The sequence below is a fragment of the Musa acuminata genome, chromosome BXJ2-11, assembly GCF_036884655.1.
Source record: "Musa acuminata AAA Group cultivar baxijiao chromosome BXJ2-11, Cavendish_Baxijiao_AAA, whole genome shotgun sequence".
Classification (NCBI taxonomy): domain Eukaryota; kingdom Viridiplantae; phylum Streptophyta; class Magnoliopsida; order Zingiberales; family Musaceae; genus Musa; species Musa acuminata.
This window is the reverse complement of record NC_088348.1, coordinates 8,023,649-8,092,500: the sequence shown is the minus strand read 5'-3', so window position 1 is coordinate 8,092,500 and position 68,852 is coordinate 8,023,649. Positions and strand designations below refer to the sequence as shown.

Below are 68,852 nucleotides of genomic sequence, written 5' to 3'. Positions count from 1 at the left end.
GTATGTGATAATAAAGAATGTAGTCAACTTAAATTTTCTTATCATATTGTTGATTGCAGATATGTTCCTTTCTTGTTCTCTTTTCTAAGACATTTATAATTTCTTTGTGCTGCAAATGGAATCAGGGCTTCATGTTCAATTTGAATAATGCACATCCAGCCACAGTAAAATGATTAACACTTGAGCATAAACTTTGCTCCATGAAAGTACTGTTTGTTAGCAATTTCAGAATCAGGAGCATTCTACATTAGGCTGTTGAAATCTATAACAAGAGGGATTAAGCCATAAAGCCAAATAGCAAGCTTGTCAATGTTAGTTTGGAGGTTGGAGGTTGATTCACGTGATTGAGTTAATCCGATCCGCCACACTCTGATGGTTTTCATATCTCAAGAATCAGATGTTCATTTGTGCCATGAAACCATGCATCTTTTGTGTCATGTTACAGATGGCTCCGCCCTGCCTGAGGCTGATCGACACCATCAATAGCGGTAGTATATTTGTCATGTTTGAACTAAGTTGTACTCATTTGACACTACATTGTATCTTCTCATTCTCGGTTGTTTGGGATAAAAAGATATTCTAGGTTGATGAGAAAAGAATATTTTATTAAGCTCGGTTATGAGAGTAAAGTATATGACAAATGAAGTGTATAAAACTTTCTTTTATTTCGATATTAAAAGTGTATAAAGATTTAAATTAACTTATAAACATCGGATGATTATGTTATTATTAATTTGAGCTTAAATATTTTGAGTAAATGATTCTGGTTCAATAAATTTAATGAATCAATGTTTTTGCATTTGAAGTCAGAGATTACATGATGAGAAGTTATTATTGGGTTAAACCTCAAATGCACAATTGATAGTGTAGTTGATCTAGCCATCAATAATATCTTCTTTTGAATCTTCAACAATCAATCGGTTTGACTTTGCAAAATTTCTTATGCATAGGGTGTTAAAATTTTTTTTTTTTTATGTTCAGATGAAAATAAAATCATTAAATTAAAATAAAATATATATTGCAATAATTATATTGACCATATCATAATGTGAAATTTGTTGTTGCATGATCTTAGCATCTTCAACCTCGATATAAATATTACTTAGGGAATTTGTCATATACGATGAAGTCACTTTTTTTATCTTCTTCTATCAAGAGATTTTCACTTTTATTTTGATGTATCTTGATTATTTTACATATACACTCTCCTAATTTATTTGGATATACATCTATTTCCTAAATATCTTGTAAGATAAATTAGATTCCTCTTCCTATTTAGTTCTAGAGATTCATGAAACAATATTTTCATTTGTTTTCGCTGGAGAGATTTCAATACTCGAAAATCTTTTTCTCTGTTACGATTAATTTTTTTTTAATCGGAGAGACTCAAAGATCTCTATCATTTATCACATATTCAAACTTATCCAAGATTATTTTTTTTATCTATAATTTTTTTTATCAAATTTAGATAATAATGAGGTTTCAAAAAATTAAAAAAATCATCATCCATATCTTCTTTAATATGTTCTTCGGAAGGTGATTAAATTTTTAATCCACTAATCATTCTGTATAACTTATTATTTATTGATAAAAATAGACTCGTTGATGTCATAATCAATTCTTCGTGACACCGAGCTCTCCTTGGTTTCTCTCGTTTCTCAACTTTTTCTTTTACGTTTCTTTCTCTACTCATATCTCATATTTTCCGTTTCTTAATTCTCAAGAATCTTAAAACGTTTCTTATTTAATTAATCTTCTATTTAATTATAAAGTTTATGTAATCGTACTAATCAAATTCGCTATTTATTTATTCTTTTAAATTAAAAAAATGTTTTCATCATTTATTTATATTCATCGGTTATGCTGATTCATTAAAGCCGATTTGGAAGCTTTTTGCACATTTGGGGCGATTTAGTACTTCCGGATAGATTCTGAAAGGACGAGTCGTCTCAGGTAAAGGCCCCATAAAATGGAGCTTTTCTGGGTAAATCCGGTGGGTGCTTCTTCACGACGGAGCTGGCGATCGAAAGTGCGGCCTATGGAAATTGGAGGACCATTGTTCTTCAAGCTGGCGATCAGCTTGTGGTGGTCTCTGATGTGCACACGAAGTGTTTGGCTGGTATGGATTTCCGTCAACCTTCATCGGAGTTCTTGGTCCAGAAGGACCGAGTTCTGATCCTTCCTGCTTTGGCGGCGTTGATGCTTGTTTGGATGGAGTTTCCGCCGTGGGTTCAAGAAGGCCAAACGAGAAGCCACTTCAAGATTCCTACTCAACGCCAACGGGTAAGGATCCCGTTGATTCCGTTCCTATTCGGAGGATGTTTCAGGGGCTTTCTTTCTTGGTCAAGGGTTCCCATTGCTGAATTCCAAGACTCAAATTGTGGTTCCTCAGGTACAATTTCTTGCTCTTGGAAGAAGATAGTGATTGAGAATTGGGAAATTTTTGTTGGTTTTAAGGTTGTCTTGTATGGTGAATAGGGCAAATGAAGATCCATTCTAGTTGTCGTGGAGAAGGAATGCGTTGCTCGTATTAACAGTATGCCCCGCCCATAAAACTTTGGTTTATGTATTATTTTTTTCATATGGCTTGTGTTGTATGTATTATTTTTTTCAAAAAAAGAAATTAGCCTTTACTAATTATAACAAAAAAATACAAGTTCGTCCACATCACAACAAACCGAAAAATCTAATTTTGGAGGGCAAGTGTCTCTCCATATGTAAGTGCTGCATGTAGGTTTGAAAAAATCCACTTGTATCTTGGTTGAGATTGGTGCATCCTCAAGATTTTATAAATTAAATTCATTAATAAATGAAAATTGAGTAGAAAAAATAACTCATTTTTCCTAATAGACTCTAGTTTCTTTAAAATTTTTCGTAACATGTCAAATCAACAGAATCTTTGTATTGTTACATGATCAAAAACATTCTGATGATTCTGATAAAAACAGAATCTTTGTATCTAGTTATGAGCAACATGATTTTGTATGGTTGAATGGTGAAATGTTTGATCTTTAATAATTATTGGAGGTATGCTAGTGGAGAATCTAATTATTCTGATGAAGGTTTTACTTAATGGTCGGAGCCAGTGTGCCAGCCGGCCTGTCACGGACAAATTTCTAAACAAGGTGTTTGATGTAATGCTTATATCTGTCCGTATCTATTGGCATGTTCATGCCTTGTACAACATGTAAAGGGGCGGGCGAAGGCTTAATAGTCCCATTTTAGTTGGGTTGGTGGCCTCTTTAGGCTTGTAAATAAAGGTTGTGTCATGTAGACACGTGCGAGAGCTTTTCGGTCTGTAATGGACCATTTTACCCTTTGTTGTGCCACTGTTCAGAGCTTGTAAAGTCTGTTTGTAATTTGCTTTGTCTATGAAGTGTTTTTCGGACATGTTTGCTTGTGGATCCCGTTTGAGGCGTTCTCTTTAACCCGTTCTCTCTTTTGTTGGTCCTAAGGGACAATGGGAGGCTTCGGGGAGGCTGACCTTTGCGGACGGACGCGCAAGGGTGCCGCACGACTTAGGCAAAACCAGCTAAGTCCGTGTCATATGGTATCAGAGCGGGACAAGCACTCATAGAAACACTTGACATGCAAACGTGGGGGACCTAGCGGGGCTGCGTTGAGGGCAGTCAGCAACGCGCGATCGTTTGAGGGAAAACGGGCATGGAGATGTAGGGAAAAGAGTCGCTCAGAGGAGCGGGCATCTGAAATTGGCATTTAGAGGAATGGCCAACCCTTCGCGCAAGAGGCACCACGAGAACAGGCAAGCTTGGAAGAATTTGGAGCGCACAAAGGTTGGGATGGCTGAGTTTGAGCTACGGCTCAACGTTGACAACTATACTTGATGGTGCTCTAGGCAAGCGAGGCGCTTGGCAAGAATGAGACCATGCAAGGTGGAATGAGTTGCGCAACGACCAAAAGAGTTATGCAAAGCTCACAGAGGTGAGGGGAATTGCTAACTCGAAGAATTTGGTACTCATGCATGGGCTTGTATGCGGACGACGGAATGTTCGTGGCCATCCCAAGGCGACCGAGACTCGGCACCATGGATCATTGAAACTTTCTCTTCGGCATGCGAAGGATACGTCCGGAGGAGGCTGAAGTGTGCAACGAGTTCAGCATGTTGCTAGGCCTGGAGGGGTGCAGCGGTGGCTGTATTGACGTGGAGGCGCAATCTAGCAAGTGCGTTTGCAAGAGGCAGAACAATGCACAGTTTGTTCAGCAGATCGGAGTAGTCCAAGGGGATGGTGGTCTCCGAAACGAAGAGAGATGTTGCTCCAACGGGACAGTTATCCAGGAGGGATAAGTCTCGGCACTCCAGAGGGAGAATCATGTGAGACGGACTTCACATGTTGAGGAGGAGTACATCACAAACAACAACTCCACGAAGCTCAATGGACTGAGTAAGCGGCGAGGAGTCGTCGCATGATCTCGCTTGAGAGAATGCATTGGTGGATGCATTGCGAGATTAAGTGGGGGAGCAATCCAAAGCAACTCAAATGGAGGCACACTTGGAGTCGATATGGAGATCGGACTCAAGGGAGGGCTGACCCGTGGAATGGTGGGCACGAGGGCCACCATCGACTCAATGCAAAAAACGAGGAGCGGAGCAACTTGGGTGTAACTTGGCGAAGTACCCAAGCCGCATGAAGGGAGCCAGCATAGAAGTTGGAACATGGAGCAGAGGCACAGTGCTTTCCCTAGACAGAGGTCAAGGACATGAACTCTTGCAGAGACAGGAGTAGAATCATGCTGTTCCATGGGTCCTTCATTCTGACAGAGCGGACTCATCTTGCATGGTGCCAAAGACGAAGGGAGCTTCGGGGCACATGCACCTTATCTCGGAGGAGCATTTGATGGAGGAACTAAGGCGACTCAATTTGCGAAGGCGAAGTTGGGTTCAGAAGGCCTTAGCACGGGGCAAGAGGACGCGGAGGCGGGTACTCTTGAAGAATATGCCACAGTGTTGCCATTCAAGTTGCCATGAGGGAAGCGGTGCGCAGCGGAAATTGTGCTGGTTGGGGCAGAGGCCCAGGATCCAGACAATGGTGCACTAATTGCAGCGAAGTCGGGGGACTTCGGGAGCTACTAGGCGACGGACTGTCCTAGAGTGGTGCTTCATCTAGGTGTGACCCAAGAGTGGGTGGATGAAGGTCGATTGCCAAAGGAGCGAACAAAATCGAAGGTGGAGGAGACCCTGCGATGTATTGGCAGAGGCCACACATGGAGGGTTCACAATTCGAGTTTATTCCACAAGGATCAGAATGCAATGGAGATGTCACCAGGAGGTGACATGGTGCAGCGGATCGTGGTGGAACAGTTCGTGGCAATGCGACACACACGACACAGTCCCGGGAGGGACTAGATCATATGGAGGTATGATCGGGAGCTACTGGGAGCTCCGCTTTGGTGAACAACACGACGGCAAGAAGGGCTATGGATTCAAGGAGTGAAGGCCATGGTACCGCAGAGGCGGGTCTTCCGGGCGTGCACCGAATTTTGCATCGGATGAAAACCTTGGTCATCAGCATATGGGGGCTGGGTTCCACCAAGGGAAAAGTTCGAATGCAAGTACCAGTGAGTCCCATGAGAGGGACTTGATCATGCAGAGGTATGATCGAAGCAGCTGGAGAGTTGGACTGCTCCAGAGCTCATATTCGCTTAAGGGAGCCCGACAAGTCAGAGGACAAGGTCGAGTAAGCGAACGTTGCTACCAAGGAAGCTAAGGAGAACAGAATCGGTGCAAACCCTACAATGTGATGGCAGAGGCCATGCATGGGAGTTGTAGTCTATCTTTCCATCGACCAAACAGACTGCTTGGAGAACACAGAGGTGTTGAAGCAGGAGGTCGAAAGGGGCGAGGAAGCGACGACAAGTCCAGAGGGACTTAGCTACCCAAAATCAAGCAATCAGTGAGAATGGAGGTGGACTCAGAGGAGTGTCACGAAGGCATATCTACTGATTGTGAAGAAAAGGGATGTAGATGCGAGGTGACGGATAGTAGGGCCATGGGCATGGCAGCGCCATGGTACCGCAGAGGCGGAACTTCCGTCAAAGTCATTGATCCCTTGCTCTCACGGAGGGAGAGCGCTTGGTCGTGAAAGGGGCCGAGGAGGTGGAGCATGCAGAGGCAATCTCCAAGTACCGAGACAAGGCTGAAGGGCAGAGGCCAAGAAACTTCGTAAGACCGGTGCCAACAAGTTTCTCATCAAGATAGCCGTAAGTGAAGGACTTCGGGTCATGCAAGAGTGCACGACCAAGGAACGAAGCAAGCAGTACGTGGTGCTGTACCTTTGCTACTCAGTGGAGTAGGCGGCAGGGTTGATGGAGAAGACGGTACAATCCCAGAGGCGACCTCATCTATCAGAGAATTACTCCAAGTTGGGGTGAAAACTTCCTGCATTCCAGAAGTTCAATGGCATTGAGAAGGTGAATCACAGTAGCTAACTCAACGCAAGGAGTGCAAACACTTCAAGTGCTTCAGAAGTGTGAGCAAAGAGCAGGCGAAGGCCAGTAACCAGCTCGATGCATGAAGTACAACCTCGAGGAGGCGGGCGAAGTCAAGTAACCTTTGCCTTCTCAACTCTTAAGAGAATGGGCGAAACCGAGTACCCCAGTTCTCTTATCTATCCAGCAGAGGAGCTCTGCACAAGTTCAAAGACCCTTCGAAGATAATGGAAGACAATAGTTGTCAAATCCTCACCAACGGTGATCAGTGCTACTGAGAGTAGATTGTCCGCTTCATTTCCCAACGAAATGCCAATCGAAAGCGGAAGTGATGCGAACCTACTTGGATGTGACAACTAACTGAAAGAAGAGTCAATGAGCAGATTTTGTGGAGGAAGGACCCAAAACTTCAGAAGTTTGTGAGGCGATGCTCGTTAAAGCTCCAACAAGCATCCACCCAGTTCAAGCAGCATGTGGAAATTTTGAGAAACTGGCGCAGTAAGAATGGTCTTTTCCTTCATTTGGTGGATCCGTAGGAATCAACGAGGATCAATACAACTCAGCCAACCCCACACCAGAGTCAGAGTCATTGGCGAGTTGAAGCAGCATGGCGGATCAAAGGTTCGACTACTCAGAAACAGCAGCGGAGAGCAGTTGGGAACCAGGAGGCGCATTGCAGCTGGAGCAGAAGATTGAAGACTCAGCAAAGGCGAAGAGTTGCAGTGTTCACAAAGGCTTCGACGAGGACGTCGAAGGGATAAGTGGGGGAGAATGTCACGGACAAATTTCTAAACAAGGTGTTTGATGTAATGCTTATATCTGTCCGTGTCTATTGGCATGTTCATGCCTTGTACAACATGTAAAGGGGCGGCCGAAGGCTTAATAGTCCCATTTTAGTTGGGTTGGTGGCCTCTTTAGGCTTGTAAATAAAGGTTGTGTCATGTAGACACGTGCGAGAGCTTTTCGGTCTGTAATGGACCATTTTACCCTTTGTTGTGCCACTGTTCAGAGCTTGTAAAGTCTGTTTGTAATTTGCTTTGTCTATGAAGTGTTTTTCGGACATGTTTGCTTGTGGATCCCGTTTGAGGCGTTCTCTTTAACCCGTTCTCTCTTTTGTTGGTCCTAAGGGACAATGGGAGGCTTCGGGGAGGCTGACCTTTGCGGACGGACGCGCAAGGGTGCCGCACGACTTAGGCAAAACCAGCTAAGTCCGTGTCAGGCCGGTGTACCAACACACGGTACATCGTTGTGTATCGATGTTTTGATGAGAAAGAAAAAGAGGTTGAAGAGGAAGGTCCGGTGGAGGAATAGAGGAGGAAGAAGGAGAAAGGAAGAAGAAGAAAGAAAAGGAGAAGAAGTGCAACGATACCTGGGAAGCAGTAGCATCACAGCGGCGAAGAGGCAATGCTGCTGCTGCATCGCAACAGTGAAGCAGTGAAGAAAAAGCGCTGCTGCAGCATCATGGCGGCGAACTGGCAAAGAGGCAGTGCCGCTGCAACATCGCAATGCGAATCAGCAAAGAGGTAGCGTCGCTGCAGCTATGAAGCGGCAAAGAGGCAGATTTACTGCTGCATCATAGCGGCGAAGAGGCTGTGTCGTGGCTTCGTACGCGAGAAGAGCCCTAATATGCCTTTTGTTTAAACACTGAAATGGACTAGGGCCCACCATTTTTTATTTTTTTTTATTATTTCAATGCAGACCGCACGAAACAGGATGGTCCGCGTATCAGTCCATGCCTCTGATCGGTACATACCACCCAAACCATACCATTTTGGGCGGTACAACAATCCCTGATTCTGATTATGATACTACGTTTGCAACTTTTAATGGTAATGTGCCATGAGAAATTAACCATAAACTTTTGTATGTATTATTAAGTGAAGTTCTTCACAAGAAAATTTTCAAATAAAAGAGTCACTTAAAGATGCTTAAACTATAAATGACATTTAATATGATATTATATAAAACATAGCAACGATTTCAATAGGCGCTCGGGCGCTCGCCTAGGCGCTCAGGCGAGGCGAGGCATCGCCTGAGCGCCTCGCTTCATGTCCAGGCGCCTCGCTTCAAAGAGGCGTCGCTTGGGCGCTCTTCCGAGCCCAGGCACCGGGTGCTTCGAGCGAGCGCCCGAGTTAATCCAGGCGACCGAACCAATGTTTTACGTTTGGTTCGGTCTCTGGAAAACATTGGTTCGGTCTTTGGTGCTTTAGTTGGTTCAATCAAACCAACTAAAGCACCGATATAAGCCTCCGAGCATCCCTCTTGTGACTTCCCCAACCCTAACCCTGTTCGCAATTTTGCCACTGACATTTCCTCTCTACTATCGCTGCCTCTCTCCACTGTCGTTGTCCCTCTTCGCTGTCGCTGTTCTCCGCTGCCGTTGCCACTATTGTTGCTGTCGCTGCTCGTCGTCGTTGCCATCGCTGCCACTTTCGCCGCTCCCGCTCCTGCAGCCACTGCTCACTGCTGCTTCTCTCAGTCAGCAGCCTCAGTCTTACTCTAACACTACTCCCTCGCTACCGTTGCTGCTACCGCTGCTTGCTGCTACCGCTACCACTACCGCTGCCGCTGCCACTATCGCTGCTCGCCATTATCGTCGCTCCTGCTCCCACTATCGATCCTGCTCCCACTTCCGCTATTGTTACTCCTACTCCCTCTTCTCACATCGACTCGATAGTATATTGTTAACAATATATTAACAATATACTGTTAACTGTATACTAGTAACAATATTTATTTATTTATTAGATTAATAATATATTATTTTAATTTTAATACTGCTTTTTTTATTTATTTGAAATTATTGTTATTGTTTTGAATTTTGAGATTTTTTGTTAATGTGATATTGTGATTCTGTAAGATTTTTAATTTAATATCATATTTTTATTTAAATAATTATATTAATTAATTATATTATATATTTTTATATTTTAGTGTCTCGCTTCACTCGGGCGAGCGCCTAGCACCCCGAGTGTTTTTGTACCTTGGTACCTTTTGGCACCGAGCACTTTTTAAATCACTGAAACATAATAATTATTGAATTAGTCAATTGTGATTAATAAGAAATACATTTTTAGGAAATAAATGATTGACAATAAATGGTTAGATTGTCAAAAAAATGTTATCATTATATGTGAAATTTATTGGATGAAGTTTTAAAATTGAAGGTTACTTGGACCAAATGTTAAAGTGATTTTTCCAGTCTAAATGCTAGATTCAAAACTTTTTTTTTTGCTTGAAAGCGTGTGGATAATTATAAAAGTGACATGATATCATAGCTACGACACCTAGTTTCTTTATATGGACCAATATATGATTCTCCTTTTTTGTATTCAGGCCCTTTCAAGTTAGAGCCCGAATTGGTTCACTCCAATGGACAACCAAAAGTAAAGAAAAATCCCTACTCATGGACTAAGTTGCTAAATCTAATTTTTGCAGATGAATTATTATGATTGTACATGTTTTTTTTTTTTTGTTACATTGTAGCAAATTGTTTGTTTGTTTTAGTGATTGACTAGGATGTATTATGTTATATTGTTATAGAAAATCAAAGTTAATCTTATAATTTATAAAAAATTCCATACCACACTGACTATCCTTGTGATGAAGTCAAAATCATTACTTTCAAAGTTTAACTCGATGTCAATCCAAGAACTGTTAGGTAACAAGTTCACAAGTGCCCTTTATGGAACTTTTTTTTTTCCAGGAAAAAAAAAACTATATTAGCTTTTCAAAAGTCTACAAAACGACCTATTAAGGACATTACAAAAAGTGGATGTGAAATTGCTCCTTCCAAAACATGTCGGTTTTCATATTCCATAAACAACAGCCCAATTGGCTGCTTGATTGCATTACCTAAAGCAGCGAATGCAAGAAAAGCTTCCCAGTTGACCCTTTAATCATTGTATATCTTTGATAAAACTCTCTATCTCCTATAACTCCTAAGGAGGAGATTCCTCATTGGCAAGGTAATTAATTATGATTTGAGAATGTAGCTCCAAAATTACATTTCGAAAGACATTAATTCATATATTTCTTAGTCACAAACCAAAGCTTCTTTGATGATTCTTTTTATTATTAACTTTATGTTAGATCACTTTTGTCTAATTAGTGCATTTTTAAATTGATTTGCATAAGAAATCATGAAGCTTTTTTTCCTTACGAAAGTATTTTTTCTTGGCAATATGATCCCCAACATCACTTGAACTTAGAAGAAATTTGCAGGTATCTAGCATTATTGTTATGGATTCTCCAGCAGGAACAGGATACTCTTATGCTGACACAACTGACTACACTACAAATGATACTCGGACAGTTTCAGATTTATATGAATTTGTAATAAAGTTTTGGAAAGTGATGGTTATCATCTTTTCACACCCAATAATCTTTGTTATTTTACCAACATAAAATGGATGTTTGTAGTGGTTTTCCGAGTATCCCGAATTCCTTCCAAATCCCTTTTATTTGGCTGGTTGCTCATATAGTGGAGTTTTAGTACCAGTGTTAGCTCAAGAGGTAGTGAAAAGTGTGCCCACAAAACAGATCTATCACATGAAATACATAAATATAGGTGATCGACATGATTATCCAACCAGTGGATAAAACTGTTCTTTTATTGCTTTGTATGCATGATCAAGGTCTCAAATTTCAATTTTCTTTCCTTGTCTTTCTTTTGATGTGCTGCATTGATCTATATTTCAGGTATTGAATCTGATAAAGGCCCGAAGCTAAATTTCAAGGTTAAATTTGATACTAACTGTTGTCGTTAATATTGGTTGTGATATCCAATGCTAAATGAAGTTCTTAGTGTTTTTACTAACAATGTAGTTGGCCTGAAGCTTAAGTTCTTTATTTCTCTTACAAAATATCTCAGGGCTACTCATTAGGCAATGCAGCAATGAATCTGGATATTGAAAGCAGTTCAAGGTTCCATTTGCGCATAGGATGGGACTAATACCAGATGAACAATACGAGGTCTCCACCTTGTCATGCATAACTCCTCTTTGCTACTGAAAAATAGTTCCATTCAGTGACTCCAATATTAAATGTGCTCGTAATGTGAAGAAAAGCATATGGGGAATTGATACGCTTATGTCATACATGGATCAACTAGATCTTTATTCTTCTGAATTGTTTCAGGATTTGGTTAACTCATGTGAAGGGAAATATTTTGGCAACAGTAACCATGATTGCTTGAGGAACTTGGAAAATTTTCAATGGGTAAGACAAATTTTGGTCTTGTTTGATTTGTCCTATCCGGTAATAATACTACTTTTGACTACAGCATATTAAAGATATAAATAAAGACCACATTTTTGCTTGCCGTGTCATTTTACCATGGGAAACAACATGGTAGCCTATAAATATGACTCCTTCAGAACGTATGAGAGCATCCATGGCGAGACTCAATATAGTCCTTATTGCCATGTTAGTAATTTCTTTAACACTTTTATGTGGTTATATGATGTCTGGTAATTTTCTCATGTTGAAAGTTTATATACTTCCTTAGGATGGCTGACATAACTAAATTGCATGTACGTAACAAATGTTAAAAGAACAAATTTGAATTATACAAATAGCAGTTGATATCAAAACTATGCTGAACAAAGAAAATATTTGTGAAGACTTCCGGTGATATGCAATTGAATTTGGTGTTTACAATGGTCCTTTGGAAAACCTGATTTTTTGTTGCTTTGTTCTTAAATAGGAGTATGAAATGGCCCCAAAAAGACTTCTTGACTTGGAAACTTCAAGGCAGATTCTACATGCTATGCCAGTAAGAGCTATATTCATGCTATGATGTATGCAATTTTACTTCTATTATTATTTATATATCATTGATATATTTGAGAAATTTACCTTTTTCGAGAGTCATTGGTAAAATTTCATTGTCCCATATTTCATTTATTTGATAACACCTAATGATAGATTATCACAAACATGATGAAACTCTTGACCAAATCAATGCTTATGATGCCGAACTTGTGGAGACATTATGTCCATTTTTCAGTTTTGGACTTCTTTAGAAACTTTATTCTTCAACTCATTGCAAGATTACAGTTACCTTGATTGTCAGTATTGATATATGTACCTCTCCTAGTAAAATTTTTGGTTAATTTTATGGATATGCTTACTATAGCTTGCTCTCATATAATACCTTTTAGTTTTTCAGGCTGAAGTTTCTGGACCTTAGATAAGGTGCACCAAACAAATAAACTTTGAGAGTCATCTTGGACTTGACACCTTATCATTTGAATCTGACAAAGAAAGGTTATAGAGCGTTCATCTATTGGTATGGTTTCTATTCATGTCGGACAGCTCCTCTCCTTATTTAGTCATCTCCCTTCTTAAAATTTTATGCCATAATAAACTTTGTATCTCCCAGTTTCTTTTAATATGGTTGTGTAGTCATACACAGTTATGATAATATTAGAGCTCTATACATGCCATTCCCTCATGTTGTTTCACTCTCCAAATTGATCATCAACCTTCATGTTATTATCCACCATCAACCGTCTCATTTGAATCTGACAAAGAAAGGTTATAGAGCCTTCATCTATGGGTATGGTTTCTATTCATGTTGGACAGCTCCCCTCCTTATTTAGTCATCTCCCTGCTTTCTTAAATTTTATGCCATAATAAACTTTGTATCTGCCATTTTCTTTTTATATGGTTGTGTAGTCTAACACGGTTATGATAATATTGGAGCTCTATACATGCCATTCCCTCGTCATGTTGTTTTCTTTCCAAATTGATCATCAACCTTCATGTTATTATCCACCATCCCAATGTCTGTCTTTTCCTTTATATCTTTCATTGGCCTCTCCCTTTGTCATCCTGACCTAAGTTCTTTGTTGCCCGTGAAACGAAAGTATGAATATTTGTTTACAGGTTCATTGCAACTTTTTCAATCTTTTAGACTCGTGTAGATGTAAATATTATAGGAATTCGGAATTACCTTAAACAAATAATTATGAAAATTATTCAAATCTATTTATTATATTCACTGAGTACTTGAAAACAAATAACGAACATGAGAAATTTATATTAATTAAATATGAACAAATCAATTAGGTATAGCCTTTTTTTAATGGTAATGCCAGCAAACTTCACACCAATATATATATATATATATATATGTATATATGTTGAAATATCATTATTTGAATACAGCTAGAACTCCATCTTAGTGGTTCAATTTATGTGTATCTTTGGAAGATATTGGATAAGAAATTAACACAAATGTACGACACAAGCATCTATCACAGTTTAACTTTCTAAGCCCGAGTAATGTAAGAGGCTGTGTTTGTTTTCTTAGTGGGGATCATGACATGGTGCTCCCATATACTGCAACACTCCAGTGGATCTGAGCGTTGAATTATTCTGTGATTGCAAAATGGCATCCGTGGCTTGTTGACGACCAGATAGAGGGGTATGTCTTCCTACCGTCTGACGAGCGTCATGCTATTGTTTCTTATTAAAATTTTGCATATTGTTAACAACTGGACAAGTAATTGCTTATCCCTGAGTTCAAACCTTTTTGTTTCGCAAATTTCGTCCATGTAATTCAACTTCCTCCTCAACATGAATGCAATCCGTACGAACATAATATACTATTACTCTACAGTCAATGTAACATATTAGTCTTTGTGGCTACAAGACATTTGCACTTTAAAAAAGCTTTCAAAATGATATTATGTTCATTTAACAGCATCCTTTAATATGTCCATGTTTCTTAGCATAGGGAGCTGGACATACTGTGGCCGAGTACATGCCACGTGAGGCGTTGGCTGCCTATCAGAGGTGGATCGATGGTGCTGACTCTCTGTAACAGTTTGCTTTGGGAACGAACATGAGATTTTGCTAGCAAATATCTTGAAGTACCTTTTCAAGGCAGATGGACTAACTGTCGTGATCAACAGGATTTTGTGTCTTTAAATTTGACTAGAATTGCAGTAACTCTTGTGGGAGCTATCATATATCAGATCGAATTAGCTCCATCGTAAAACAAGTTGGGTTACTTTATTTTCTTTTGTGAAGGTTATTATTATTATTTTGCTGAATAAAATCGTGTGATTGAAGTTATATTGCTTTTAAACAATAATGTAGAACTCCAAGAAACCATAACAAGATTGATTTGTAATTTTTTAACTAACTCTTTAGTACAAAGATTATAAAAATGGGAAATATTCTGGTTTTATTGTGTGTTCGAAGTTATTCTGGTTTTAATTTTTTAACTAACAATTTTAGATTTGTGGAAAACAATCATCCTCTTTAATTTTTTTTTAAAATATAAAGTTAATTTTAGGGACTAAAGCTAATTTTAGGGACTTTTGAGCCTCCACTATTATTTTTAGGAGGGTGATTATTTACTTTTTGTGTAAGCTTGTTTCATAATAGAGGAACACGAATACTCGAGTACTAACTATCCGAGCTACTTGTCATGTAGAGAAATTTTGAATTGAGTTTAAAACTTTTATTAGCCTATCATTTTTATTGACCCGGCTCAAAATATCGTGAATCGAGTTACGATCTATTCGAACTTTAAATCAATCAACCAATTTAATTCAACCCTAGTTAAGTCAACCCACGACCTCCTTCCTCGTTCGCATTCTTTCTCCTTACATCTTTTTCAACATTGAAGGAGAAGAAAGAAATATCGTTGATATCTATATTAATACGACATGACCCTGTTCCGTATGTAAGGAGTCATATGGGATAGAGCAAGGTTTCTCAACTTTGTTTCTATACAAAAACCAAGGTTAAAAAGGGTTTCCTGAGCTGATCCCTCTTATGCTCAAGTTAGTACTTGATTGCACATTTTCTCCTCATCTCCTCTTTAATCTAGAGCTAAGGATGTATTTTTATACTAACTTCAAGGGGGAGACATCTTGTAAAGATCCTATAGAGAAGGCAATTTGTAATTAACTCGAACTGACTTTTGATCTTCCTAAAATATTCCTATGAATATTTCTCAAGGGAGCCAGTTCGTAACCAACCCGAACTATTTTCTAATCTTTTGAGAATATCTCTACGAATATTTCATAGGGAGTTGGTTCTACTTGAATAGCCTTATGAACTTTTGAGAATATTCCTATGAATATTCTATAGGGGGAGTCATTTCATAACTAACTTGAACCGTCTTCTTATTTTTCTATGAATATTCCATGAATATTCTGCATAGGAGGTAGCTTGGCAACTCCGCAACTCGATAACTTGGTAATTGACTCGAGTTGCCTTTTGGTCTTTGATCTTTATGGATAGGAGGGTGTTGGCTTGATATAGCATTGACATGATGAATGATGGCTGGCTAATTTTATATTCCCTATCTTTTGTTCCCACCGAAAGCATGCTTCAAGGTTTTTAGGGTTTGGAGCAAGTCTTTTTGGTCTTTATGTGTTTTGAGCATTCTTGTCTCATATCTTTATAGCGGGTTTCATCGGGTGTGGGTCGCATTTTCGTACCTTATGTGTCTCGGGTACTATTCATGGTTCGATTTTTCACCGTAGTAGATTTCTTCTTACGCGGGTCAAGCGTACCCAACTCATATGCCTTAGGCACCTCCCTAGCCCATTTTTCACCGTTGTAGATTTTTTTCTTACGCGAGTTAGGCGTGCCCGACTCATATGCCTTTGGCATCTTTCTTAGCTCGTGTTTTCGTCATAGCAGATTTCTTCTTACGCGGGTTGGGTGTATCCAACTACGTGCCTTGGGTGTCTTCCTAGCTTATTTTTTCGTCATAGTAGATTTCTTCTTACGCGAGTCGGGCATGCCCAACTCACGCGCCTTGAGTGCCTTCCTGGTTCATTTTTTCATTGTAGTAGATTTCCTCTTACACGGGTCAAGTGTACCCAACTCACATACTTTAGAAGACCGATCCCAAGGAGATACTTTGTCTTAGTTATGGAAAGTGATTTCGTGGGGAGTGGGAGACTTCCTTATCTTGATTGGGGTTCTCATAGTCATAGGCTAGATCCCACAAGCGACACTATTAGTATCTTTTAACATCCTTTAGATTAGTGTTTTAATAAATGAAGGGGAAATGAGAGAGAGAAAGTGAAGTGGGTATCTCGAGGGAGACTCATCGATTATCGTAATGCTGAAGGAGAGATAGAGATTCCATCATATCCTCCTTCGTTAGCACCTTGGTGACGGGAAGATTTCCCCAAATTCTCTCTTGCATAAGTAGTGGATCAAATAATTTTTTTTCTATTTTTGGCATCACAACAATACGACAATGTCCCTTAGATGTAACCTCGAAGGGATACTCGTATAAATCATGAGAGGAGAGGAGTCATTCTGTATTTTAAAACATCTTTTGGTGGATTTGGTGGGGCTTATTCCTTTGCTCGAACCCTAACCTCGAGAACCTTCTTCTTAGCTTTGGTTCCAAAAGAGGTGAGTCCATCCTCATGTCATCTATCACTTAGTCCTATAACTTAGGTTAGAATGTCTCTTCCTTCTCGGGCAAGTTCCCTTCAATCTATCGATATCAATCAGTTAAAGTCCACACGTTGTCATAATCCAAGATCGGGAGGAGCCCTGGCCTCTTCCACCTCAAGGGGGGTAACTCCCATAGACTATAGGATTATATGAGATTTAGGACTGATGAAGAGTGCACATGAATGTAACTTAGTAGTGGGTGTTCTACTCTTTGAGTGCTTGTGAATCAAATACTCTATCTCGATCGAGTTTGAGTTGTAGGCTCCCCATCTTAACTAGTATCCATTTAGTTTAGCGTCAAGATCCTTATCTTTGTCTTGTGATGCCCTCAAGGCGAGACTCTAACCCCCACCCCCCCCCTTCATCATGTGATAGTATCTTGTTTTAAATGGTGGGGCATATCTCCATCCCGGATGGTTCCTATCTCTTGGCATTATCTAGTAGTGTTCATTAAGAAATACAAGTGTGTCGGCATTATAGGCATTGTAGGGAATTCTGGGGGCAACATCACATGCGCAACGAAAAAACAAAAAGCAAAAATCCTTAAATTTCTCATAAATTATGTTCGTTGTCATGTGAAGATTGGTGCACAAAATCCGTAAAATTGAAAACTATGTATATGAAAAATTATATTACCTAGGGAGATCGTATATCTCTAAATCCCTGCATATTTATAGGAGAGGGTGAAGGAGGTCAAGCATCCTCCTCTCTAGCGATGATCCACACAGTAGGGCTATAACGACACTCCTTAAATCTCTAGGCCTATTATCTGAGGAGGAGCAGGGAAGAGGAGAATATGAGGTGGCAACAAAAAACCTATAGCCTATGAGCATTTGGTTCCCTTCTATTTGTAGAGGTCTCTTGTTAACTTAACCTTAATGGATTATACTCTATTGGGTACTGGATCTCCATCTAACTATCTAAGTCTTTTAGATTAGTGGATCTCTATTCAATAATCTCTTATTGGCTCTTATTGAATCTCATCCATAGGATTTAATAATTCAAGGGCTTATTGGATATCTAATAAGATAGGGGCTCTAATGAATATCTCATATTCGAACCTCTACTCGTCGCAATGCCTACTATATGTGTGTGATCATCTAGGCCCAATATCGAGCTGGTTATGAGTTATACATGTCAGAACTCCTTCTAGCTTAGTAAATTATTATCTTAATAATAATTTACTCGACTCATCAATTACGGACGTACTATGCCACTACGTCGTAGTCCCCAGATGATACATAGGAATCCAATCTATTAGACTTACCTGTCCTTAGTTATCGTATACTTATAGTCTCTTGTCCATCTAATATCTCAAAGACTGTATACCGGGCATAGTGCTGTTAGACCCATATGATTTTTACTCGCGTCTCGCTCTCATCGAATTCTCACGGAGAACTCTCTCTCAATCTGAATGACCCTAGCAATGAATTTGTTTGAGTAAGAATATATGAGATATTTCTCTTATGACATTTAGAGTGGTTGATCCTTTATTGACACTCAATAGTCCTCGTAAGGTTGGCTGCCACTCCTGATAATTGGTTGTGCTAGATCTAAAACTTTCAAGCTTATAAGTCCGATATTAGAGAATAAAGTACTCATACAGGATATCCTTAGTGTCTTAAGTCTAAGAACTAGGTACACAACTATGATAACGGAATCCTTATTTGATAATGAGGTATCATTAATCATCTAGTATTCCGTGATTGGATCAATCAATGAACTCATTCTCCAATGAACACTTGCACTGCAGCCATAGTACCTCCACACGAGCAGCTATGAGATCAGTCGCCTTCATCATATTATAGGAATACAATACACTAGTCTATCTGATTATCTCGATGTCCCTCTCAAGTAACCTATGACCGAGATTATTTAGGATCTATGTTTAAAGGCGAATCGGTCTCATTATCGTGATCTTATCATAATCCGATTCTCATAACACAAATTTATGGATATCACATGCAACAAGCAATATAAATGATAAAATATCAAATAATATAATGAGAAAAAAGAATGCATACCATCTCGTAAGCTATTTGCTTTCTATTTTTTATTATACAAAAGAAAGAGTAACTACTATCTAGTTGCTTAGGGAGGTTTTAAATTCATCGGTGCCCCTTTAAATAATAAGGACCGGAAGAAGCTCTTTCTTTGTAAATCTAGTTATGATTGAGGGTTCAACCATTCTTAGTCAGCTCACTCCTTTGACCATGCCTCTCCCATGTTGTCAGATGAGAAAGGGGACTAGATGCTTCAATTAAAGGATATTCTTTCCTCATTCAAGACCATTTGAAAGATGGATTAGAATTGGCTGGTCAATGCAATTCTTACTTTGATTTCTCAAGGTATATCTCGATCCCCTTCGTCGTTGCATACTTTTGATCTTCTACAGTTTCATAATGTCAGTCTTTCTTTTTTATAGGCATGGACTGTACTCCTTGAAGAAATAGTGGCATGGCTACTCTTCTAGTGTAGTTGTCACCTCAGCAATCTTGACCCCCTATCCATGAGGTGCTGCCCGAAGAGTTGGGTTTGACCTAGTCGGGCCAAAACACAAGCATCGACTGGCCCAAGAAGAGGTATAAAGTGGTCATGAGGAGGGTCCCTCGTCTTTTGAGGAGAGGAGGTCCAAGGAGCCTGTCGTAAATGGAAGCCTTGTTTTGCCAACCCTGGAGCCTACGAGAGTCCTATTTTGGCAACGTTGGAGCCTATGGAGAGTCCTATTTTTGTAGCGTTGGAGCCTATAGAGAGTCCTATTTTGGCAGCATTAGAGCTTGTGGAGAGTCCCAAAGGGCCCTAGGTCTCCCTTGGGCCAAGGAGAAGAAGGGCCAAGGTCGATGATTGACTTGTACAAGGGGAAATCTCGATATTTTGCTACTTTGACTATAGCCGATCTACCCGTTCTAACTTTAGGGTTTTTGTTGTAGTTAAGATGGAGAGGTTTATATGAGGGGCAGAAGATATGAGATAAATGTGAAACCTCGGAGCAATATTACCTGGGAATCTCTTTGTTTGGGTCAGGCAAAACAAATCTAGCTCTCTCCTTCTAAGGTGCTGCTTGATTAGAGTTATCATCATGAAGTATTGGTAAGCCAAGTCGTGACATTTTATTTTTTTATTTTTTTTACTCTTTTGCATATTTTGCAACACCATCATTATATGACGGCCCTGTTTGACCGGCTTAGGATGCCGATGTTGATCCTCCTCTTATTGTTCTAGTCGAGACGAGAGCTCGGGATGATCAATTGGCTCAAAAGTTGGAGGAAACTTAACAAGCGTTTACTACATTAGTCAAACAGTTGGAAAGCATCCGAGACAACAACCTAGATATAGAAGAGAGGCTATTGGGGTTGGCTCAAGAGTTCGATTTGGTAAAGATACTCAATTCAAAGCTTGAGAAGAAGGCTAGTGTAGTAGAAAAATGAGCTCGAGAGCTTGGGGAGATGTTGGAGGTTACATGGGGTAAGGTGCTAATGTTAGTTTGGCAAGTCCCATAGTCCCACATCGGGAAAATCAGGCTTGTTATCTCTTATTGGAACTATAAATAAGGGCCTGGGCTTTGAAGTCAGATGCACCACAAGAAAACCTAAGTATTTGCTTTGGGTTTAAGTCCACACTCAGTTAAATAGTTTGGGCTTATTGATGAGGTTTTTCTTGTTTAGTATTTTCGAGTGTTTTATGGCCTAGGAACATCTTCCTAAGGCATATGTAATAGTCCCTTTTCATAGTAGTGATTTGCTCCTCTTTCGTCCGTGGATGTAGGCCAAAGTTAATTGACTGAACCATGTAAATCTGGTGTTCTTGTCGCTTTTATCTTTTCGCTTTATTGTCTTTGTTGTGTTGCCAAAATTACCTTATGGTAAATTTCCTGGGGCTAGCTTTAACAAACTGGTATCAGAGCCTGGTTTCGGGATCTTTTGGCAACGATGACAATAACAAAGATTGTTGTCGAGAAATTCGACAAAAATGTCAACTTCGGCTTGTGGCAACTCTAGATGGAGGCCATTCTAGTTCAAGACGGAGTTGATTTGGTACTGCAGGGAGCCGAAAGCATTCCAGATGATATGTCAAAAGAAGAGCTTGCGGGTATGAATAAGAAGGCCCGATCAAGCATCATTCTAAATCTCTTTGACGAGGTTTTACGGGAGGTAGCTACGGAGACTACGGCTAAGAGCATGTGGGATAAGCTTAAAGCCTTGTACATGAAGATGACAGTGGAGAATCGTCTCTACTTGAAGCAGAGTCTATATATGCTTCGGATGATTGAAGGTACATCTATACTCTCACATCTTGATAAGTTTGATTCTTTGGTTATGGATTTGGAGAATATAGATGCAAAAAATTGATGATGAGGATAAGGCTTTGTTACTCTTGTGTTCTCTTCCCCAATCTTTTAAGCATTTTCGTGATACTTTGATTTATGGAAAAGAAACAATTTCGTATCAAGAAATTAAATCTGCACTAAAATCTAAGGAGTAGATAGACAGGAATATCACTGGGGAAAGTAGAGAGAATCAGGCTGAGGGTTTGGTTGTCAGGGGTAGAATGAATAAAAGAGAATTTAACAGTAATAGATCTAAATCTAGATCCAAATCCAAACATAGAAATTTGGAATGTAGATATTATCATAAAATATGGCACATTAAGGCTGATTGCTTTAAATTGAAAAATAAATTAAAGTAAAAAGTAAAACTTGTTGAGAAAACTACTGAGTCCGCTGAAGCTAGTGTAGCATCTGATGAGAATGTTGAAAATATTTTCTTTGCTATTGATGACAGAACGATGTCTAAAAATGAATGGATTTTAGATTCAAGTTGTTCTTATCATATGTGTCCCAATAGGGATTTGTTTTCCACATATGAATCTTGTAATAGTAGAATTGTTTTGATGGGCAATAATGCCGCATGTGATATTGTTGGTGTAGGAACAATCCGAATTAAAATGCATGATGGTATTGTGAGGATGCTCACTAATGTTAGAAATGTTCCTAATTTAAAAAAGAATCTCATCTCTTTAGGCACCCTAGAGGCTCTTGGGTGTAAATACACAACTGAAGGTGGAGTTATGAAAGTTTCTAGAAGTGCCCTTATTGTTATGAAAGCTTGTAGGTCTGGTAGCTTATATATTTTACAGGGAACTACTGTCACAGGCTCGGTTGTAGTGTCGTCATCATCATTGTCTGATTCTGACATCACCAAATTATGGCATATGCGTTTGGGTCATATGAGCGAAAAAGGTTTGAGCATATTGAGCAAAAGATGTCTACTTAGCGAACAGAGTACTGGGCCACTGGACTTTTGTGAACACTACATTTTTAGAAAGCAGAAAAGAGTCAGCTTCACTTCTCCAGCAATTCACAAAACGAAAGGTACTCTTGACTATATTCATTCAGACCTTTGGGGTCCAACTCATGTTCAGTCTAAGGGTGGTGCTAGGTATATGTTGACTTTCATTGACGATAATTCCAAGAAAGTTTAGGTTTATTTTTTGAAGCATAGAAATGATATTTTTCTAACCTTTAAACAATGGAAGGCTTTGATTGAGAAGCAAACAAGTACATAGATTAAGCGGCTTCGAACAGATAATGGCATGGAATTTTATGAAGGTGACTTTGAAGAATTCTGTAAAAATGAAGGAATCGTTCAGCATTGCACTGTTAGGATGACGCCTCAGCAAAATGGTGTAGCCGAACATATGAACAGAACACTCTTGGAGAGAGCAAGGTGTATGATCTCAAATTCAGGGTTGACAAAGGACTTTTGGGCAGAGGCGATTAATATGGCCTGTTACGTTGTCAACCGCGCTCCTTCTGTAGCACTTAACTTTAAAACTCCGAAGGAAGTTTGGTCAGGTACTTCTGCTGATTATTCTGATTTAAAAATTTTTGGATGTCCAGCATACATGCATGTAAATGAAGGAAAATTAGTGCCTTGAGCTAAAAAATGTATTTTCCTTGGGTATGCTTCTATGGTGAAAGGATACAGATTATAGTGTTCTGATCCCAAATCTCCAAAATTTATAATCAGTAGAGATGTTACTTTTGATGAATTGTTTATGTTATCTTCCAAAGAGGATTCTACTAGTTGTATAAATGATAGTGCGTAGAAGCAGGTGGAGCTTGAGATTAGGAGTTCTAATTCTTTTCAGTCAAACTCTTCTACTCAAAGAATGTCAATAGGTGGTCCCGAGTCTACTGACGCAGATGATCTAGAGGAAGAGCAATATTCCATAGCCAAGGATAGACCACAGAAAGATATTCGACCACCACAAAGATATGCAAATTTGGTTGCATATGCTTTGTCTATTGCAGAAGAGACAAGTGAAGTTGGTAAGCCTAATTCCTACTCAGATGCAATTTCTTGTGATAATTCTGCTAAGTGGTTGATTGCGATGAATGAAGAAATTGAATCTCTCAATCGGAATAGAACTTGGGATCTTGTGAAGCCACCTTCAGGTAAGAAAATTGTTGGATGCAAATGGGTCTTCAAAAGGAAGGAAGATATTCCAAGGGTTGAAGATGCAAGGTACAAAGCACGATTGGTTGCAAAGGGCTATAGTCAGGTATATGGTGTTGATTTTAATGACGTATTTTTCACCTGTTGTTAAACATAGCTCTATTCGTGTTTTGCTTGCTTTAGTTGCCATGTATGATTTGGAATTAGAGCAACTTGATGTCAAGACAGCTTTCTTACATGGTGAACTTAAAGAACAAATTTATATGGAGCAACCTCATGGATTTAAAATTGATGGTAAGGAAGACCATGTTTGCTTGTTAAAGAAATCCTTATATGGATTGAAGCAGTCTCCAAGACAGTGGTATAAGAGGTTTGATTCTTTTATGTTTAGTCATGGTTACACGAGGAGCATGTATGATAGTTGTGTTTACTTCCGGAAGTTAACTGATGGCTCTTTTGTATATTTGTTGCTTTACGTTGATGATATGTTTATTGCAGCTAAGAATTTGCTAGAAATTCACACTTTGAAAATGCAACTGAGTAGTGAATTTGAAATGAAAGATTTGGGAGCAGCTAAAAAAATTCTTGGCATGGAGATCAAAAGAGACCGAGGAGTTGGAAAATTATTTTTGACTCAGAAAAATTACCTCAAGAAAGTCTTGGAGAGGTTTGGCATGAAAAATGCTAAGCCAGTTAGTACTCCTCTTGCTAGCCATTTTCGGCTATGTGCTGCTCAGTCACCACAGTCAGTTGAAGAGGAAGAATATATGGTGAAAGTTTCATATTCTAGTGCCATCGGTAGTATTATGTATGCAATGGTTTGTACTCGTCCAGATATTTCACAAGCAGTCAGTGTGGTTAGTAGATATATGTCTCGCCCAGGTAAAACACATTGGCAGGCTATGAAGTGGATTCTCAAATACTTGCAAGGGACTTCAGATGCTTGTTTGGAATTTGGGAAAAATCGTGACACTTTGGTTGATTACGTCGACTCTGATTATGCCGCGGATCTTGATAAACGAAGATCTTTGACAGGCTATGTATTTTGTGTTGGCGGTTGTGCAGTTAGTTGGAAAGCTTCCTTACAACCTGTCGTAGCTTTATCTACTACAGAGGCAGAATATATAGCAGTGACAGAGGCGATCAAAGAAGTTTTATGGTTAAGAGGATTGTTCAACGAATTATGTTTGCATCAAAGTGTTACTACAATTTACTGTGATAGTCAAAGTGCTATTTATTTGACTAAAGACCAGATGTATCATGAGAGGACAAAACACATCGATGTGAAGTTTCATTTTATTCGGGATATCATTGCTGAGGGAAAAGTCTTTGTTCAGAAAATTCATACGAAGGACAATCCAGCTGATATGCTTACGAAGCCTCTTCTAGTTTACAAGTTCAAGCAATGCTTGGATTTGATTGGTGTTCATTGTTAGTGATTACCCGTTGGGGTTGTTATGAAGAAGGTGGAGCAAGTTTTGTTGGGACATGCCAAGGTGGAGATTTGTTAGTTTGGCAAGTCCCATAGTCCCACATCGGGAAAATCAAGCTTGTTATCTCCTATTGGAACTATAAATAAGGGCCTGGGCTTTGAAGTCAAATGCACCACAAGAAAACCTAAGTATTTGCTTTGGATTTAAGTCCACACTCAATTAACTAGTTTGGGCTTCATGATGAGGTTTTTCTTATTTAGTATTTTTGGGTGTTTTATGGCCTAGGAACATCTTCCTAAGGCATATGTAATAGTCCCTTTTCATAGTAGTGATTTGCTCCTCTTTCGTCCGTGGATGTAGGTCAAAGTTAATTGACCGAACCACGTAAATCCGGTATTCTTGTCGCTTTTATCTTTTCGCTTTATTGTCTTTATTGTGTTGCCAAAATTACCTTGTGGTAAATTTTCTGGGGCTAGCTCTAACAGCTAAGATATCAAGAGAAGACCGTTATTGAGTATAAGACATCTGTGAGATTTTAGAAGGAGTTGGAAAGGTTTAAAGTCGTCTCATAAAAATTTGAGTATATGATCGCCTTAGTTCATTTCAATGTGTGATACATGGGACTAGAGTTTGAGGAAGACCCATTTATTGACTATTCTAAGGATCAGGGCATTCACATGGAATAAAATTTTAATATCCAATTAAAACTAAAATAATTAAAATATTTTAAAATAAAATACAAATTTAAAAATAAAATCTATAAACACATAATTACGAATCTAAATGTATTTCTGGTATTATCCCAAGTTAAGAAAATCGATCATAATACAATCAAGTTATAGATTATCCTATGTACTCGTTGTAGAGAGTCAGGAGACTGCTCCAACACTAGGTTTACAAATTAAAAAATAAAAGCAATTGATAGTGTAGCTTAAAAGAGATGTTAAAAAGCAATGTAGTTATCGAATTACGTTTAAAAACTGAAAAAAAAAAAAAGGTTTTCTGGTCGATCAAAGACTGCCACTTTGGTAGCATTCGAGAAAGCTACACGACAGTAACACAAAAAAAAAAAAAAAAAAAGATTGAAACGCCAAGAGGTAAAACAGGGAAAGTTAGGGGTTGATTTAAAATTTGAAAAAGGAAATGGAATCGTAAATGCTTGAAGGTGAAATAGTAAAGAGAGAAGGGTAGATCAAGCCGGGCAGAGACATTATCCTTAATCAATAGACATTAAGTCTTTAAACAGGATTAAAAGGATATAATAGGCACCTACAATTTCCCATCTTCTCGAGTGTAAGTCAAGTGCAATATCCAAAGGTCATAAGAACAAAAAAGATAGTTGAAAATGATAATTATCACATTAGATTACTTCCACAAAGCGGATAATATTGAAATTAATTGATAAGGATTTGATTAGTATATTATTATTAATTTTAATTTAAGTATTTTAGTCAGTAATTTAAGCTAAACAAAATTGATAGACTAGTTAACTCATCAAGCTCGAGTTGTGACATTTGGTATCAAAACTGACTTAGTATTTGAATATAGTGAAAAGACTTGAAAAGAAAAAGAGTATATGTGGATGGAGTTAGACTCGTCATGATATGAAGCCACCACTGGATTACGTCTCGTATACACTATGATATTATTTGATTTTAGCTATAATGAGTCTTGACGAGGATGTCAAACCCTTAAGTATGAGAGATTGTAACATCCTTGATTAGTTCTATATATGAATAAGATTAAAATTAATTTATAAGAGTATAACTGGTTAACTTAAATATTTTTTGTTAGTGGTTTAGATCTAATAAAATTGATAGGTCAATTAGCCAATTAGACTCGAATCATGACAACGATACCATTAGGGCTTCAGACGGATCCAAGATTATCAAGATTAAATATCAAATAATAATACCAACAGATCTCATCTTCTCTTAGTTCTTATAAGATTTGCATATTGATTTCTTTTCTTCTAAATTTTAAGATTTAATACAATATCCATGATGATTCATAATACTTTCATGCACATATAGTTTTGTGCGTCTACATATCTCATAATTTGTTCTTCAACATGCCAGTTTTCTTGATTTAGCCTATTACAATCAGAACTATGAAACGAAAAGCATGACAAAGAAAATCGAAGAAAAACCTAAAGAGTGTTGAGGAGAGAGAAAAAAATTTTAAACTAAAAATAAATATCCAGAGATCAACAATAAAAAACATACCAAAAAATCAATGTTAAATTAATGTGATTCAATAAATCTTTTCTACATCAGAAAATCAAAATTTTACCATGTGAGATTGATTAATTACATGACCTTGAGTTAGCCCTATTTCAATAAATCTTCTCACATAAATTTCAAAACAATTATCCTATTATTTCTCTTTATAACAATTCTAGAGATACTTTAAAGAGAAATCAAATAACACTAAAATCATTTATCTTTTTTTTTTCTTCCATCAAAACTTAAAAAGTACATAAGATATTTATATAAGAATCAAACCTTAATTATCATATTATTTTCATTTACGAGAATTTTTATACTAAATTTTCTTATTACACTAAGATACTACTTCAGAATCATAAAATATTTATCAATCTTAATAAAAATAATTTAACAAAAGAATTCAAGTGAATATAAAAAAAATCAAGAAGAGGACGTCTAATGCGAGAAGAAAAAAGCCTTGGGCCAAAGAGACCAAAGGAAACCTCTTTTTGATCTCAAATAAAGAGACGGGCGGGAAAAGAAGCATTTTGAAAGTGGGATCTCCGCACCGCACGCATCAAGATTCGGGAACCCCTGGATCTGTTTCCTATCAGCCCAACAATATCAAGCCTGATGAGATGTAGGTCGGGCACGCACCTAATAGCAGAATAAATCAACACATGTGGTCCAGTCGAACCACATCGGAGGAGAGGACAAGAGCTACACCCCGAGGTCGAATTCATAGAGGTTGGCCCCACCTGCCTCTGCGACTGCGGTCCGTGTTTCTGAGTGGTACCGATGATAAATAAGAATAATAATAATAGTTAGCACCTGTCTACTCCATATCTCACATCCCTTGCTTTCCCGTACGAAATCGTCCCTCTCCTGCTCCTATCTTCTTCCTCTCTCTCGCTCAACGTGTTTGACTCCTATCTCTCGTGCAAGGGCTGACACCGGTGATCCAGGAAACAAGGTGGAGGAGGATGGGTGACAGACGGGTGGCGGTGGGAGTCGTAAGAGGAGAAGGAGGAGGAAGAAGAAGAGGGGGAGACGAAGTTGGGGAGGGCATGCATTGTATGGACCACCCTTACCGCAGAAACGCCGGCGGAGTGTGCGCCTTCTGCCTGCATGAGAAGTTAAGCAAGCTGGTCTCCTCCTCCAACTCTAGCCCTTTCTTTCCCTTCCAGCCTCCCCCTTGCTCCACCTCCTCCTCCTCCTCGTCCTCCCCTACTTCCTTCAGCTCCGACGCCGGAAACGGAGGTGGGGGACTAGGATTCGCGCTCGCCTCCGACCACTCCCGGACCAGTGCCAACGGCGGTGGTCCAAGGACCATGTTCCCCTTTCTGGCAGACACCCACAGCAAGAAGAAGAAGAATAGCGGTGGCGGAGGATACGGAAACGGCGCAAGGCAGGTGATGGCTGCTGTCGCCACCACGACTACCGTGTCGGCGGCCAACGACAACGATGTTGTCCTTAGAAGGACCAAATCGGTGGCAACGAGGACTACTGGAGGCCTGGCGCAAGGTGGTGGCGTTGGGAGCATCGGGGTGGCAGATAGCCCTCGGAAGAAGAGCTTTTGGTCCTTCATCTATATCTCGTCCACCTCTTCTACCTCCACGTCCTCTTCCTCAGTCGCTAACAACAACAGCAGCAGCAGCAACATCATGAGGCGAAGATCCACTTCATCCTCGTCGGGCGGAGGGAACAGAAACATTGCCAAGCGGCAACAGCAGCAGCAGACTTGTACACCATATAATTTGGTGGACAAGCAAGCAGCGGTGGCCGGCCCCAGGCAAGGGGAGAATGGTGAGAAGGATGCGGAGAGCCCGAGCGGCAGCCAGGCGTCGTCGTCGTTGGGCAGGAAGGTGGCCAGATCCAGGTCGGTGGGCTGCGGCAGCAGGAGCTTCTCGGGGGACTTCCTGGATCGCATCTCCACGGGGTTCGGCGACTGCGCTCTCCGCAGAGTCGAGTCCCATCGCGAGGCCAAGCCCAAGTCCAAGATCGTCCTCCACCTGGACCACGACAACGGCGACGGGCAGCAGCAGCGGCCGAGGATAAAGGAACGGGTCAAGTGCGGAGGGCTCTTCAGAGGACTGGGGATGATGTCCTCCGCCTACTGGCTCTCTTCGGCCGCCGCTGCGGACGACGACTACGATAGCAGCAGCAGGACATCGGCCACAACCCCGGCTGCCTCGGGCTCAACTGCCGTGCGAGGAAGAAGCTCGCCTCACGGCCGGACCAGGAGCTGGGGCTGGGCACTCGCGAGCCCAGTGAGAGCCTTTAGGCCTTACTTCTCTTCTAAATCTCTTTATGCCATCAGCAACACTGCATCCGCTGCGCCGGTGACCAACGCCAGCGACAAGTTGGTCAACAGCAAAGCGAGCAGACTCGACGGTAATGCATCGTTTCTTGCCGTAGAAATCTAGCAAAACACGTATACCTCTGTTTTCTGCGTGTGCTCAAACCTTTTCATCTTTATATTTTATCTCCTACTACATTTTCCTGTTGGTTTCCACCTTCTGCTGTGGAAGTGTATGTATGCAGAGAAAATATTTTGGCGAAAAGAGTGTGGCATGAAAGAATCGTTTTCTTCTTCTTCTTCTTCTTCTTCTTCTTCTTCTTCTTCTTCTTCTTCTTCTTCTTGTGTGAGTTTGTGTGTGTTGTGAAAGAGTTACTGCTACTGCATGTGGCTGCTGGCTTTCTCACTGACCCATTCCTCTTAACAGTCGTCCAACCCCAGAGTGCACCTGAAGACCTTTGACGGGCCGAAGCAAGTAAATGGCATGACTGCTATCGGGGCCGTCGCCCTTTTCTGCCATTGCCTGCATCAGCCGTCTCTTTCGCCCTGGGCAAACGACAAGTGCTTTGTGCCTTTTTCTTTCATGCTTCCTAGCTACTTACCCTTGATCTGTGCCTGCATCGTCGCCATGTGCGTACCAGTACGAGACGTGAGAAGCTTCCCCTGGTCACAAAATACTTGTGCAGGAGAGCGAAGGAGAGCGAAATCAATTCTTTAGGCGCCACTGCGAAGCAGAATTCGATGAATCAATTAATCGATGTTGTAGGCCACACGATTCAGTTTCCGTCGTTATCTTCTTGAACGCATCCTCCTCCACCTTTCTATGTTCCCCAAGACAAAAGATGGTGCGCTTTCTTAGCCCCCAGGATTCCGCCTCTGAAAAGGAACCCCCGCTCGCCTGCATTTAATGGTGCTACAGGTCTAATCTAATAATAATTAGAAGCTAAGCAATCATTCTTAGTTCCTGTTGTTCATTAAGGATGGTTGGAGGGATGCAGCCTGTCCATGATCCACTGCCAGTGCAGCAACTGAGGGCCCGAGATGAAGTGATGACTAGAGACAGATGAAGAGGAGGAGATAAGGTCATCGTAAAGGAAGAGAGAGAGAGAGAGAGGAAGATGGGGAATCGAGGAATACAAAAAGGAGGAAAACTGGACAGTGATAACATGGTGACAGGATTCTCGGGAGAAGGAGCAAAGCTTCCGTCCACTTCACCTTCTCAAATTTATGTTGGATTTTATATTTGCTTGACGTTCTTCCTGTTGATGATGACAAGTATTATGATTGAATTAAGTTCATTTGTTGGACATGGAGTGCTCACGTTTAGACTACACTTGGCTTGTCCATAACATTAAGCTTTGCTGGAAGCAAAGTGTCCACAGGATTAAGCATAGCTGGAACATAAGAGAAGACAAACTTGCAAACTGGATTGGAAAGCGATCCAAGCTTGAGATGTATGGGCCATAAGAGGGTCGGCGTCTCTATCAACTCAGCAACATTTGCCTAATTTTCTCTGTTCGAATTTATATCGGGATTGTAGGTGGTGGATATGGATGCTGACGAAGTCGCTTGTGATCGTCTTCAAGAGATGAAGGGTGAGAGATCCTTCCTAATGATGCACTAAATTCTATCCGATTGTCCAGCCGCGGTAGAATAGATATATATTCCTTGAATAAGAATAATTGAGGTAACAATAATTTATAAATGGTAGAGAAGTACAGCGTTGCCCTTTGGTTTGGAGCAGTAGTTTTTACATCAAATCAATTCAGTTCAAACTAATTTAATTTATTTTTATTTTTATTCTAACAATTTAGACATCGAAGATTTCGATATTTTATTGGGAGTGTTTTCGATGTATCTTTATAGGAAGGATTTGACATAACTCGACTGAAATCACCTAATGATAAGAGTGAAAGATGAACCTTTATTAGCTCCGAATCAACATACAGATAACCAAAAACTAATTTAACACAAACCAATCCAGTTTGGTCGCTTGTAAGGAAAAAAACATCAATATGTTACAAACCAATCCCAATGAACCAAACAAATATCGGTAATTGAAACTTGTTCGTAGATATGAGAGGAAAACACAACTGACTCAAAAGATCCGTCTGGTCAAGCCATGTAAAGACGTAGCAATAAGAAAAGAAATCAAACCAAGCAGAGCATCACAGATTACGGCGACGGAGATAATGCACATAGGTGGAACTGCAACATGGTGTAAATGGTCTGCAGCACCGTGAGAATCAACAAGACGATGGCGGCCATGACTGAGAGGGTGGTCCATGGGCTCGTGAAGTAGGTGTGTCTGAGGTTGGCCCGATGCCTTCTCCAATCATTCTGGATATAATTCTTGACGTCGTTTTGGACCTTGCCGAGGCTGCTGCTGGGGTCGAGCACCACGTCCATGGTCAGGCGGTTGAACAGCTCGGCGGCGGCCTCGTCGCTTCCCACCGCGTTCAGGATGATCCCCTTGTAGTGCAGCAGGTTGATGTCCTTGGCGGAGTCGATGATGTGGTCCATGAAGCAGACGAAGGAGGTGACGTCGTTGCCGGCGCGGGCGTGGAGGCGCTCGAACGCCATGAGGTTGAGGAACATGTACTTGGTGTTGTCGTCGACTGTAAGCTTCGGCAGGCTGAGGACACCGTTATCGAACCAGATGTCAAGGAGGCTGTCGGACTCGCTCGTCTTGAAGCGGATGCCGGCCTCGTGCAGCTCAACTGCCGACCGGATGATCGTGTCATCTTCGGCGTCTTGATATCCTTGTTCTTCTGCCTGCAGGGTTTCAGCAGGACGCTGTGGAGCACGCCAAGGGGGTGGAGGCGCTGCCCCAGGCTCGCCGTGGAATTCCACTCCCAGAATCTTTGCATCAGCTCGTCTACGTACTTCTCCGCCTGTGGCATAGTTCAACGTCGAAAGACGAGGTAATAATTCAGGTAAAACGAAAGAAGAAAGCGTAAAGCTGCACTTACCGTGCCATGAAGACCCTCAACGAGAACCAGTTGGTCCAAAACCAGCAGAGGCAGTTGATTCTCGATCATCATCATATCTCGCTTTATGTAGGGCACGTTGTGGTGAATGCCACTTCCGCTAAAGACGGGATCATCGTACGCGTAGCCATGGTCGGAGGACTTCTGCGTCGCGACGCGCATTATCTCGAGCATGAAGCAGCCATCGAGGATCATCAGCCGCAGGAACGGTTCCTTATCCTTCCATCGCTCGTCGAGGCTCTGATAAGCCTCTTGCAGTCGCTCAAACTCAGCCTCCGTGGCGGCCATGAACTCGTGGAAAGGCTTCTTTGCTTTCTTGAGGAAGTGGAGCAGTGCTCTGTGCTTGTGCTCCTCGGTATCAGATCATTTTCCTTGCGGATGCAGGCAGCTCTGCCAAAGCCTTCTATTGCTTATCTTTTCTGTTCAGTTGAAAAGGACAGTGCTGCTGCTTACCTCTCCTCCGATGTCGCTACTTTCTGTTCCGGAGTCGGAGACTGCTCAGCCACCTCCTACCCTCATAAGAACCTCGCCTACACTACCATGGTGGCCAGTGTCCTCGCAACTGCTCCCCGGCCAGTGACCTCTTCTCCTCGTTCCCACATCTCACTCGAGCGAGAAGTGCTGCTGCCACCATCTTTACCGCCACAACCATCACTGCCTTCCTGTGGCAACAGGAATGATTGCAGTTTTTACAGCTTCCATCTGCAGCCGCTTCCCTCTGCTGCAGCAATTTCTCTGCAACTGTAACTGCTGTAGATTTTTTTTTCTTTTCACCTAATCACTGTAGATTTCTTGCTCATCGCGCAGCCTCTTCTATAGTGCATCGCTACAGCCTCCTCAGCAGCTTCCTCGCCCATCGCTGCAGCCTCCTCTATAGTGCATCACTGTAGCCTCCTCTGCAGCTTCCTCGCCCATCGCTGTAGCCTCCTTTGCAGTGCATCGCTGCATCGTTGTAGCCTCCTCTGCAGTATCGTTGTAGCCTCCTCTGCAGTTCATCGTTGCAGCCTCTTCTGCAACGCATCGATCTGCTTTTCTCCTCCTCCCTCCCTCCTATATCTTTACATCTTTTGTAAAGATCACTTAAACCATCACAAAATATCTAGGATGTCTTTATTTTCCTCTTATGATATTCCTGTCCCTGTTTTTGCAAGGACTCTGAGCACTTCTCAAAGTCTTATCACTATTAATGCTGCAGCACTCATTCCCTTCAAATTATCCAAAGGCGACAACTACATAACTTGGCGGGCACAAGTTTCTAATCTTCTATTTAGCTATGATCTCCTAGGTTACGTTGATGGCTCTCTCTAGTGTCCACCTGAAATGATTAACATCCCAGGTGAACCCAGTTTAGTGCCAAATCCAGCCCACAAATTATGGTTACGTCAAGGTCGCCTTATCCTCCAAGCTATTCAAGCTTCCGTTGCTGGATCCATTGCTCTGTTGATATCCTCATGTACGACTGCTGCAGAAATATGGTGCAAGTTACAAACAACTTTGGCAAATCGCTCGCGTACTCACATGCTCGAACTTCTCTCCAATCTGATGAAAACGAAACAAGAGGAAAGTACTATTGCTGATTATCTACAAAATATCAAAGTTATCATCAATGATTTAGCTTTGATAGGTCATTCTCTCAGTGATGAAGAAGTCATAATCCATACCCTCAATGGTCTAGGAGGCGAGTACAAAGAACTAACAACAACACTTTGGGCACGCGGCTTACCAATATTATTCGAAAAACTTTATGATAAGTTGATCGACTATGAGACGTACATGAAGCATGATGATAGGTTGCCCGGACCACCTATTACAGTTCAGGTCAATCAAAAATCCAAGAGAAAGAGCAACCAATACAATAAGCACGTCAACAACGATTTAGCTAAGCTGCCTCCTAGCCCTATGGGGCCCAGACCAAACCCCCCTTATCCATATCAAGGTGGTAACTTTCATAATCCTCAGCCATCGTGTCCTAACTTCACAAGCCACTAACGAGTCGTTTGCCAACTATGTGATAAAGTCGGACACTCCACGAAAGTCTATCGGTCTCGCCCCAAACTCCCTGCTCCATCACAATAGCCTCAAGCGAATTTCATGGCTACTCCAACTCCTACCCAACCTAATTGGATTGTGGACTCGGGTGCTTCTCATTACATCACCTCTGATCTTCAAAACTTGTCCATCCACAATAACTATGACAAAAATGAAAATATCATCATCGGTGACGGTAAAAGAATTCATATTACTCATTTTGGTTCATCAACATTTAGTTCACTTACCACAACTTTTACACTTGATGATGTTCTGTGTGCACCTAAAATTAAAAGAAACCTCATTTCCGTTTCTCAATTCTGTAAACAAAATAATACCTCAATTGAATTCTTTCATAACAGTTTTCTTGTCAAGGATTTGAGCACGGGGGCATCCTTGGTCCAGGGCCAGAACAAAGACAACATTTATGAGTGGCCATCCACTTCGCAAATTACCCTTCCTACTGCTCACTCTTCAGTCGCAGCTCCGGTTAATGTATGGCATCGTCGTCTTGGTCATCCCTCCCCTTTAATCCAGCATAAATTACTTTCTCGTTATTCTCTTCCTACCTTGAAAATCAATAGCACTATCAATCATTGCGATGCTTGTCTTTGCAATAAAAGTCATAAACTACCTTTTGGGACAACCTCCATTTCATGCTCTAAACCATTTGAAATCATTTATACCGACGTGTGGGGCCCTGCCCCAATTCCTTCTTTTGATAAGTTTCGCTTTTATGTCATTTTTGTAGAATATTTTACTAAGTACACATGGTTATATCCTCTCCACCATAAGTCTGATGTTTTCATAGTATTTACCAACTTTCGAAAGTTGGTTGAGAATTTTTTTCAATCTTTCATTAAAACAGTTTACTATGATAGTGGAGGCGAATATCAACCCCTCACATCCTGTTTCTTTGCTTGTGGTATAAAACACCTCAAGTCACCCCCACATACTCCCCAATTGGTTGGCTCTGCCGAACGCAAACATCGGCATATCGTTGAAACTGGTCTCTCCCTTCTACATCAAGCATCCATGCCACCACCTTTTTGGTCAGTAGCTTTTCAAACTGCATTTTATCTTATTAATCATGTGCTCACTCTAGTCTTACAATACCAGTCACTATTTGAAAAATTATTCCACAAGCTTCCAAACCTTCATAAACTCAAAGTTTTTGGCTGTTTATGTTATCCATGGCTCCGTCCCTATGTGTCACATAAGCTAACACCACGATCTAAGCCTTGCACTTTTATAGGCTACTCTCTTAAGCATAATGCTTTTCGATGCTATGAACCACAAACTAAAAAAGTCTTTATATCATGTCATATTATTTTTTAGGAGTCTGTCTTTCCTTTTCAAAATAATCCTACCATGCAAGTTACTCCGATAAACATGCATCACTGGAATATCCCTCTGATCTCATCACACGAACCTCTAATGACACCATCCAATCCTTACCCTCAAGATCCGCATACTACTATTACTCCAATTCAACAGCTTCTCACTCCCTCTATTTCTCCACTCCCTTCCTCACAAGTTTTCCCTATTAATGAAGTAATACCCTCGGCAACATTGGCACTAGCTTTACCTTCTCCTAGACCTAGTGACATTGTCGTGCCGACGGTTGGCCCGGTCCATGACAGTGACTCGCCCTTGGTTATACCACCAACACAATCTACCACTTCTATCCCCCTTAGACATCCAATAACAACACGCTCCAAAAGTAGTATTTTTAAACCACGTCAAGTCCTTGACTTACATGCTATAACAGGTTCCTCCATTGAGGCTAGTGAACCCACTACAATCACTCAAGCTCAAAAATCTTCTCACTAGCGTAAAACCATATGTGACGAATATGATACTCTCCTCTATAACTCTACATGGACCTTAGTACCATTTCATCACACACAAAATATCATCAGGTATAAATGGGATTTTTGAATTAAGCGGAACCCAGACAGATTCATTGCTAGATATAAAGCACGTCTAGTCTCCAAAGGGTTTCATCAACGTGTCGACTTCACAGAGACATTTAGTTCCATTGTTAAACCCACAATAATCCGTCTTATCCTGAGTTTGGCCATCTCAAAGGGTTGGCACATACGACAATTGGATATTAACAATGCCTTTTTACAGGGGACACTTATTGAAGATATCTTTATGCAACAACCTCTTGATTTCGTTCATCCTCAATATCTGAGGCATGTCTGCAAACTTCAAAAAGCTATTTTTGGACTTCGTCAAGCTCCAAGGGCTTGGTATAATGAGCTTGGCTCGTTTTTTACCTCAATTGGCTTCATCAATTCCAAGTCTGATACCTCGTTATTTATTTGTCAGCATAATGGAAGCATAATATATCTTTTAGTATATGTGGATGATATTATTGTCATAGGAAATGATCCTTTGAAGACTTTGACATTTCTAAAGCACTTGACCAATCGATTCTCCCTCAAAGATATTATTGTCACAGGAACTTTAAACTACTTTTTGGGAGTGGAAGCAACATTTACATCTTCAGGTCTCTTCCTATTACAAAGAAAGTATATTCAAGATTTATTATCAAAAACAAACATGCAGGATGCGAAAGAGGTTATAACTCCTCTCTCTACTAGTAAATCACTTAAATTATGTGATAGAAGTCCTGCTACAGATTCGACTCAATATCGATAAGTCCTTAGCTCCTTACAATACTTAGCTCTCACCCGTCCAGATATTTCATTTGTCGTTAATAAATTATCGTAATTCATGCATCGACCATCTACTATGCATTGGTCTGCGGTCAAATGAATTTTGCGATATCTTAAAGGGACTCTTAATCATGGCATTTTTCTTCGCAAAAATACTTCACTCCATCTCCATGCTTTTGCTGATGCTGATTGGGCAGGGAACTTTAATGATAGAACATCTACGTCAGGATACATTGTCTTCCTTGGAGTTACTCCAATCAGTTGGAGTTCTAAAAAATAAAAGACGGTTGCACGATCTACAACTAAAACTGAATACCGTGCCATCGCCACCGCCGCTGTTGAACTCAATTGGGTCACAAATCTGCTCAAGGAACTCAACGTCAACTCCACAGTTATTCCTACAATATATTATGATAATATTGGAGCTACATACTTATGTGCTAATCCAGTGTTTCATTCCCGTATGAAACACATTGCCATCGACTTTCACTCTCACATACATATAACTGATCAACTAGCAGACTCACTCACAAAGCCTTTCGCTTGCAAACTTTTTTCATCTCATCGGTCCAAGATCGGCATCCTTGATGGAAGCACATTCTTGCAGGGGCATGATAAGCAGATAAGATTTTCTCAAGGCAGTTAAGAAAAATCCTCTATGTTGAATGTGTATAACCTCCCTGCTGAATGTGTATAAATAACTATCAAGAGCTCACTATCAAAATGAATTAGACAATTCCATCTTATACATTTCATAGTTTCTACTACAATTTCTATCTTTCTATCTTTTTTTATCTCTTACTGTGGTAGCAAGCAATTGCCAATATGCTCTTCCGCCCCGCTTCTTTGGTTTACATCACCTGGGCTGTCCCCTCGTGCATATAAAGTGGCAGCAACTTCTACAAGACAAAATTTCATCCCTCTATCGCTGTGCATATATCAAAGCCACAGGCTTTTAGTGGTCCAAGGAAACAACAAAAGCAGTAAAGCTGTATCCTATGAGAAAGGGATACCAAACTCCGAGAACATGTAATGTCCCAATATTCTCCGTCTCTAAACCAGGATATCATTTTGAATAGAGGCAATGGATTGTTCAAGCTTTGCTGTTCCTGCAACAGAGTATGACAGGCACACCGTTAGAAGGGAAAGGAACCATGAATCCCATACTCTCTTAATGGGCTGTTCGTCGCAGTATCACCGAGCTCATTCAATTGCTTGGAAGCAATTGGGCTGAAGTTAATTTGCAGAAGGGAAAGTGTGTCTCGTGAACTGACTATTTGTTGTTCAGGAAGAACTGGTGGGAATCTTTTATAAAAGGCTAAGAAACTGCAATGATCTCAACCTCAAATGAACTTTCAGATGCATCCTCTTGTTGTGTCCTCCGTGTTCTTTCATCCCGTACCCTAACCCTAAACCCTACGCCAAGGCTCCTTCAAAGGTTTCTTTTGTCGGTAGCCATGAAGAGTGCCCCTACCTAGCTGAGAAGAAAGGAGGCTAATTAAGCTAAAGAAAAGCTTAGGCTTTAAAGAAAGTTTAAGACAATTCGGGTCAAGAACATCACAAATTGTGAGTGAGAATCTAAGTTGGTTCATGTAGGATTGGATGTCTTTAATATAATAGTTGGATCTTTGATTTGTTTGTGATGACAAATGGCCACTGTACGCAATGGTATAAAGTTGGAGCGCATGCAGGTGCTCACATGATTCATCATTTAATGTTTGATGTATCTTCTTCACCATAATCAGTTCTATAGTCCAGAAAAATATTTTTATATGTTTTTATAACTTCATCTTTTATAAATCTCAATGACTATATATATATATATATATGTACCTTTTCGTTAGCAAAATGGTAAAAGAATATGATTTAGACCCTAAACAAGTAATCAATTTTGTCTTGATGCATTTGATCCTAATACTCATGCAGTGTGAAACAGAGAATAATGCTACATAGAGAAGTAAATTGCATCTGCCAACATATCACCAATAAACCTTGCAAAAGTTGTCTCCAAAAACATAAACCCCAAATAGTGAATACATTAACTTGAATACGTAAACTCACATCATACCCGAATTAGAAAGGAGAAGAAGAAAGAAACAAACAAAACCAAGCAGATGAAGCGCCTGATTAGAATGGCTAAGCAGACGGCGGGTGGTAGAATTGCAACAAGGTGTAGATGGTCTGCAACACCGTGAGAACCAGCAGCACAATGGCGGCGACAAGCGAGAGAAGGCTCCAAGGGCTGCTGAAGTGAGTGTGCTTCAAGTTGGCCCACCACCTGTTCCGGCGCCTCCCGAAGTAATATTTAACCTCCCCATACACGTCGCCAAGGATGCCTTGCGGGGGGATGACCACGTCCTTGGAGAGGCGGTTGAACAGCTCGGCGGCGGCCTCATCGCTCCCGAACGCGTTCTCGATGATATCCTTGGACTGCAGCAGGCTGACGTCCTTGGCGGAGTCGATGATGCTGTCCATGAACACGACGTAGGAAGTGACCTCGTTGCCGGTGCCGACATTGAGGCGCTCGAAGGCCATGAGGTTGAGAAACATGTACTCCGTGTTGTCGTCGACTGTAAGATTCGGCAGGCTGAGGACACCGTGCTTGAACTCGATGTCAAGGAGGCTGTTGGAATTGCTCTTCCTGAAGTGGATGCCAGCCTCGCGCAGCTCAAAAGCCGACCGGATGTTCGAGACTTTTCTCCTGTTTTTCAAGCCACGACTATTGTCCGTTGACGATCGCTTAACCAACCGGCTAAGTCGGAGCAAGTCAAGGAGGTGGCGGCGTTCTTCAAGGAGGAGGTGTTCTTCTTCCACCGTCAACGGCTTGCCCCAGAATTTCAGCACCAGTTCGTTCACGACCTTCTGGTGTGCAGATTAGTGAGACAAGAATTAAGGGGAAATTATAGACACAGACAGAGAATAAAAGTTAGTATTACCACGCAATTTCTACCACCCTCAACAAAAACCAGTTTGTACAAAACAAGCAGGGGCAGCTGGTTCTCGATCATCATCATATCTCGCTTTATGCAGGGCACGGTGTACAGATTCCCGTGGTCGCTAAAGATGGGTTCATCCATTTCGTAGCCATGGCTACCGTCATCCGGCTTCTTGGTCGCGACACGAATTATCTCGAGCATGAAGCACCCGTCAAGGATCATCAGATGCATGAACCTCTTGTCCTCCGCCCACTTCCCGTCGAGGCTCTGATAAGCGCCCCGTAGCTGTTGCACGACCTCCTCTATGGCGGTCATGACGTCTTGGAGAGACTTATTGGCTCTCTTGAGGAAGCGGGTGAGGGCCCGATCCTTGTGCTCCTCCATCGGCATGACGTCGGGGTCACCATGGTGGTATGGTCCAAAGGAGACGATGTGTGGCTTGTAGGCATGGCAGTTCAAATTTCTGATGTAAGGAGGAACTATGTATATGGATGGCTTCGGGCTTTGCTGCTTCTCGGCCGACTTACCGGTGTTCTTGTGTTGGTCATCGATCTCCACCGCCCAGCTTCTCTCTTCGGCGGCCATGGGCTGGTCACTAATCTTCACCGCCCACTTGTTCTCTCTAGTGGCCATGGAAGTGGGTGTGGTGTTCGGTAGTCCAAGCAGCTTAAAAACGCCATCACTTGGCTGTGCTTTATAAGCATGCAACGTGGAACATTTCCACGTCATTACCTGTTTAATTGGAGCATTGGGACCAATTAGTGATCCGAGGATGCATAACAGATGAATGTATCTGAAGGAGTTATTAGGGATATTTCCGCGAAACTACACTACCCAATAAAGCATGAAGCCAACTCGAACGTGTTAGGGGAGAGTTGAGTGTTCCTTTGAGATTGAAGGATGCTGTGGCACCAACTTGTGCGTAATGCACACAAAATGGCACTCCTTTAAGATTCTTCCTTTGGATCACGTCACCTATTCCTCTCTCGTGCGTAATGCACACAAAGTGGCGCCAACTTCTACAAGACAAAATCGTTCGGTGTGGGTGTGTGAAAGCCACAAGCTATCATGGAATGAGAACATTTAATAGGGCAAGGCAACAATAAAAGCATTAAAGTCGGTGATAGATCCGTAACGAACGCAGCAAAGAACTTCCCCAAAGTCTCTGAGCAAATTCAAGAGAACACTTTGCCACCTAAAAAACAAACTCACTACTTCATACCCATTAATTCACCGACTGGATATTTAGGTACCAAGTCATAGATACTCCATTCATGTCATGTGTGTTTCTGATGATATACCAACATGGTCAAAATTGATTCGTTCAACAAGATGAACAGCCAAGAAGAGAGACAAAAGAAATCACGGTATGAGTGATCTGCTAGTGAAACTAATCCAGAGGAGATGACAGCTTAGGCTGCAGATTGTATCCTTAACCCATGGGTTTGAGTTCTTTTCTCGTTGATGAGGCAGCATTGCTTCTGTTGCAACATTTTCTGCTGTTTTTTCCAGTTTTGTTGTGTAAGTAAAACTGAGCTTAAGGGGTGGACGAGCTCTCTAAGTCATCCAAGGTAATAATAATAATAATTAACAACTCAGAGGTTCTGCTAAAAGCAGCAAACTGATGAGACTTGCTGTTCCAAGATCTGAAAATATAACAAATGCCAAGGAGATTAGACATTAAGTGGAGGATGTATGAAACGATTGCATGGAAGAGGGGGTGTTGGAAGCCATTAACACTGTGGACAATGGTTTGCACATCAATTTAAAGGAGAAAATTCTTCCAACCCTCGTATTCTGCATGTGGCCATCACTTTCACCATAGGAGCATTGTGGGCCTTGCAAACTGAGCAACCAACTGCTAAAGCACTGCCATTAGGAGCCTATAGAGTATGTTAGATACCTGTAGGTAAATTAGGAGAAAGAAAAGATCCATCACACTTCAAAGTATAGTTAGTACACCCATATGCTAGGCCCCTCAGATAGGGGTTATGAGCTGAGAGTTTCATTAAGGAGGATAAGAGCCTTTTAAACTATGTTAAAGGGACTGACACAATGGTTGAAAAATCCATCACCGTTCCTGTTGAGCCAAAGAGTAGAAAATAAGACTTAGAAATTAGCTATAGATAGGTTTGTTATACCCTTCCCCTTCCTCAGCCAGGTGCACAATGACCAAGAATCAAAGTATTTGAATTTGAGGCCTATTCGGTTCTGAAGAAAGCTTAAAAAAACGAGGGAAGAGGAACAATTAAGAAAAATGTGAGTTGAAGAATTCTCAAAGAGATGATAGAGATAACACGTATGACGGGGAAATAAGAAAGTGTTATCCAATTAGTTTTAAACTTAAAAAGTTGATATACACCGAGCCTAGTAGATTAGACTATCGCATCCGTTAGTTATTATTGAGAAGTCAAACAACATGAATCATCAAAATCCTATCAATTAAAGATAGGGTGAAAAAATAATTCAAACTTCAAAAGCTCCAATAATTATCAGATGTCATGGTAGAAAGAAATCATAACTCCTAAGTTAACCATAGTTGGCTAAAAACTGATAGAAATATTATCAAACGAAGAGTCTATCCAAATATTAGTGATTTTTTCATCCTTAATTAATCTCCTAAATCCAAGTCTAATATGCTTAGTAAACTTTTTAATGTTTCTCTTAGATCTAGGCAAGGTGGAGAAATTTGACACATATAAAGGTCTCCATGCTTAGCTTTAAGGATTTAAACCCAAAACATATCAATATTGTTCAGGAGTGGTAGAATATGTTTTGCACATATGAATCTTTTAATAGTGAGTACATCTCTCAACCTAAGCTCACTATAGTCCTTAGGCTTAGTAATAATATCCCTACTTATGAGTTTTAGCCTAAATGTAAAAAGAATCAAAACTTTAGAAGAAATTTTTAACCATTTTGGTCATGTGTTTGAAATAGAGTTTGAAATACAATGGTCGAAGAGAAAATGGGTAGGAATCACCACTGAATTAATTAAAATCATTTTTTCACTTGGGATAGAAGACCTTTATATTAGCCTTGAACTTTCGATCAAGCTTTGTCAATAAGGATGTTTTGATGACCGAGGATAAAGTGACCTAAAGATATAAATAAACATAGATATTTAATAGGCCAAAACCTTTCTTTAATTCTAATATTTGATTTATGAAGGTTAACCTTGAGATTAATAAGTTACTAAAAAGTGTCAAGAATCTTCAATATCTTTGAACAAGATTTATTGTTGGCCTAAGCAAAAAGGAGATCATCAAACATCAAATGAGTTAATTTGATCCCTTTAAGGTTAAAAGGAGAAATATGTTTCCTTTCAACCAAGGTAGAGATTAGGGATGAGAGGATTTATTAAGCAAAGATGAAAATGTAAGAAGATATGGGGTCTCCTTACCTTATTCCTCCAGTGGCCAAGGAGGAACTATTTATAAGATAGGAGAAGGAAAGCAAAAAAATGGAAGTAGCAACCCACTTGGTAAAAATAGGAGAAATGTTCATCAATGAGAGAAATTTAAGGATAACATTCTAAGAAAATGAGTCAAATACTTTCTCTAAATCTAGCTTGAGAATGATGATAGGGGACTTGCCCTTAGATTTGGATATATTGGGAACCAACTCGTTAGATATAAGAATATTATCATAGATGGATCTATATTATATAAAAGTGAATTATTTTGAGCTAATCATATCAGGGAGAATAGATTTAATGCAATTGGTGAAGACTTTTGAAAGAAACTTATAAATAACATTACATAGAGCAATCAGATGAAAGTCTTTGATTAGGGAAGGATTGACCTTTTTCGAAATAAAGACAAACTGAATTCTTCCCCAATAAGAGGAAAGATGATTATAAAAATGAACGAAGAAAAAGACTAGAGAATGAGATTCTTAAGAACCTCCTAAAAGGATTTATAGAATTCTACATTAAAACTATTAAGACTTGGACTCTTACCTCGACTCATTTGGTGGAGGGCAATTTCAATTTCGATGATAGTAAATTCTTAGATAGACTAAAGAGAATAGCTTCATGAATGATAGAAAAGAAGAGGCAAAGGGCCCAATTAAGAGTTTAAAGGAGGTAGGAGCTCAAAGATTAGCATACCTGTTAGAAAAAGTAGTTAAGATATGATAAAAAAAGAAAGGATCCATCCTCCTTTTTGATGTGAGAAATAAAATTCTTCCTATGCTTACACAAGAGGCTAACTTGTGGAAGAATTTCATATTCTTATCCCTTTGCTCCACACATTAGATTTTAGTATGGGACCACTTCTTATGATGTTGTTGATAATTAAGGATAGCGGTTTGTTGTGTATGGTTTGAAGAGGCAAATGTTCAAGATTCGAGAGGACCCAGAATCCTCTTTGAGTTCTAGTTAAGATAGCTCAACAAAAGTTTACTTAATGGAGGTTTCAAGATTATAGTCGTGCTTGCTTCTCCACTAAGATATGGAGACACTAAAGGAAGATAAACACTGATGAAGAGAGAGTATGAGATTGGACAATCTTGAATCAGGGTTAGCAAACAGATCATGAACAATGGAGTGATCCTCACAATGCTCAATCTAATAATTCTTAAATTTAAAAGGCCTATAGATATGGTTTAAGGAGAGTTATACCTAACATTGGTCAATAAGGGAGAATGGTTAGAGTGTAATATAGGGAGATGGGTGATCAAAAAATTATGGAATAAAAAAATCTAAAAGTTATTAATAAAAAATTCCCACATAGAAAATACAAAATAATTATAAGAGAATCAATTGAGAAAAACTCATCCCAAAGCATCTTACAAATACAGGTGAGATCAGTAGTATAAATAGCAAATAAGAGCTATGGGGGATTACCTTAATATTATTAGGTTTAGGATTTAGGGTTTGAGAATTATTACTAATGAGGAAAGCCTTACATTTGTCATGCTTACAAAGAATTAGGATTCTACCTGATCTCCCTGAAGCTACTACATACTCTCCGTGCTATTATTGCCCCATATACTAAATGAAGGATTTGGAATAAGTCTCATGTGTATGCATTTCATAGAGCACAATAAAGTTTAAGTTATAAGAATAAATCAAACTAAATAAAATTTTACGATAATCTCTTTAGTCACAAGGAAATATTATCATGGGAAGAGTTAATAGTGAATCCAATAAAAAACTATGATAAAACATGGGGTTTAATAGCCTCAGTTTTTTTCTTTTTATTTCTATATTTTAAAGACAAATTAAGACTCTCCTAAATAAGTCTGTACTAGACTTTAGAGTTCTCTTTCATAGGCAGAGCAATCCACTCTTCCATTTCACCTTTAAGGAAGCTTGGGTCGCTCATCAAGGCATCTTCGTTAACAAGTTTTTGCACTGTAATATTTATTTTTTCTACTAAAAAATCATACTATTGGGGGCAGTAAATGAAAGAGGTTGGTAAAAAGTATTTCTTGAATTTCTAGATTGTGTTGAGAAGTATAAATGAGCATTATTAGAAACCTAAGAGAGGGATGGGTTATTTAGTAGATGTTGAGGGGGACGATGGGGTTATTTAGTGGTAGGGATGGGTTAGAGTTTGGGGAATGTTTGATGGGACGGGAGGGGGATGGTTTATCTTGACACAACTAAACTCATGTACGAGGGGTATGTCTCGACCTAATGGAGGATGATGATAATGAGTTGTCAACTTGTCCTTAAGAGGTTTGCCTCACCAGTGGCGTAGAGGGTAACCTCACCATTGGCGTAAATTTAATGTTTACTTGCGGGGCTGATAAACATCAATAGTGGGTCTACGATTTTGACTTGTCTTGAGAGCAAGCAAGGCTCCAAAATGAGTATTGAAGATGCTAAAGCAAAGAGAGGAATTAGGTTGGAGCTAGCTATCAGAGTTGACAGGTTCATAGACTAGTTTCTTCCCTTGTCAAACTAGAAAGGGTTTGGATCTAGTTCTTCTCTAGATTCGAACCCACGATCCATACAATAATTCATCGTCCACCTCAAACTCAGGATGAAACCTTATGATCAACCTGAGATGTATGTCTAAGGCCGCAACTGGAGATAAAATGGGTTAAAGGGAAAACTCGTAATCGGAAGCTTTTCCCACATCTAAAATAGATGTTAGGGAGGTTTGAAAAAACTGTATTGGCAACTTGAATCTAAATTTCCTAGGGCTGACTGAGTAAGGTTGCAGAGAACACAAATCCAAGTAAATTTGTCTTGGACAAGGGATAAGGTGGCTTGATTGACTTTGAGAAACTACTGAAAGATGTTTGAGAGAGGAATTAGGGTTAGAAGGAATTGCAAGAGAGGGCCCAAAAGTTGTAACTAGGTGGGGATGGGCTCTTTTTTTTTAATAAAAGCTAAAAATATAATTTTTAAAGGACGAGGACGAGGGATTGATTTTGAAATACTAGGGTCCTCGACGTGATTCATTTCCACCACAAGTGAAATCAAAAGAAAAAAAAAACCTTTCGTGGATAATATAGCGTCCAACTGGCAGGTTTCAAATCTTTGGAAACATAGATTTCATAAGGTCAAAGTGAAAGAATTTTACTCAAAAATTTGTCAGATAGATTGGTTTGCTAGCCATCATAGGCGAAAGAAAACTAATCGACATATAGGTCCAACTTGAGGTTGGACTTGCACTGAATCTGGAAGAACTGCCTTTAAAGAACGGGATCGATCTGCCCATCCGCAACACCTTTAGCTTTTTTGTTAATAGATTTGCCCGAGACGATGGGGGAGGTTGAAGCCATGTAGAGGCGAGACCCATCCGAGATAGGGGCGAAGAGGGCTTCAGGGGGAATAGCAGCACAGCTGCCATGAACAAGAGAGGAACAGGGAATTGTGTCAGGTAGTACCAGGGGAGGAGAAAGCGGAACTTCCAAGAGGGAGAGGAACTGATCGCTAGTGCTTCAAAGAAATAGATACTCCCGTTTGAATGTTCATTTTCTGCTGTTTTGCCTAACACGCATTTCATTTATCTTAGACAGCCAGCTTCTTCTTCTGAACTGTATCGTTTACAGAGACTGGAATCCAGGATCCAGCACTGCAATAGAGTTGCAATTCTTAGCATAAACTTGTCGGCCATGTCTTGGTAGCACTCATCTTTGTTTTCCAGGCTGAAACTATTCTACTTCACGCTCAACGCTTTTGAAGGTTTTCGAATCCATGAGGATGAGAACAACTAACTTTTTGGAGCCTCATGTCGGCATTTGTTTGGCACAATTTCTTCAGCATTTGTCTTGCAGCAACGCCAAGCTTTAGTAGCGAATTATCAACCATTTTGGTTGCTTCATCTAAGTCATCAGCACGATTCAAGAGCTCCACGAGACAGTCGTAATGCTCGCGACATGGGCCGATGCCATATCGTTCGACCATGGACCCAAAGAACCTGCAGGCCTCCTCCACCATGCACTCCCTCACATAGGCGCTCAAGACGCCCACAAAGGTGATTCCATCCGGCAGCACCTTTGCCTTCTCCATTTCCATGAAAAGAGCCACCGCTTCCTTTCCCCGCCCATGAACGCCGAAGCTAGTGATCATGGAGTTCCAAGTTGCCACGCTCTTGACTGGCATATGATCAAACACTCTCACCGCGTCCTCCAAGCTTCCACATTTGCTGTACATATCTATGAGCGCAGTGCCCACGTAGACGACCTTGTCGAGTCCGCCATTCTTTTGGGCAAACTCATGCACAACGGCCCACACTCAGGCTCCCAAGCTCTGCGCACGCGATCAACAGCGCCACCACCGTGAACTCGTTCGGCATCACGTCGTCGTCCTGCATCCTCCGGAACAGCCTGAACGCCTCATCTGGGCGCCCATTCCTCGCGTACCCGTCGATCATCGCCGTCCAAGTCACCACGTTTCGGATCGGCATGGTGTCGAAGACGGTTCTAGCGGCCTCTACCTCGCCGCACGCCACGAGTCCCGAAAGCAGAGCGGTCCACGACACGACGCTTTTAACTGGCATTTCGTCGAACACCTTCCGCCCGCTCACTGGGTCGCCGCAGCAGAGGTAGAGATGAATGAGGGCGTTCCGCAGGAACGTGTCAGGCCAGAACCCAGACTTGATAGCAAAGGCGTGGACCTCCTTGCCCTTACTAACCTCCAGGAGCATCGAACAGGCCTTGACGACGAAGGGGAAGGTGAACTTATCAGGTCGGAGGCCGCGGGAGAGCATGCGGTTATAGAGAAGGACGGCGTCGAGGGGGGCGCCCGCGCCGGCGTGGGCGCGGATCATGAGGTTCCATGGGATGGTGGGAGGGTCGGGGAAGGTGGCGAGGAGGCGGGCGGCGAGATCGAGACGGCAGTGGGAGGAGTAGAGGCGGAGGAGGGAGGGGAGGAGGGCGGGGTTGTGGTACAGGCCGGAGCGGAAGATGCGGGCGTGGGTAAGCTTGACATGTCCCAGGGGTGGTGGAGGCGCTTCGGCTGAGGAGGCGGAGAGCCTCGCGGGGCTTGAGGGCGAGCGCGCCGTCGGCGGGCGCGCGGCCTGAATGGGAGTTGCGGTGGGCGAATGGGATCGAGGTTGCAGGCGAGGCATAATAGCATATGTTCGGCGAGGAGTTACTGGCGTTCTGTCCTCTTCAAGTGTGCCGTCGACCTACTTATCTCGAACTTGAGAAGGGAACGTGTCGCAGGTCCACGTCATCTCCTTGATGATGATGATGATGATGATGATGATATATTATTAATTAAAATTTAAAAAAATAATCAAATATGGCACCTTAGAGATTGAGCAATTATTTGATGATATGTTTTATGAGATTGCATGATAAAATTAAATCTCTCTTTAGGATATTGATTGATAGAAAATATTCTGAGTGGTTCGTCAATTGCGAAAAGTCATCTCGAACATCTTAATGTCATAAGAATTATCTTGTCAGATTGTCATACAGATTATTAAGATGATTTTGTATCTTTTAGGATAAGATCATAATCATATCGACTATCGATCGATCCGAATAATAACAATGGTTTTGGAAGGAACTTAAGTAGCTGCCAAGTAACATTTGAGAATGAATGCAATGGTTATGTTTCCTTCTCTTGATATCAAGATAAATGATTTGTATTTTTTATTGATCTAAATGAATGGATTGTGGTCCACCAAATTCAGATGAAAGTTCTTGCAATAGTATAATAATTTGCAAGCATAACTGTAGACATATAACTGTGGTAGAGTATCATGACATAATAGCTGTCCAAATACTTTTTTTCGTTGTTATTTGAGCTTAGTGACAAAAAACCTTCGAAGTTCAATTAATGGTATTTTAATTTGACTAAAGCCGATTAGATACATATAGGCATATATATACATTTATAGATATATTGAATGTGTCTTTTTAATTTTAGTCTTATGTTAGATGGGTTACATAAGACTAAAATTAAGTGGTCATGGACCACTTAATTTGATACATATAAGCCGATTAGTTCAATTAATGATTGATCTTTTTTTCGAACATGTTATAGGTCATGGACCACTTAATTTTAGTTCATGAACATATTAATTTTAGTTCTTTTTAGTAGGTTTTGGTCATTGACTACTTAAGTTATGGTTTACTCATGTCTAAAATAATTCTTATATTTTCAAAAATATAACATATAAGGTCTTCCCATTAAGTCTGAATTAACCAATGTTAGAATCTGCTTACATAACATGCTGACTCATAATAAACTATTAATATAATGATATATAATTTAAATTAAAAAAGATCCATTTGAGCGGTTATGATTTTGATCAATGACCACTTATACCCTTATGATTTTGCTCGTGTCTAAAAGAATCTTTATATTTTAAAAAACATAGCATATAAGTCCTTCATATCAAGTTTGAGTTAACAGATATTAGAGTATATTTACGTCATATACTGACTCACAATAAATTATTAATATAATAATATATATAATTTAAATTAAAAAATTGAGATCACCATCAATAACGAGAGGAGGCATGATTATGGAAGCATTCACTAGAAACAACACCAAGTTGCTACTGCCTAGTTGGGCGTCGTATGCACGTAGCCTCTCCCATGCTAATGATAAGCTCAGGAGCTTCCAATCCTACCTTAGGTGAATGTTCATTAATCAGTCTGATGCTAGCTATACAATGGTATCCTGGTCCCTCTTCTTTCTCCTGAGCATCTTCATCCCCACCACTTCTCACTTTGTCCTCTCCTATGCTCTCACCTATCGTGTTTACGATATGGTGGTCCAGCTTTTCCTCACTTCTGCCTCCGACTTCTCCTACCTTTACCTTTCCGCTTTTGTTTGCTATTATGGCCTCCGTCGCTTCCTCTTTCTCGATAAGATAGATTTTTTTTAACTTAAATTACACATGTTATTATATTAATGATTTATTATGAGTCAATATGCCATGTAAGCATACTTTAACATTTTAACTCAAACTTGACGGGAGGAGCTTATATGCTACGTTTTTTTAAAATGTATAGGTTATTTTAGACATAAACAAAACCATAAGGGCTTAAGTAGTCCATAATCAAAACCACAAGGGCTAAAATAGATATCTTTTTTCAAACTTAAATTATATATATCATTATATTAATAATTTATTATGAGTTAGCATGCAACGTAAGCAAACACTAACGTCTGTTAACTAGAGGTTTATATGTTATATTTTAAAAAATAAATGAGTTATTTTAGATATGAGTAAATTATAAGAACTTAAGTAATCGATGACCAAAACTGCATAAGCTAAAATGAACCTTAACCCTATGTTATAGGATGGCTAAGAGTGAAAATATTGCATCCTCGTGCCAAGTTCTTATAAGATTATGTTCGGGCATATCTGGCAAAACTTCTTTCATATTTTAAGTTAATAATAAGGTTCAAAAGATTCAGTTTAATAGTATCAAATTAAAAGACAATTAGAGTAGAGACACTTAACTCAGCGTCAAATGACAATATACCTTAGGCTTTTACAATGGTCATGAGAATCAGGTTTGCAAATACTAAACAATGGCTAAGTTATTAGATTATTACAACTTATTTAACTATGCATTAGTAACAAAGAATCAATTTGCAATAAACCAAAAAAGCACTCAGAATCATCATTTAAAGCTATTAAAATATAATTTAATCTTAATATATCATAATATGTCTCAAATAATGTAGCATTATTTTTGCATCCCCGTCGAGGTTTATATAAAATAAGTTTATCCTAAAGAAATATCATCTGAAAATAAAATTCATTAATAGATTGACCTAGGGATTATTTCATATAATGCAAACTAATAAAAGTATGATATTGTTAACTAGAGGTAAAAGGAGATCCAATGAAGGTATGCTTCTAGAGGATGATGCCATCCTTTAGTACATAATCGAGTCAGGACAATGAGATATATAACAAAGGAGCTTGGCTGTGCTCAGCGATAGAGGATATAGTGAGAGCAAGATCTCAATTGTGTTTAACAACGAAGAATCTAACTAGGGTAGGATCTCGACTATGTTCAGCAGTTGATAAGGGTAAGATCTTGATTATACTCAACTGGAGAGAGATAAAAGAATAATCACAATAGTGAAGGAATCTCACGAGAAGGGCAATAGAAACTATTATAGTTATGTAGATCATAAGGCTGCGAGCGATGGAGTAGAAGTAGCGATAGAGTATAAGATTATCAAGTGAATAACTCTAATATCATGTTATAAAAAAAGAAATAAGAAGAAGCTTATAATTTTACTTAATATTTGTTATATATCCTATTTATAGGGTAAAAGATAATAAAATCAATCTCATAAACAGTTGAATTTACACAAATTAAGGGATGTCAAATCTCTTTTATGGTAGAAATTAGGGAATATATGATTTCCTAATCAAGAGATATGAGATCCCTTTTATATAGTAAGTATGATAAGGATAAGTGACAATGGTGTGATTCGAATTTAAAACCTTATGATAATCTATCAAAATCTTAACTAGCTAAGCTAACTTACACTTTCAACATAATTGAGCCTAGTTCCCCACCACCAAACTAGCCTTTTAAGTGTAAAACATATTGGATAATATTTTAAATTTTCAACTCTCGATAAGTGGGTCACCAAAATATAAGCCCAGTAGTTATATATTTATCAAGATGTTAAACATGTTCTAGATATTCATCTTAACTTGATATCTACAAGCAGACTTGATGATAAAGGATTTACATACTATTTTGGTGAAAGCAAATGAAAGTTCACTAAAATTTTTCTAATTATAGCGAGAGGAAAGAAGCTAAACTCTTTTTATGTTATGGAAGCTAAGCTACACAAATGAGAGATTAATGCAATTTAAAAGGGTGAAAGTATAGATCTTTGGCATAAGAGACTTAGTCATATCGGCGAGAAGTCACTTCAAACTCTTGCTAGAAAGTATATCTTATTAGAATTGCAAGGTACATCTCTTAAATCTTTTGATCATTACTTAGTTGGAAAAACACATAGAGTTACTTTTCATACTTATCCATTATTTAAAAGATCAAATGTTATTGATTTGATTCACACTGATATTTGTACTATGCAAACTAAAACTCTTTGAGGTGCTATTTATTTTATTACTTTTGTTGATGATCATTCTAGAAAAGTTTGAGCCTTTGCTTTGAAATCTAAATATTAAGTACTCGATATTTTCAAAGAGTTTCATGTTAGTGTTGAAAGAAAAACTGGCAAAAAGCTAAAGTGTATTTGAGTAGATAATAGTAGCGAGTACAAGGGTCTTTTTGAGAATTATTATAGATTCCATGGTATCAGGTTTGAGAAAATAATTCCTAAAACTCCTCAACAAAACAATGTGGCAGAAAGAATGAACAAAATCATTAAAGAAAGAATTAAGTGTATGCTTTCTCATGCCAAGTTACCTAAGTCATTTTAAGGGGAGGCTATGAGAACTATAGTTGACTTGATAAATCTTTCTCCATCAGTTCCTCTGAAAGGTCATGTTCCAAAGAGAGTATGAAAAGGAAAAGATATATCTTATGATCATTTAAGAGTCTTTAAGTATAAAGCATTTATTCATATTCCCAAAGATTAGAGGTCCAAGCTTGATAATAAGACAAAAGCATATATTTTCTTGGGGTATAGTCATGAAGAGTGTGGATACAGATTATGGAATCTAGTGAATAAGAAGATTATTAGAAGTAGAGATATTGTGTTTCTTGAAGACCAATTGTTTGATGATGGTGACAATGTTGAGAAGTCAAAAACCTCTATTTATATTCCTTAGAGTTTGGGTCCAATTCCTCCACCTATAGTTAATGATGATCATGAGAGAGATGAACAAGAAGATTATGGTGAGAATATTAGTGATTATGCTCCTATAGTTGATGATGTTGAACTAACTAAACAATTTGAACAAGCACCTCCACCACCAGTTGAGATTCCATTGAAAAGATCTACAGGAGAGCGACAACCATCTACAAGATATCCTCCACATGAGTATGTTATGCTTATTAATGGGGAGAGTCAGAAACTTACCAAGAAGCTATTTTACATGAGTAAAAGAATGAGTGAGTTAAAACCACGTAAGAAGATATGAGATCCTTAATTGAAAACCACATCTATGACTTAGTAAAGTTGTCTAAAAGAAAGAAAACTCTCAAGAATAAATGACTTTACAAATTGAAGACTAAAACTAATAGCTCATAACAAAGATACAAGGTACGACTAGTTGTAAAATGATTCAGTCAGAAGAAATGTATTGACTTTGAAAAAATATTTTCTCCTATAGTGAAATATCCTCTATCTGAGTTGTTCTTGGTTTGGCTATCAATTTAAACTTAGAAGTTGAGCAAATTAATTTGAAAATAGTATTTCTTCGTAGTAACTTAGAAGAAAAAATTTACAAAGAGCAACCAGAAGGTTTCAAAGTCAACGAAAAAGAAAATATAGTGTGCAATATTAAGAAAAACTTATATGGTCTCAAACAAGCACCCAAACAGTGATATAAAAAGTTTGATTCTTTTATGATGAGCCAAGGATATAATAGAACCATATCTAATTATTGTATATTTATAAAAATAATTTTAAATGATGATTTCATTATTCTCCTGCTATATGTTGATGGTATGCTGATTGTTGGCTATGATGCTAGTAAAATTGAAAAGCTTAAAAGAGAGCTAAGTCTTTTGCCATGAAAGACTTAAGATCGACAAAATAAATACTTGGCATGAAGATTCTTCATGATAGGAAGAATGAGAAAATTTGACTATCTTAAGAGACCTACATTGAAAATGTTCTTGAAAGATTCAAAGTAAAGTGTTGAATCTCGTATTTTGATGATGAAACAAATTGATAATTATATTTATGTTTTAATCTGTGTTTTGAGTGACGTAGGATGTTTCGATCAGGATGAGACAATTAAAGCACAAAAAATCATGTTATGCCGAAGGAACATATTAGAAGATTGGACGTTGGGCCGGTGGATCGGTCGACGTATCGACAAAAGGCTTCGGGCCGTGGATTCGGGCATCGGACCAAGAAGAGCGGGTATTGCGCCAAGGATATTGGAGTTGCGGAGTCAATTGGCCGATTGGGCAATAGGCCGTAGGAGAGGACGATGCGCCGAATAATCGGACGAAGCGTCGAGGGACCAATGACATGCCGGACAACTTGGTTAATTGCTTAGGATTAATTGTCTCGATCGAAATTTTGTTTTACATGTACAGGATTAACTATGATGGAAGTAAGGCATGTAGTAGGAGTTGCACCGGAGTCAAGACTATGATCACGTTGGGAGTTCGAGAGTTCGACGGAAGTTCGGACGGTCGTCGGAGGTTATGCGGGAACAAATCCGAGAAGTCCAAGAGCTTGCCAAAGAAGCTCATCGGAACTCGCCAAGTGGATCGTCTCAAGTCCAGGAGTTTGCCGGAAGTCCACTAGAGCATCGTCGAAGGTTCGTCGGATGTTCGCTGGAAGTTCGCCGGAAGCTCGTCGGAAGAAGCGATTGACGCACCAGAGCAAGTTGCAGTAAATATCTTAAGAAATATTATAGTTAGCATATAGATTAAGTTAAGAATGGGAGGTGATCCCATTAACTTAATATGGAGGCAATTGGGCTCTGGATAGACTCAAATTGGGCCGAATGGATCAACTTATTCGGACCAGAATTCCTACTAGGCGGTGGCACCGCTTGGGCTCAGTTTCCGAGCGAGACTAGGTGGTGCAACCACCCCTATCAGGTGGTGGCACCGCCAGAGCTCGGTCTCCGAGCTCTATCAGGCGGTTGTATCGCCCCAGTCAGGAGGTAGTACCGCCAGGACCCCGAAAATCCAGAAAAAGATACTTTTGAGCTCCAAATTCAAACCAGTTTAGGGCCTATATAAACCCCACCCTTTCCTGTATGAAAGGGCAATCAAAAGCACCAAAAATCCAATCTTACTCTGTGATTTTTAGAGCTCAAAATTGTTGTAAAGGCTAGAAGTTCTCCTCCCTCTTTTCTTCCAAGTTTTGATCTTTCAAGAGAGGAGAGAAAAGTTTGTAAGGGTTGTCTCCTAAGCCCGTTAAAAGGAGTGAAATTATAAAAGGGTGATTGGCCTTCGCCTATTGAAGGAAGGCAGGCCTCTAGTGGACGTCGGTGACCTCATCGGAGGAGGAAGCCAAAAGTGGATGTAGGTCAAGATTGACCGAACCACTCTAAAATTGCGGTGATCTCTGGTTTGCATTTCTTCTTGCTGCTTACTTTACTGCAAACCTCCATATATGCTTTACTTCCTTATTACTTTAACTGCACTTCGCCTAATCTAAGTTAAAGCAACTTCCGAATCGGCTTTCATACCGAAATCGCTTTTATCGTATGAACGTCGTATTTCGATTTACAATTATATTCTATTCTCTATCTTAACTGCAAACTGCCTCTATATCTTTACTTTAACTGCATCTCGCTTGATCACAAGTTAAAGTGATTTTCGAATCGACTTTCTTACCGAAATCATTTTTATCGTACGAACGTTATTTTAAATCGTCGAAAGTTTTCCGCTGCAATAATTCCACCTCACCCCCCCCCGCCCCCCCCCCCGCCCCTCCCCTCCTTAGTGCTCTTGATCCTAACAATTGGTATCAGAGCTCGGTATTTCTCATTTCAGATTTACACCCGAGAGAAATGACTCTTCATGGCTTTCAAGAGGGTTTATCGGTTGTTCGTCCACCGTTGTTTAACGGATTAGACTATACTTATTGGAAAACTCGAATGAGAGTTTTTTTGATTTCTATGAATTTGGATTTGTGGAATATTATTGAAAACAGTTTTCAACTTCCTTCTAAACTGATGAACGAATGGTCGGATTTGGAGAAGAAGTATTTTTCTTTAAACGCAAAGGCTATGAATGCCTTATTTTGCGCTTTGGATAAAAATGAGTTCAATCGGATTTCTACGTGTGAAACGACTTTTAATATTTAGTGAACACCTGAAATCACGCACGAGGGAACTAGTAGAGTCAAAGACTCGAAAGTTAACATTTTATTGCATGATTTTGAGCTTTTCCGAATGCAACCAAGCGAGACTATAGGTGACATGTACACCTGTTTTACGGATGTTGTCAATAATCTAAGAGTTCTTAGTAAATCTTTTTTGAATTTTGATCTCGTAAGCAAGATCTTTAGATCCCTTCCAAAAAGGTGGGATCCTAAAATAACCGCAATACAAGAGATAAAAAATTTAAATGATTTTCCATTAGAAGAATTAATCGGGTCATTAATGACCTATGAAATGATACTTTTGGAACATTTTGAACCCGATGAGCACTTGAATCACTTTCCAAAGAATAGGAAGGATTTGAAACTCCGGACAAATGAATACCACTTGAGCGATGACTCAAGTGATGAGGACAATGATGAACTTGAACTTCGAACACTAAATCTTAATAAGTTTATTAAACAAAAATCTAAAATAAACAATGAACTTGAATGGAGGAAGAGGCCAAAGAAGAGGAAGACAACCAAGGATGAATCAAGAACTTCCAAAGGTGAAACGATGAATTGGGCTTTGACTACAAGGTAAGTAACTCAACTCTCTTGAATTATTTTGAAATTACTTGAAGTTTTTCATGAGTGCTTAATTTAGATAGTAGGAATAGGAAATAAAAAATTATTTTTCAAAAATTATATCATGTTTCTCTTTTTAGCATCATTGAAAAATTAAAAATTTGATCATGAAAAGTATATTGCTAAGGTTTCATGCATATTATGTTTTGAAATGTTGAATGATATATGCAACATTAGGGATGATAATTATATGATATGTGATAATGCTTAGGATTAATCCATGCATGTGTATCTTGATGATTTTATGTCATGCATGAGTTTTTGAAGTAAATATTGATTTGAAACTCTCATTTTAGATTAACATATTTTTGGTCTAATCGTTTTTATGACGAATTAAGATGACATTCTCATGACATATTAAGATGACATAGTGCATGTACATCTATGTATGAATTTCTTGATAGTCTTTTGATGATAGATGTGATATCATGATGTGTTTGGTCTTGACGGTTTCATGATAAAACTTATGTTTCGATTTTAAATGATGATACATGTTTTCACAAAAGACTTGAATACCCTCACATGAAATCAATTGTATGAAATGGAAATGAATTTTCTATCCTATTGAGATTAATGAATTTATTTTACCAATCTTGTGAATCTCATGAAAATAAACATAATGAATATTTTGAAAATAAATGAGTGTATCATGTATTTGGTCTTAATAGTTTCTCTTGAACATACTTTTTGAAATCATACTTGATGATGAATATCAAGATATTAAAAGGATGTTATCATGGAATCATGCTTGATGATTTGTTTTATGAAATTTACCTTTTCATCTTAAATGTTGACACTTGTTTTATTAAAGGTAAAGACATGCTTATAAGAAGCAAATCACATGAATAGAAATTTATAAAAATGAAATGTGATCCTCTATCTTATCGACTTTTCAATAAATCTATGCTTGTCATGTATGAATTTATTGAATGTGACTTCGAGGATGATTTCGGATTTCATAAATGCTTGATTCATACTTATGACATGAGACACATTTTAAATATGAATCATGTTCAATGCATCAATCATGTTATATCTCCTTTAATTCATTTTGTTCTCCTAGATTTATTTAATAAAGAGGAGAATCTTCCGAATGAATGAAATGATACAAATGAATTAGTTATCGATATATCTTTTTGAAATATTTTTTTAATGTGATGTTGATATTTTGAGATGCCTATTGGAATTCATGACATGAGATAATTGAATCCTTGACTTACTCTTTATATGGCTTGAAAATAGATGTTTAAAATCTTGCTTGATGAGTTGTTTTATAAGATTTTGTCTTTATGTCTTGAACTTTCATGCTTATCTTGATTTGGCATATAAAGACTAAGGCATGCTTAGATGAAAAAGAATCACTTGAAAAATACATTTCCCATCTGATCGAGATTAATGATTTCATGATATTTTGTGAATCTCGAAATTGATTTTGATGACTTGATTATGAGTTTCAAGTTAACGATTTAATTTGAATGAGTTTTATCTAAATGATAATCTTGATCTTACAAAATTGGAATCACAAATAATATCTTTTGGTATTCATGAATTGATACTCACAATATGAAAGTATTGGTATTCATGACTTGAATTTGATTGAAACATTGCATGCTTAAATTAATCATTCTCCTATGTTTTAAAAATTCTTTAAATGTCGTATGTGATGACTGAAAATTAATTTGCTTTATGATGAATCACGAATCATGACTTGATCTATGATATTGATATATTTTAATCATGATTCTTGGTTGTATAATTCTTTTGCTCAATTAAAAAGATTTGTCGAATGAATCATGTCCTTCTTGAATTTTCTTGATATCATGACATGATTTTGTAATATGGCTTGTATAATGATTAAAATTTTTTAGCCATTGATTTCTCCCTTCTTTTCGATAATGATAAAGGGGGAGTTAGTTTACTAGCCTGCATATTTCAAAGGAAGGAAAATTTGCTAGCTTGATTATTTCATTGAAAGAACTTGCTATCATGAACACTACCAATGAATTGCAAATCTTGCAATCTAAAGAGAAGCAAAGAATTGCTATCTCGAAAGAAGCAAAAAAATGTAAAACTTAGAAAACTTGCAATATAATTGCTCTTACCATGCTTTGTATCAAAAATAGGTTGATATCCTTAAAAGCATCATATTAATTTTTTTAGTGTATCGCAATGTATCACATGTATTGCAAATTAAAATTTTTAAGACTATTATCATATCATGTTTAACAATTGATATCTTTCATGACATGATTTCTTTGCATTATTGTCTTGTTTGTATCATGTGATGATTGAAATATTGATTGATGCAAATTCATAGTTTATGTAAAAGTCTAAATCATTGGTTCCTCTCCTTCTTCTCGGCAATGACATAGGGGGAGAAAGATTGCTAGCTCAAGGCAAATGCTGGCTAGCTTGTACTCTTCCCTTCTTTTCGACAAAAACAAAGGGGATAAAGCTTTTGCTAGTTAGAACATGCAAAGAAAAGCAAAGTGCAATCTTGCACAAGAAGCAAGTGTTGAATTGCCATGATTGAACTTAAGAATCTTGCTATGCTTTTGTGCTTATATGTTGTGATGAAAATCTAGCTTCATATTACAAAAACTTGCATATCTTTTAAAATAGCTAGAGCTACTTCTCCTTTTGTTGATGACAAAGGGGGAGAAATATATGAATTGATACTATGACTGCCAAATTTGAATGAGAAATATATGAATTGATGCTACAAGTGCCATATTTGGATTTGAATTATGTTAAGATATCAAAAGAAGCTTGCATCGAAATATATGGTAAATTGATGATCGAAATGCTATGATTGCCAATATGCCATGTTTGCATCATGTTAAGATATCAAGAACTTGCATCGTAATTTTACTTGCTGATATCTTGTCATGTGATGAAATGCTACGATTTGTTGCTAAAATGATGCATGCAATACTTATGCTTTTTATTATGATGTATGTGATGTATTGCATATGATATGAATCATGATTAAAATTACCTTAATTTGAATTCAAGGTTTATCTCAATTACGGAATTTTGAAATAAGAATGATTACTCACCTTTGTCATGATTTAGAAATTGACATAAAGGGTCTTCCCTTCTTTAGAAAGGGTCTTCCCTTCTTTTTGACAATGACTAAGGGGGAGATAGCTAGCTTGCACAATTCAATAAGAAAGCAAAAATTACACTTCTCAAAAAAGAAGAAATTGCTATCTACCAAGAATTGCTAGCTTGAAATCTCAAGAAAATATAAAAATGTGCTATCGTGCCTATCTCAAGAAAAGCAAATATGCCAACTTGCATATATTTGAATTTGCTAGCTTGTATATTATAAAACTTGTATATTTCAAGAAGCAAGAGTTGCTTTATTGAACATCTCTAAATTGCTAGCTTGCATATTCTAAAATGTTGTAACATTGCTAGCTTGCATGATGTAGAACTTGCTATCTTGAACATTACCAAAAGTGCTATCTTGTATGCTGTAAAACTTGCATATCTAAAACTTGATAGCTTGAATATTCTAAGCATGATGTAACACTTGTTAAATTTTCTAGCTTCAAAACTGCATGATGATAAAACTTGATATTATGTTTTTCATGCAATAAGTTGAATTAATACTACAAACACAAGAATAGTTGGACTTCTCCTTTTTATTGATAACAAAGGGGAAGAAATATGATGTTATGCATAAGTTTATGCATAAGTTCATGATGACATGTTGTAAGTATTCATGATGAATATTGTAATGACTTGAATTCAGTTTGAATTTAAAGTTATATCAATATGGCATATTGATAGGGGAAGTTTGTTTAAACTCCGGGAGTTAAGTTTAACTCCGTCATCAATTGGTTGTCATCATCAAAAAGGGGGAGATTGTTGAATCTCGTATTTTGATGATGAAACCAATTGATAATTGTGTTTATGTTTTAATCTGTGTTTTGAGTGACGCAGGATGCTTCAATCAGGATGAGACAATTAAAGCAGGAAAAATCATGTTGTGCTAGAGGAACATGTCAGAAGATTGGATGTCAGGCCGGTGGATCGATCGACGTATCGATAGAAGGCTTCGGGCCATGGATTCGGGCATCGGGCCAAGAAGAGCGGGTATTACGCCAAGGATATCGGAGTTGCGGAGTCAACTGGCCGATTAGGCAATAGGCCACAAGAGAGGACGATGTGCCGAATAATCAAACGAAGCGTCGAGGGACAAATGATATGCCGGACAACTTGGTTAATTACTTAGGATTAATTGTCTCAATCGAAGTTTTGTTTTACACGTGTAGGATTAACTACGATGGAAGTAAGACATGCAGTAGGAGTTGCACCAGAGTCAAGACTATGATTATGTTGGGAGTTCGACGGAAGTCCGGACGGTCATCGGAGGTTCTACGGGAACAAATCCGAGAAGTCCAGGAGCTTGCCAAAGAAGCTCATCGAAACTCGCCAAGTGGATCGTCTCAAGTCCAGGAGTTTGCCGGAAGTCCACCGGAGCATTATCGAAGGTTCGTCGGATGTTTGTTGGAAGTTCGCTGGAAGCTCGCCGGAAGAAGCGATTGACGCACCGAAGAAAGTTGCAGTAAATGTCTTAAGAAATATCATAGTTAGCATGTAGATTAAGTTAGGAATGAGAGGTGATCCCATTAACTTAATCTGGGGGCAATTGGGCCCTTGATAGACTCAAATTGGGCCGAATGGATCAATCCATTCAGACCAGAATTCTTGCTAGGCGGTGGCACCGCCAGGGTCGGCGGTGGCACCGCCCAAGAGATAGTTTCCCAGGAAAGCTGGGCGGTGCAACCGCCCAGGTTAGGCGGTGGCACCGCCTAGGCTCAGTCTCCGAGCGAGACTTGGTGGTGCAACTGCCCCAATCAGGCGGTGGCACCGCTTGGGTTCAGTCTCCGAGTGAGATTGGGCGGTGCAACCGCCCCTGTCAGGCCGTGGCACCGCTAGAGCTCGGTCTCCGAGCTCTGTTAGGCAATTGTACCGCCCCAGTCATGAGGTAGTACCACTAGGACACCGGAAATCCGGGAAAAGACACTTTTGAGCTCCAAATTCAAACAAGTTTGGGGCCTATATAAACCCCACCCTTTCCTACATAAAAGGGCAACCAAAAGCACCGAAAATCGAATCTTACTCTGTGATTTTTAGAGCTCAAAAGTATTGTAAAGGCTAGAAGTTCTCCTCCCTCTTTTCTTTCAAGTTTTGATCTTTCAAGAGAGGAGAGAAAAGTTTGTAAGGGTTGTCTCCTAAGCCCGTCAAAAGGAGTGAAACTGTAAAAGGGTGATTGACCTTCGCCTATTGAAGGAATGCCTCTAGTGGACGTCGGTGACCTCGTCGGAGGAGGAAGCCAAAAGTGGATGTAGGTCAAGATTGACCGAACCACTCTAAAATTACGGTGCTCTCTGGTTTGCATTTCTTCTTGCTGCTTACCTTACTGCAAACCTCCATATGTGCTTTACTTCCTTATTACTTTAACTACACTTCGCCTAATCTAAGTTAAAGCAACTTTCAAATCGGCTTTCATACCGAAATTGCTTTTATCGTACGAACGTCGTATTTCAATTTGCAATTACATTCTATTCTCTATCTTAACTGCAAACTGCCTCTATATTTTTACTTTAACTGCATCTCGCTTGATCACAAGTTAAAGTGATTTCCGAATCGATTTTCTTACCGAAATCGTTTTTATCGTACGAACGTCATTTTAAATCGTCGAAAGTTTCCCGCTGCACTAATTCACCCCCCCCTTCTTAGTGCTCTTGATCCTAACATAAAGCCAAAGTAGTTTGTTCTTTATTTGTAGGTCATTTCAAGCTTAGTTCGAAATAATGTCCTATAAGTAAGAAAAAAAGAAGAAATATCTAAAGTGCCTTACTCATCTGCAATAGGTAGTTTGATTTATGCTATAATTTGTACTAAGCCAGATATAGCTCATGCAATTAGAGTTGTCAGTCAATCTCTCTATAATCCTGGCAAAGAACATTAGGCAATAGTGAAATGAATATTAAGATATCTAAGAGGTACTTTCAAGTTGTGTTTATGTTTTAGCAGTGGTGAACCTGTGCTAGAAGGGTATACAAATGCAGACATGATAGGTAATACTGATTCCAAGAAGTCAACTCCAGAGTTCTTGATGACATTTGCAAGGGAAGTAGTCTTTTGGCAGTCTAAGTTATAGAATTGTATTACTCTATCAACCATAGAAGTAGAATACATAGTAATTACTAAAGCCTGCAAGGAAGCTTTATGGATTGGGCTTGAAACATAGAAGTAGAATACATAGTAATTACTGAATACATAGTTTCTACAAGAATTGGGCTTGAAACATGAAGGATATACTGTTTATTTTGATAGTCAAAATATCATTCACCTTACCAAGAATTCAAGATATCATTCTAAATCCAAGCATATTGATGTAAGATATCATTAGATTTGTGATGTGCTTGAGATGAAAGAATTGTACTTGAAAAATATGTAAACCAATGAGAATGGATCAGACATGTTGACAAAGTCTTTGCCTAAGGAAAAGCTTGAAGCATGTAGATGAAAAAATGGCTTAGTATAGCCCACCATATGAGCTAGAGGGGGAGAATTGTTAAATTCAGCCTATAGGTGAGTTTGAATTAATTGACTTGGGGCTTTTGCTATATGATCAAGCAGTTAAACTTCATCAATTTTGATCCAAATTTTATGTAAAAAATTCTTGTAATAAGTTCTATAATCTTAATGATACAGATCCGTAATTTATCCTCTCTAAGGTGCTTTCCTACAATACCTATTTTATGAAATCTAAAAATTTTCTTTGTGATAATGATATGTTATTATTGAGTTATGTGTTCTTGATGTTTTTATGACCATCTGATTATTCTTGAAAATATTTATTGTAAACCTATTATCATTATTGGCGATAGTGGAAGCTTGAAGTAGACTATGGTCCAGTGTTTTTTCTCGCATTGAATTTTTTACATAAAAATTCGATATCTCACTTTATTATTGATTCATTGTTCTACTATTTATGTTGCTTTGGTTAATATTTACGTTTGGTAACAAGTTGATATTTTGATGAGAAATATAAAAGAGAAAAATAAAATTTTATTATAATAATTTTTCCCTATACGTAGAAATAAGGAAAGAAATCAAACCAAGCAGATAATCATATATTAAGGCGACAGAGTTCATGCAGATATGTGGAACTGCAACACGGTGTATATGGTCTACACCACCGTGAGGACCAACAAGACGATGACAGCTGATATGGTATATTTTGGCAGTCTGAACATATCACAGCCGACACAGACGCCAAGTCAGAGCCCCACGCCACACGTCCCGTCCTGGGAGCTCGTACTAAGAAGATATACCACACATCCTATCCCGGCAGCTCGAGGCAATGCCGTCTGACGTCGCACTGCATGCCCCGGTGCGGTGGCCAGTCAGAAGGGCCGTCCCATCCCTCGGGGACCAACATGTTAGGACTCTAGCTTGGAGAGTCCTAATTGAGAGGGACATTCATGTAAAACTGTTAGGACTCTAACTAAGAGAGTCCTAATTGAGAGGGGCATCCATTTAAAACTGTTAGGACTCTAGCTAGGAGAGTCCTAATTGAGAGGGACATTCTGTTAGGACTCTAGCTAGGAGAGTCCTAATTGAGAGGGGCATTCATGTAGGAGGTGTTTTCTTAGAGAAGAATTAGGAGTTGTAAGGGAATAGGAGTCTTGACTAGGAGTCCTATTAGGAGTTGGTTAGAAGTAAGAGTCTTAAGTAGGAGTCCTATTAGGAGTTAGGGTTTAGAAGCCCTATAGCCATGTATTCCTTCTCTTTTGATAAGCAATAGATGAATCTTTTCTGCAGCCTTTGAGCAGCAACTTGGAGGGAGGAACCCCTATAGAGTTCCAAGGAGGCCGATCCCCTAAAGAGATCAACCCCAAGTTTAGAATCTGCAAGGATTCTAACACAACAATGACACCAAAACGATGTGCCCTCAACCCTCTCGCCAAGGTATAAAACCCCTGGCCAACCTCCAGCCAGAGGAGAAGAAAAAAGGAGGGAAAAAGCAATCCCACTCATTACTAACTTGCTCGTCGGAGGGGCCACGACCGGGTACCACCCGGCGAAGGCCATTTTTGTAGGAGGGCGACCACTCATCAATGGTGAAGGACTCGGCACGGAAGCACGATTCGCCTGGCACTAAGGAATTCGCTGATCAACCCCGATTCCGACCAACGCCAACTAGCACTCCTTCCCAAGAGCTCGGGTACCTCATCATCCGAATCACCCTACAGAAAGCTCCTGACATCAACCCATGGACTAGGCCATGCTGACTCACTAGCCACGGCGCATTTGTTCACCAACATTTTGGCGCTAGAAGGAGGGCCATGTCCAGGAGCATTTGGCCGGAGTCCTCCCTGAGGGAGAACCACATGTCGACCACCCTTCCATCGAACCTGAAAGTCAGGCCCTCCCCGCTCCCAGAGATGGTGGGATTTGACCTCAATGCCAGATCGCTACTGGAGCCTATTCAATGACCCGGGTTTGTCGCCCCCCGGATTTGTCACAAGACCCTCGGCTGTTACACCCGAGGCGTTCCTTGGCCTGTCTAAGCAAGTGCAGACCATGGCGGGCATGATGCAAATGCTCGCTCTACTCATTCCTCAGATCGTGCGGCTAGCGACTCCCCCGATTGACCCGGCCCGGCAGGGGTCGAGCGGGGAGCAGGTCGGGACTGGAGAAGCCCGAGAGCAAGCAACGGACCCGAGAGGTCCGACCGGACAAAACATACCCGCAACCTGCCGAGTCACCCTACCCCACCTCGAGCCTGACACCATATCATCCGATTCGGTGGACGATTCGCTTAGGGCCTAGCTGTCCCCGGTCAATCAATGCTTGGACGATTTCCAGCATGAGTTTCGAAAGTCGCGGAGCGAGTCCAACGAAAATGGCTCAGGCGGGTCCCCTTTCACTTAGGAAGTACAAGACAAGCCGGTACTCCTCAACTTCAGGCTGCCGGCATTAGAGATGTACGACGATGACTCCGACCCCGCGGAGCACATCTTTGCATTCCGGGCTCAGATGGCCCTCTATGGCACCTCCAATGCATTAATGTGCCAGGCATTCCCGACCACCCTGAGGGACCGGCGCGAGCGTGGTTCAACTACTTATGTCAATACTCGGTCTCGTCCTTTGACCAGCTTGCTAGGGAGTTCGAACAGAACTTCCTCGCCAGCGTGTGACCTAGGCTTTTCATGGCCACCCTGCTCGCATTATCCCAACGTAAAGATGAGCCGCTTTCTCAATTCATGGCATGTTTTACCATTGAGATCCAGGGATTCCCAAACGCTCACCCCTCTCTAATCATGCAAAAGTTTCTGATGGGTTTGAAGCCTTCAAGGTTCTTCTGGTCGCTCATCGAGAAGCCATTGGTGACCATCTCCGAAATGCTTCAGCGCACCAACCAGTACATCGCCGCCGAAGCGTTGGTGGCGGTGAAGCGTATGGAAGGCAAGAGGCCAAGGGCTGAACAACCCTAGGGATCAACCTCAGTAACCTTGGCGCCACCCCGTCGGGGGCCTGATCGATAAGAGCTACTTCCGAGGCCCCTGCCTCTTCCCCTGAAAACCTCCCGCACTGAGATCTTCCTCCAAATTAAGGAAAAAGGTCTCTTGTGACATCCATGTCCCATGAGAGCCACTCACAAGGATCGGTCTAAATTTTGCAGGTTCCACCGAGACTACGACCATGATATGGAGGACTGCCATGACCTCCAGAACCAAATAGAGGGGCTGATCCGTAGAGGCCACCTCGGGCGCTATCTCAGGGAACCCCGGGAAGCCACTTCGTGCCCCAAGGAACCCGTTGAAAGATAAATCGACGTCATCTCTAGGGGGCATGCGACCGATGGCAACAGCTCTATGGCGAGAAAAGCCTACGCTCGCAGCACGGTCGAGAAACGTCCCCGGCCCGAGATCGAGCCCGAAATCACCTTCGGGGCCGGAGAAGTCTAGCGCTCCCACCATTATGACGCCTTGGTAATCTCCATCCAGGTCACCAACGCTCGAGTAAAAAGAGTGATGGTCGACACCGGAAGCTCCGCCAACGTTCTTTACTTTGACACCTTCCGGAGGCTCGGCTTGAGACCTCACCCCCATGGCGTCTGCACTCACAGGATTCACGGGGGATTCTATATCCCTGCTCGGGACTACGACCCTCCCTGTCACCATTGGAGAGGAACCAAGAGTGAAGACAATGATAACCACCTTTATGGTAGTCGACCTCCCCTCGGCTTACAACATCATTCTCGGTCGACCGACGCTGAACAAGTTAAAGGTAGTGGTCTCCACCTATCACTAGGCCATCAAGTTTCTGACTTCGATGGGGATCGGGGAGGCCCGCAGCGACCCAAGGGAGTCGAGGCGATGCTATCTCGCAGCGGTTACTCTCCCAGGAAAATCGCACCCCGCTCAGTTTCCTGACCCCCACGAAGGACCCGCAGCACTAATGCCACTGGAGCCTCCCGAGCGGCTCATCAAGGTACCATTGAAAAGGAGCCGACCTAACTAGACCGTCGAGGTCAGAACCGCACTTCCCGAGGCAGACTAACTCTACCTGATAGACTTCCTGAGGAGGAACGCCGATATGTTCACGTGGTCCTTCGAGGAGATGCCCGGGATCAGTCCGGAAGTGGACCAACACTGGCTCAACATTGTCCCCAAGGCTCGACCAGTGAGACAAAGACCGAGGAAGTTCGCTCTCGACCAATTGAAGGCGATCGACAATGAGGTCGACCGCCTTAAAAAGGTCAGATTTATTACCAAGGTCCAATACCTTCGGTGGCTGTAGAATGTAGTCCTTGTTAAGAAATCTAATGGAAGCTGGAGGATGTGTGTTGATTACACTGATCTTAACCGGACATGCCCCAAGGACTGCTATCTTCTCCCTAGGGTGGATCAATTGGTCGACGCCACTGTAGGCCACGAGCTCCTTATGTTCATGGACGCATTCTTCGGCTACAACCAAATCCAAATGGCAACTCAGGATCAAGGGAACACAGCCTTCATCACCCACATAGGAGCATACTGTTACAAAGTAATGCCCTTCGGCCTAAAAAATGCCAGCGTGACCTACCAGAAGATGGTCGACAAACTTTTTAAATACCATCTCGGAAGGAATATGGAGGTGTACATGGACGACATGATCGTAAAGAGTAGGGCCGCAAGTGCACACCTAACCGAACTGGAGGAGATGTTTCGGACACTCCGGCGATTCAACATGCATCTAAATCTGGCAAAGTACATCTTCGGAGTCAACTCGGGGAGGTTTCTCGGCTTTATCATTCACCAAAGGGGGATAGACGCCAACCTAGAAAAGGTGCGGGCCATAGCTCAATCAAGGAGGTACAGCAACTTGCTGGGAGGATGGCAGTGCTCAACAGGTTAGTGTTGCGATCAGGCGACAAGTGCCTCCCCCTTTTTCGGGCTCTATGATAGGTCGACGGTTTTACGTGGACCCTGGAGTGCGAGGAAGCCTTCCAAAAGCTAAAGGTGTGCCTCGCCCGCTTGCCCCGGCTCGCCTCGCCCAAACCGGGTGAAACCCTTAGTCTCTACTTAGCAGCCTTGCCACAAGCAATCGGCTCGGTGTTAGTCCGGGAGGAGCCACCTACTCAATAGCTCATATATTATGTCAGCCATATCCTCGTCGGGCTAGAGGCGCGGTACCTCCCGATCGAGAGGCTGGCTCTCGCCCTCATGAAGACGGCCCGAAAGTTGCGACCCTACTTCTAAGCCCACTCGATCAAAGTGATCATCGACCAACTGCTGTGACAGATCCTTTCCAACTTCGATGCAGCGGGACGTATGCTGCGATGGTCAATTGAGCTCAGCAAATTCGACATTTAGTACTCCCCTAGGACTGCCA

The 68,852-nt window shown here is 40.1% G+C and overlaps 3 protein-coding genes, 1 long non-coding RNA gene and 2 pseudogenes across 6 annotated transcripts; 3 read left to right on the top strand and 3 right to left on the bottom strand.

The window, feature by feature from the left end:
• Window positions 1-1,895: 1,895 nt before the first annotated feature.
• LOC135626276 (uncharacterized) lies at window positions 1,896-3,390 on the top strand. Its single transcript, XR_010492300.1, has 2 exons — window positions 1,896-2,392; window positions 2,479-3,390. It is a non-coding gene; the product is annotated as an uncharacterized LOC135626276 (long non-coding RNA).
• A 4,789-nt stretch (window positions 3,391-8,179) lies between these two features.
• Window positions 8,180-14,532, top strand: LOC103971179 (serine carboxypeptidase 1-like; annotated as a pseudogene).
• Window positions 14,533-27,840: 13,308 nt separating this feature from the next.
• LOC135627335 (uncharacterized) lies at window positions 27,841-30,596 on the top strand. The gene is made up of 2 exons (XM_065133402.1): window positions 27,841-29,382; window positions 29,715-30,596. The coding sequence occupies exons 1-2, from the start codon at window positions 27,972-27,974 to the stop codon at window positions 29,747-29,749; spliced, it is 1,446 nt and encodes a 481-aa protein (XP_064989474.1). The 5' UTR covers window positions 27,841-27,971; the 3' UTR covers window positions 29,750-30,596.
• Window positions 30,597-31,462: 866 nt separating this feature from the next.
• Window positions 31,463-32,565, bottom strand: LOC135626397 (UPF0481 protein At3g47200-like). Its single transcript, XM_065131643.1, has 2 exons — window positions 32,274-32,565; window positions 31,463-32,181 (listed from the first exon to the last, which is right to left on the bottom strand). The coding sequence occupies exons 1-2, from the start codon at window positions 32,563-32,565 to the stop codon at window positions 31,463-31,465; spliced, it is 1,011 nt and encodes a 336-aa protein (XP_064987715.1).
• A 6,442-nt stretch (window positions 32,566-39,007) lies between these two features.
• LOC103971177 (UPF0481 protein At3g47200-like) lies at window positions 39,008-40,579 on the bottom strand. Of its 3 annotated transcripts, none has more exons than XM_018820530.2 (2): window positions 39,929-40,579; window positions 39,008-39,854 (listed from the first exon to the last, which is right to left on the bottom strand). In XM_018820530.2, exons 1-2 carry the CDS (start codon window positions 40,559-40,561, stop codon window positions 39,129-39,131), a joined length of 1,359 nt encoding a protein of 452 aa, XP_018676075.2. In that variant the 5' UTR covers window positions 40,562-40,579; the 3' UTR covers window positions 39,008-39,128. The 3 variants fall into 3 exon arrangements, with proteins under 3 accessions (XP_018676075.2, XP_009383409.3, XP_064989385.1); XM_009385134.3 differs by having other exon boundaries at window positions 39,008-39,851; XM_065133313.1 differs by having other exon boundaries at window positions 39,932-40,579.
• Window positions 40,580-46,805: 6,226 nt separating this feature from the next.
• On the bottom strand, window positions 46,806-65,063 carry LOC135626396 (pentatricopeptide repeat-containing protein At3g26630, chloroplastic-like; annotated as a pseudogene).
• Between the last annotated feature and the right edge of the window lie 3,789 nt (window positions 65,064-68,852).

What these genes read in the sequence shown, in the direction of transcription:
- LOC135627335 (XM_065133402.1), top strand. Translation starts at nt 27,972, where the DNA reads ATGGGTGACAGACGGGTGGCGGTGGGAGTCGTAAGAGGAGAAGGAGGA. An exon ending in CAAAGCGAGCAGACTCGACG is followed by an intron (nt 29,383 to 29,714) that starts GTAATGCATCGT and finishes TCCTCTTAACAG; the next exon opens with TCGTCCAACCCCAGAGTGCA.
- LOC135626397 (XM_065131643.1), bottom strand. Translation starts at nt 32,565, where the DNA reads ATGGCCGCCACGGAGGCTGAGTTTGAGCGACTGCAAGAGGCTTATCAG. An exon ending in CCAACTGGTTCTCGTTGAGG is followed by an intron (nt 32,182 to 32,273) that starts GTCTTCATGGCA and finishes ACTATGCCACAG; the next exon opens with GCGGAGAAGTACGTAGACGA.
- LOC103971177 (XM_018820530.2), bottom strand. Translation starts at nt 40,561, where the DNA reads ATGGCCACTAGAGAGAACAAGTGGGCGGTGAAGATTAGTGACCAGCCC. An exon ending in AGGGTGGTAGAAATTGCGTG is followed by an intron (nt 39,855 to 39,928) that starts GTAATACTAACT and finishes TCTGCACACCAG; the next exon opens with AAGGTCGTGAACGAACTGGT.